The sequence below is a fragment of the Cyprinodon tularosa genome, unplaced genomic scaffold (genome assembly GCF_016077235.1).
Source record: "Cyprinodon tularosa strain WSP-4 unplaced genomic scaffold, ASM1607723v1 ctg323, whole genome shotgun sequence".
In the NCBI taxonomy this organism is placed as follows: Eukaryota; Metazoa; Chordata; class Actinopteri; order Cyprinodontiformes; family Cyprinodontidae; genus Cyprinodon; species Cyprinodon tularosa.
The window spans coordinates 583,639-644,686 of NW_024039034.1; the positions used below are offsets into that span (position 1 = coordinate 583,639).

Consider the following 61,048-nt stretch of genomic DNA (forward strand, 5'->3'; position numbering starts at 1 on the left):
TTTGAAGAATTTATGGTGATAATGCTGTGATCTAATGTAAAAAAAAACCTTGCCATCACTTTACAAGACTGGTAAAGCGGATGATGCGGAAGCCATTTTGTATCATGTCACCCTCCATATTGTTGGAGGGGAGAGGCTGTGTATTGCAGTCGTTGAGGTTTGTAGTCTGACCAATAAATGTTGCTGAAAATGACACACTGTAGCTTTAAAGATGACCACAGATATTTCAGTTAGTACTTAGGAGTTGCTGTTAATTTTTTAAATAAGTTTTAAACATCTTTGTTTTTCAAATATTAAACTGGTTAGCACACTTATTGTTGATATGAAGAATAGAACGAGGTTTAACTAGGACACGTGCATGTTCAGGAAGCTTTGGTTCTCCTGTCTGACTCAAGGACAAACATGGCCTTCTGTGAGCTTCTGCCATCTCACCGACAAAAATGGAAAGATAAGCAGTTGAAACAGGATTTTTACAAATATTTATTCACATCCAGAAAGTTGGGACTTGGTTTCCTTCCTAAACAACCTTTAAGCATGTTAGAGATACTTCTTCAAGGTCATATTTTTGTATTATTTTTTAATCGGATGTAATAATCATCTCTTAATTTTTTTTTTAACTAGTCATAAGCATAAAAACATTAAAATAGTGGGTAGAACATCAGGCTGTGTTTAATGAATCTAGAAATGTGTTTTTTCTACTGAACTGAGTAGCTGAAATAAACAAACGATGAAATGGAATTCAATTAATTTTTTTTTTTTAAACAGTGTCCTGTCTGGCAATGTGATAATAAAAATAATTGTCTTGATGCAAAAAAGAGCTCAACAAATTTCACTTTCACAAGAGGAGCAGTACGGCTATCGCCATAGTGTTCCGCTTGTTTTATGCATATAAATTGCTTTGTTATAATTATGCAGGGAGCTTTACAGATTACATGGACACTGCAATGTAAGTAGAACCGGAAAGGAAAAACCGAAAAAACGAGAAAAGATGAAAGAAAGAGGAACAAAAAAGGGAGATAATGATAAAACAATTCAATGAATGTGACTGTATAAGAAAATTAGACTTTTTTTTCAACATTTAACCAGGTCACATATTTTCCTTCTCCTATTAGGATTTCCTTGAATTTTCTATAAAGTCTGATGTTCAAACACATTTACGTAAAGCTTGATTGCATTCACTTTTTGATTATCCTTCCACAAGCTTCTTGCACAGCGTGCAGCCCGTTTCTCCTAACAGAGCTGCTGTAAATGAGTCAGCAATGTAGGATGACTTGCTCGCACATATTTTTAGCTCTCTGAACAAATTATCTATAAAATGGAGATCAAACTGTCAAACTGATATATTTAAATGTTTCTTCAACATTTCCACCTGGTTTATTTCCAAATTTCCACCATTCCTTCCAGCTGAACAACCTCATACTGTTTAATACTTCCACCTCTGTACTTCACAGTTGGGGTAAAGTTCTTGAAAGCTTCTTCCTTTTTCCTCCAGAGACTGAAAGGTAATCAAAATAGAACAACACCGTGGTGGAATATAGACGTACTATCATAAAAGTGAGTGCAAATGGAAGCATGGAGGTTCACACATGGGTTAAAAATATATTTAATTTATTTATATGTAAGGACTAATTTACAACTTGCAAAAAAAGGAACAGTAATTAGAAAATGCATATTAACGCATTCATACATACATACATACATACATACATACATACATACATACATACATACATACATACATACATACATACATACATACATACATACATACATACATACATACATACATACATACATACATACATACATACATACATACATACATACATACATACATACATACATACATACATACATACATACATACATATTAACATAATAAAAGTTAAAGTGTTAAATTAGCATCCTTGTATATTCAAATGTATGCATGAAAAATAAAGACAAGACTCTTTTCAAAAGTATGGGGGGAAAAATGAACTAAAACAGATAAAACGTTATCACATAACGAGGAAGAAGAAACTGCGACAACACTCCTTTGTGCTCCAAGAATCAGAGGTGGGCAGTAATTAGATATGTTTACTTGAATTATTTTTTTGAAAGAGGTTTACTTTGAGGAGTAGTTTTACTATATTGAATCTTTGTTTTATTTGAGTACAGTTTTTGCCTGCTCTACTCATCACAGGTAGCTTCATTGATTAAAGAACAAGATTGTTTTAAAGAAAACATCTTCAGGCACAGAGAGACAGTTTATTCTAAGTATGATATTTTTGTCTCGGCTTTGATGCTTCATAGCTTGTGTAGTAAAGGTCAGGTAAGAATGTAGTAAACAGTAGAAATAGTCATGCAAGGTATTCTCACAAAGATACATCACCAACCGTATCTAAATGAGAGCTAAAATATTTGTTTCATAAAGTTATGCTAAAAAAATATATTCAAAGTGTTTCTTTTACCTAAAGTAGCTATTTCCTATTATACCTAATATTTTACATACCGGTATATGCACTTTTTTAAATGTTCTTTGAAATACTGGCATTTGATACCTTTGTCCATTTTTGTCATATTCTTTGGTCTTCATTTTGACGTATCCTCGACTGGTAAAAAAAAATAAAAAGAATGAATTTTCCAGACTTACATGGCAAATTGATGGTGTGTTTAATGTGGTCCAGGAGGAAGAAGGTTTCAGGGAGTCCACGTATACAGTACAGTAAGTCAATGCAAAAAATTATTTCACAGGAGAGAGTCAAAAAACTGTTTCGGCATTGATCCAAGCCAGCTTCCACTTCCCCCCACAGGCTCCCCCACCTGTCCACTTGACTCTTAGGATGGGCAATAACCAACGGGGACTGGTAACCCGGTAAAAATGGTATATACTCATGATTATATGCACAGGAATGGGGTCCCAGAATCCAATTTCATTTTTTACTTTAACAATTTTACAATGATTTAAAAGTTAAAGTGTAATCTTTTAGTTTCTGCCATATTGAGACAGTTTTATCTGGTTGATCAGGAGTTTGCATCCTGCAGCTCCGGAGCAGTAAGAGGCTCTTCGGCTCTCTCAATATGTTAAACAACGTCCTGTTTTGTTTTGTTTCTTTGTTCCATAACCTTTTATATTGGCTTTGAAATATTGCTTTCTTCTGGTTCTTGAGTCCATGTGAGTTTTTAATTGTGAATATCTGTTTGAACAGTTAGACGTTGAACCTTTAAGCGTCTGGAATTTAAACTCAAAGAGAACCCAAATGTGAAAGTGTAAAAGTTTTCCAGTTTTCTACACATTTTTCGTTCTTATTTTTTCTTTCTTTTACATGATGTCACAAAATGATGCAGTGTATTAGAGGGGTTGAATTTAATTTAGTTTCTCAAAATTGTTTAAAGCCTCTCAGCTTCTTATGTAAACTTCTGACTTTAAAAAAATAAACCATTCGGTTATTCTTCTTCTTTTTATCAAATATAAATATTTTTTGGTTATCCTAATTAAATGTAAAACAGGAATAGTTTAATTTAATGTCAAACGACAAGAAACAATATCTTTATCCAGTTTATTCAGACTTTTGGTACTTGCTTTATAGAATAAAAGTGTTTGGATGTCATGAAATTAAGAGCTAAAATTATATGTTTGCACTTTAACTTCCACTGAGACGTTTATATATTCACTTCTAAGAATTTCTAACCATCATCCCTACTGGGTACAAAAAAAAAATCCATAGACAAAGGTAAGTGTACACGCTGGGTAATTTTGTGGTTGGGATTTGCTGATCTGTGATACTGAAGCTCACCACTCTACCCTTCTCTGTAACCCTCAAGCAGAATTTCCATTTAACACTTTCCGTCAAACCTCAGTTACCTGTGTGAAGACACATCACTTTATATTTAATCTTTCTTTTAATTTGTAGTATTTCTATTTATTATCTAGAAATATCCATTAAATAAAAGACTTGTGGATTTGTGAACCCTCACGCTATTAATTTTTACTGTCTGGGAGGTTTTTTTCCCGGCTCACTAGTGTTGTGTATATTTTACGCCTGTTTAATTTTAGGACCAAGGTTAAGGCCATGGATTATGAACCTACAACCCAACCGCCTCACTAAATGTCAGCAGAGCCTCATCCTATGTCTACTGTATTTAACATATCTGAGTTTTGCATTGAGTTTGCTGGTCTTCATGCTAGCATGTTTATGCATGTACCCCTGCCTCTGTTACAAACCACAGGTTTCCGTTTGAATAAGCAGATGAGGAATTTATGCTGAAGTCAGCCTCCGGTTCTTTTTCTTTCATTTGTTTGTTTGTTTTGGTCTTGGTCTTTGGTATTAACTAGAAAAATTATTATTCTAAAATTGTACTCAAATTAAAATGAAGTAGATTAAATAAACACCTTAAAAGGCTTTTTCAATAAAACAGTCCGTCTGATCTTACTCCCTTAACTTATAACAAAGGCTAGAACTGTGAGACTTCAATGCTTTATAATATAAATTTTCATACAACTAATGTCACAAACTGCAAACAATTTTTATATGTCACTTTTTGTGCAAATTATGAATCCTGTTAGTAAGTGCAAATAGAAGCTGAATGAAAATGTACTTTTGTGCATGAATTAAGAATGAATATGGTTATAAGTAAAGGAAAAAAAATGTTAAAGAAAAGTGGAAATATTAATTTTTCAATAGTTTAAAGATGTTTCATACTTTGGTCTCATTAAAACCACAACTTTCAGAAGATTTGATTGCAAAATATCAGCACAAAGTAATGTATTTCTGTGAGGTGGAATAAAAAAAATTGGGGTTTTAACATATTTTGTAAACTAAAGAGCGTGGCCTGTATTTAAACCCTCTTTACTCTGATGCCCATTATAAAATCGAGACCAGCCAGCTGCATAGAGATGTACCCTAATTAGGCCAGGTAACTTTATTTATACAGCACATTTAATGCACAAGGCAACTCAATGTGCCTCACAGCAACACCAACAATACAAACACAATAAAAAATGCAATACAAATATATAAAAAATACATATGATATATTAAAAATAGTTAAAATACAATAAATCGCTATAGGCAACACTAAATAGGCATGTTTTCAACCTGGACTTAAACATAGTCAGAGTTAAGGCTTGTTTTACGTCCTCACTGAGGCTGTTCCAAACCTTGGCTGCATGAAACTGAAACCCAGCCCCACCATGTTTACTGGTGACTCTAGGAACCCCCATGAGAGTCATCCCTAAGGATCTCAAGGCCTGAGGTGGTTCATACAGTTCTAACATGTCAGAGATGTACTGTTGTGCTAAACCATGAGAAGACTTGTACACAAGTAGAGCTGTTTTAAAGTCTCTTCTTGTCATGATGGGGTTTCTAAGAGTAAAGCCCAAGATGCAGAACACACACGGAGACACTGGTAAAAGTCCAAAGAGTTTATTTTAAAGACAAAAGCACAAGGATAATACTGACACAATGCAGGCAGGGGGCTGGTTCGCTGGGGTCTGTGCAGGGAAAGGGAGATGGCTGTAGCTGAGTTCATGTGAGGCTAAGCATTAGCTTCAGGCTTAGCCTGGCAGTCCAGGGTCTGAGCTTCCAGCTCACAGCAGAGAACATCAGGGAAAATCAACATGGGAACCTCTAGGGAAACTCCACATAGAAGTAGTCAGGTTTCAACCACGTAGGAATCTTCAGGTTGGCTCACCAGGGCAGTTAGCAGGTTAGCTCTCCTTGAGCTTCAGGCTTGTGACTGGTTTCCTGTGGTGCAACTCTCCCAGAGCTGCAGGCCAGAGACAGGTTGCCAGAGAGACAGTCCTTCCAGAGTTTCACGAAGAGACAGGAGGTTAAGCTTATCCAGAGCTTCACGAGGGGACAGGAGGTTAAGCTCATCCAGAGCTTCACGAGGAGACAGGTGGTTAAGCTCATCTAGAGCTTTCACGAAGAAACAGGATTCCTGTGAGGCAGAAACAAGGAAGAGTTAGAAACTGATCTCACACTAGAGATAACCAAGATTCTTCTGTCAAAGTGGCTCAGGAAGCTAACCAACTAAGATCAACACTGCGGCGTGGGATCAAGGTCAGGCAGGAGCTTATAAAGGAGAGGTCTTCTAATGAGAGGATTAGGAACAGGTGTGCAGGAAAGTTCCAGCTCCAGAAGACCCAGAGCGCATCCTGCTGGAGACAGAGGGTAATCTCCAGATCCCCACAGTAACTCCAAACCTAAGGGAAAAACAAAGAGAGCAGAAGAGGATCCTCGGCGCCCTCTGGTGGGCAAGCCTGAGGATACCAACAGAGCCCCCCCCTCAAGGGCGGATTCCAGACGCCCCCTGAAAAAAAAAAAGTCCAAAAAACAACAAAAAACAACCCACTCAGGGTGGGCGGAGGGGGCACTAGGGTGAGGAGGGCCAGAGACAACAGAAAATAGAGTCCAGAAAACAAAAAACAACCCACCCAGGGCGGGCGGAGGGGGCACTAGGGCGAGGAGGGCCAGAACCAACAGAAAAAGAGGTCCAACAAACAAAAAAACAACCCACCCAGGGTGGGCGAAGGTGGAAACAGGCCAGGAGGGCAGAAAACAAAACCAGAGTCCAGAACAAAAAACTATCCACTTATGGTGGACGAAAACAAATGAAAACCCAAAAACCTTCTTGGGCAAAGTCTCTGGTGGGCAGCCGAGGGGCCGGCAGCGGGACTGAGTCTCAGATGACCGGCCAAGGGACTGGCAGCGGGACAGAGTCTCAGGTGGCCGGCCGAGGGACCGGCAGCAGGACACAGTCCCAGGTGGGCTGCCGTGGGGCCGGCAGCAGGACACAGTCTCAGGTGGCCGGCCAAAGTACCAGCAGCAGGACACAGTCTCAGGTGGCCTGCCGTGGGGCCGGCTGCAGGACACAGTCTCAGGTGGCCTGCCGTGGGGCCGGCTGCAGGACACAGTCTCAGGTGGCCTGCCGTGGGGCCGGCTGCAGGACACAGTCTCAGGTGGCCTGCCGTGGGACCGACGGCGGAGGCGTAGTTGCTGCTCAGGAGGTCGACTGTTGAGATGAAGGTGGAGCAGCGTCTTAGGGGGACCACCGCCGGGCCAGAGACACGGTTGAAGTTCAGGAGACCGGCCTACGATCCGGTACCGGAGCAGAGTCTTAGGTGGCCGGCAGCAGGGTTGAAGGCGACGCTGACACTCTGGGGGTCTGCCACGGGGTCGACGGTGAAGATGATGCTCCGGGGGTCTGCCGCGGGACCGGAGGCGAAGCTGACGCTCTGGGGGTCCGCCACGAGGCCGGAGGTGAAGCTGACGCTCAGGAGGTCTGCCGCGGGGCCAGAGGCGAAGCTGACGCTCTGGGGGTCTGACGCGGGGCCGGAGGCGAAGCAGCTTCTCAGGAGAATGACGCCCAAGCTTCAGCAGGTACCCCCACGGGGTACCCCGTCCCATCCTCGGCAGCTCAGGAACAGTCTCAGAAGCGGCCGCCGACTGCGGCTCAGGAGGAGGCTCAGAGGAGACCGCCGACTGCAGCTCAGGAGGAGGCTCAGAGGAGACCGCCGACTGCAGCTCTGGAGGAGGCTCAGAGGAGACCGCCGACTGCAGCTCTGGAGGAGGCTCTGAAGAGACCGCCGACTGCAGCTCTGGAGGAGGCTCTGAAGAGGCCGCCGACTGCGGCTCTGGATGAGGCTCTGAAGAGACCGCCGACTGCGGCTCTGGATGAGGCTCTGAAGAGACCGCCGACTGCGGCTCTGGAGGAGGTTCTGAAGAGATCGCCGTCTGCGGTTCTGGAACAGGGTCTGGAACCGAGGAGCCCGCCAATTGCGGCTCTGGAGCAGGGGAGCCCGCCGATTGCGGCTCCCGATCAGGAACAGGGGAGCCCGCCGATTGCGGCTCCCGATCAGGTACAGGGGAGCCCGCCGACAGCGGCTCCAACACAGGAACATGCGAACCCACATGTGTCTGAGCGTCCTGTTTCTCAGTCCAACGACGGAGGTGATCTGCTGGGCTTTGTGTTTGGCCGCAGTGTTCTGTCATGATGGGGTTTCTAAGAGTAAAGCCCAAGATGCAGAACACACACGGAGACACTGGTAAAAGTCCAAAGAGTTTATTTTAAAGACAAAAGCACATGGATAATACTGACACAATGCAGGCAGGGGGCTGGTTCGCTGGGGTCTGTGCAGGGAAAGGGAGATGGCTGTAGCTGAGTTCATGTGAAGCTAAGCATTAGCTTCAGGCTTAGCCTGGCAGTCCAGGGTCTGAGCTTCCAGCTCACAGCAGAGAACATCAGGGAAAATCAACATGGGAACCTCTAGGGAAACTCCAAATAGAAGTAGTCAGGTTTCAACCACGTAGGAATCTTCAGGTTGGCTCACCAGGGCAGTTAGCAGGTAAGCTCTCCTTGAGCTTCAGGCTTGTGACTGGTTTCCTGTGGTGCAACTCTCCCAGAGCTGCAGGCCAGAGACAGGTTGCCAGAGAGACAGTCCTTCCAGAGTTTCACGAAGAGACAGGAGGTTAAGCTTATCCAGAGCTTCACGAGGGGACAGGAGGTTAAGCTCATCCAGAGCTTCACGAGGAGACAGGTGGTTAAGCTCATCCAGAGCTTTCACGAAGAAACAGGATTCCTGTGAGGCAGAAACAAGGAAGAGTTAGAAACTGATCTCACACTAGAGATAACCAAGATTCTTCTGTCAAAGTGGCTCAGGAAGCTAACCAACTAAGATCAACACTGCGGCATGGGATCAAGGTCAGGCAGGAGCTTATAAAGGAGAGGTCTTCTAATGAGAGGATTAGGAACAGGTGTGCAGGAAAGTTCCAGCTCCAGAAGACCCACAGCGCATCCTGCTGGAGACAGAGGGTAATCTCCAGATCCCCACAGTAACTCCAAACCTAAGGGAAAAACAAAGAGAGCAGAAGAGGATCCTCGGCGCCCTCTGGTGGGCAAGCCTGAGGATCCCAACACTTCTCTGTGCCACAGGAAGCCAATGCAGAGACCGGAGCACTGGACTAATATGGTCGTATTTCCTGGTTCTGGTAAGAACTCGAGCAGCGACATTTTGGATAAACTGCAGTTGTCTAATAGCTCGTTTAGAAAGGCCAGTGGCCATTGTTATTAAATGGTCAACCAATGTAATTTAATCCCGATTTAATTTTATCCTTTAATCTGGTTCCTCTGCCAGAGATTAAACTCACTAAAGGCTCAGCTTTTATTCTGAAAAACTGTATGTGCTCTGTGGTATCATTGTCGTATAATGGAACGCTTTGGTCAAGAAAGAAAACTGGACCTGCTTGTTTGCATTGCCAAAGCTGCATCCAAGCGAGCCAGAGGCACTTGACCAAGATAGACAACCAGACCATTTCATCTTTGAGGAATAGGAAGAGAGTAAAGGTGTAAGTTATTGAGGTTTCTCATGGCCATGCGTGTGGTAGTGGGGTAAAAGGGGACCAGTATACCCAGGGCCCAAATTAGGATAGAGGCCTATGAAAATACAGTTTTTTCTTTTTTTTTTTCCAATGTTTTTCTTTTCAATGAATTGTACCCTCAGTTAAATGGTGTCATCATAATTTATTTAAAATTACAGAAATGTTCATTGAGATAATGGAGTTGATGTACAATCCACTCAACATATTGGACATTCTAGGGGGCCCCTTCTTGGAGATATAAAATGGTTTTAGCTTGCCTGACAGCAGGCAGGGATAACTGTAACATCAGTGAGTCCAAAGTGAATGATCAGGGGACTAGTCATTATGCTGCAGAAGAAAAAAAGATAGGAAAGAAAAAGAATGAAGGAAGAATGAGTGCTTGCTTCCTGAAAGGTAAACTGAGTGTGCTTGTCGTACAAAGTTCAATGAAAGATTATGAAGTCCACTCCAAGCAGCTGCTCTTTGTAGGCTCACATGAATTCTTTAGCTGGAGTAGTAACCAACCAGGCTGCTTGCAGCTGCAGATACACTATATTGCCAAAAGTATTTGCTCACCTGCCTTGACTCACATATGAGCTTAAGTGACATCCCGTTCCTAATCCATAGGGTTCAATATGACGTCGGTCCACCCTTTGCAGCTAGAACAGCTTCAACTCTTCTGGGAAGGCTGTCCACAAGGTTTAGGAGTGTGTTTATGGGAATTTTTGACCATTCTTCCAGAAGCGCATTTGTGAGGTCGCACACTGATGTTGGACGAGAAGGCCTGGCTCTCAGTCTCCGCTCTAATTCATCCCAAAGGTGTTCTATCGGGTTGAGGTCAGGACTCTGTGCAGGCCAGTCAAGTTCATCCACACCAGACTCTGTCATCCATGTCTTTATGGACCTTGCTTTGTGCACTGGTGCACAGTCATGTTGGAAGAGGAAGGGGCCAGCTCCAAACTGTTCCCACAAAGTTGGGAGCATGGAATTGTCCAAAATGTCTTGGTATGCTGAAGCATTCAGAGTTCCTTTCACTGGAACTAAGGGGCCAAGCCCAGCTCCTGAAAAACAACCTCACACCATAATCCCCCCTCCACCAAACTTTACACTTGGCACAATGCAGTCAGACAAGTACCGTTCTCCTGGCAACCGCCAAACCCAGACCCGTCCATCAGATTGCCAGATGGAGAAGCGCGATTCGTCACTCCAGAGAATGCGTCTCCACTGCTCTAGAGTCCAGTGGCGGCGTGCTTTACACCACCGCATCCGACGCTTTGCATTGCACTTGGTGATGTATGGCTTGGATGCAGCTGCTCGACCATGGAAACCCATCCCATGAAGCTCTCTGCGCACTGTTCTTGAGCTAATCTGAAGGCCACATGAAGTTTGGAGGTCTGTAGTGATTGACTCTGCAGAAAGTTGGCGACCTCTTCGCACTATGCGCGTCAGCATCCGCTGACCCCGCTCCGTCAGTTTACGTGGCCTACCTCTTCGTGGCTGAGTTGCTGTCGTTCCCAAACACTTCCATTTTCTTATAATACAGCTGACAGTTGACTGTGGAATATTTAGGAGCGAGGAAATTTCACGACTGGATTTGTTGCACAGGTGGCATCCTATCACAGTTCCACGCTGGAATTCACTGAGCTCCTGAGAGCGACCCATTCTTTCACAAATGTTTGTAAAAACAGTCTGCATGCCTAGGTGCTTGAATTTATACACCTGTGGCCATGGAAGTGATTGGAACACCTGATTCCAATAATTTGGATGGGTGAGCAAATACTTTTGGCAATATAGTGTACATTGCTAGAAAAACAAAGGTGATAATAATATATTCTAGATCTTAATGAAGGAAATTTTCAAATAGAATACTTTGTTTTGCACAAAGCTGAATATGATGACCTCAAAATCACACAATAAAATCAATGGAAATGAAATGCATTAACTAATGGAGGCCTGGATTTAAAGTCACATATAAAATTAAAGTGGAAAACCCACTACAGGCTGTTCCAACTTTGATGTTACAGTTCTAAAAGAGGCTCAGTATTGTGTGTGGCCTCTATATGCCTGTATGACCTCCCTTCAACATCTGGGCATGCTCCACATGAGGTGGTAGATGGTCTCCTGAGGGATATTCTGCCACTATGGACTGCCCACCCATTCCCCAGAGGAATGGGTGGGCCAATCTATAGCTTCAATGCCTTCATCTTGCAAGAACTGCTGACACACTCCAGCCACATGAGGGCTAGCATTGTCCTGCATTAGGAGGAACCCATGGCCAACCGCACCAACATATGGTCTCACAAGAGGTCTGAGGACCATATCTCAGTACCTAATGGCAGTCATGCTACCTCTGGCGATCACATCCAAATAAATGCTCCTTGGACAAAAGTGGAGGTAGCTGTCCCCTCGCTTGGTTTTGTCTTTTAGTACCGCCTTTAGCCACTGGACACTATGCTGACAGACAACAAACTTTCTTGCCATAGCTCACATTGCTTTATCATCCTGGATGATCTGCACTACCTAAGCCACTTCTGTGGGTTGTAGATTCCGCCTCATCCTACGGGTGTGAAAGCACGACCACATTTCAAAAGTGACCAAAACATCAGCCAGAAAGCATAGGTACTGAGAATGTTTCTGTTGTCCTCACCAGGAGCTCCACTCCTTTATTGAGTGTGTCTTACTAATTGCCAAATAATTTCCACCTGTCATCTATTTCATTTGAACAACAGCATGTGAAATATATTGTCAATGAGAATTGCTTCCTAAGTGGACAGTTTGATTTCACAGAAGTTTGATTTGATTTAAATTATATGATTTGTCCTGTGTTGTTCACTAGATTTACATGATTTTTTTGTATTCTTAGTTTTGCTGCCCCGTAGTGTCCTTTCCTTTCCCCTTAGCCCCTTCTAGTTGCTTCTGTCTACACCACTCCCTATTAGCGAATAAGTCCTACCATTTTTGTCTCCCATATACCGGTATACACCTCCTGTTCAGTTACTCATTGCTGGATCCTCATCATTCTGTAGGTTTATTCCTCCCTAGTGTTTCCTAGATTTTTGGTTGTTAAGTTTCTTGTTGATCGGTTCTTGACTATGGATTCTGTATTTTTACTTTAATAAATTTTCCAAGCTATCATCCCTGTGTCCTTTACTCCGCATTTGAGTCCAACACAATATCCACAAAGCTTGACAGGGGCAGGTCATTGAATAAATACAGATAAACTGAATTTGCTAATTAGTTAAAGGTTTCACTGAGGTAGAAACGTTTAAACAGGGGTAAACAGTAAACACACAAAAGGGTGAACCAATCTAAAAATATAGGAACAATAACTAAAGTAAAGACAAAATCAATAGCAGCAGCTGTCACCCCTTTCTCTCCTGCTGGGAAAGCTCTTGTAACACAAAATGCCCTGGGTGCTACAGGTACAGACAGGAAAATGCGTAGCCTGTGAAAATTTCTCTAATCCATGGGTTAGAAAGCCGCTCCATCACTTTGATATAGAAAAACACCTGAGGTGACTCTAACCCTCGGGTACAGCTTAACTTTTGGTTCACTTTCCGCTATTGACAGCCTTCTCTCTGTGCCTGCGCCTCTGTGTAGGCCAAGTACAATAGGGTTTGTTTATTTAAGGGCTGGCCTTTTTGCTTTGGACTGAGGCTTGATGTGTCCACCTGCAGGATCTGACAGGGTAAGTAAATAAAAAGAAGATCCTGCTGTGGATCCAAAACTGTTAAATAGAGGTTCTGTTATAACATGTTGAACTTAAATCTAAACATGTCACACAAACAAAAGCTTGTGAATGAGAATGATTGGATTGCAGCAAGTATGGAAATTCAAAAGTGTCATAATTTCACAAGCTGATATATCTGTTTGGAAAAAAAACATTTCAATGTAACTCGAGATGCATGCATCAAACTGTCTTTATCCTAAATAGATTATATAATAATTTAGTTTTATTTGAATTACTGGTAATTGTGGTAACACATGTTTACCTTATGGTCATGTGCTGAAGATGGATTTATTTCATCACCCTTCGGGCAAGTGACTTAAAAATCCTTAACGTCAACCCCTGGATTTAAACTTACACCCAAACACCATAGAAATCCCACAAACTATGTGCACAACCCCCTCTATATGTTCCATTGTCTCTCCCTTAACCTATAAACGGTGTCTGGACCCCCAGGGAAGCATTTGTCCAAACACCCTGGAGAGTAGGGTTGGGAATTGAAAAGATTTTCACGATTCCGATTCCCTTTTCGATTCTATGAAACGATTCGATTCTTCATCGATTCTTTTTTCGATTCCAATTTGGGGGAAAAAGGAGAACAAACAGTTTGATTATTAGCATCAACTGTGTTTACTTAACTATTACACAATCTTACAAACTCAACAAGATCAAGATGTCTACAGGAAATGTGAAACTGGAGTAACATCTGTGTTTAAATGAAAAATGAATACAAGAACAAACTTAATAACCAACAATGTCTAATAACAAATGATGGGATAATAACCTATTTTAAATAACAAAAAATACTAATTATAAAACAGTAGTAGGGAAAATTAACAGTTCTTTTGCAGAAAGATGAGCATATGGAAGGATACGGGATCTTTCAGGGCTTAGGGTGTCTCCAGCCGTGGAGAACACCCTCTCAGATGGGATGGAGGAAGCCTGCACACAGAGGTAGTTTTCAGCCAGTCCAGATAGCAAGGGCAGTGTATCTTGCTTGTTCCACCACCACAGTGTGGCGCTATCCCTGCAGGGGATGGAGGGCAAGCTTTTATAGAGCTGGATTTCCTGATCTACCCTCTGGGCTAAGGAAAGACGGGGCTTTGATTCACAAAGTGACCGCAGCTCGTTGTCTTCCTCCTTGAATAGTTCTTCCAACTTGCGTAACTTGCGTAACTTACGTAAAAACGTGACGTAAGTCGTGCTCCCCAGAGCCGGCGCTCTAGGCTCTGGTGCTGCGGGAATCGAAAAAAGAATCGTTCAGCGAGCTGCCAAACGATGCCATGGAATCTGAAAATACGGAACCGGTTCTGAACAGGAACCGGTTTTCGATTCCCATCCCTACTGAAGAGAACACAGAATAGACAGATAAGTCACTTTCCTAGCACAACAACACTTCTTTTGCACTCACCCAAGACTTTACACTAACATTTGCTAAAGTTTCTAAACAGTAACCCTTGCTTGCTCTTAACATCAATTCTCTTTTCCACAGACAACCACCCCAATTGTTAATGGAGAGCAGCTGTGGAGAGTCAGGAGCAAAAGGCTACATGTTAACAATTAAAACACACAATAAATATTCAATAAATATTTTAAAAACTTTTAATAAAGTGCAAAGGCCCCTTTAAGGTGTTACAAGATATTTACATAAAAACTTTTCATTTAAATTGCTTTTTATTTCATTACATAGACCCATTGACTTTGAGAGTGCCCAGGGCCTAATAGTGTCTACTGCTATTTCATTTGTTATTGGGATGTGCTAATACCAAAAGTCCCTCTTCTCCCAAACATATTCAATAGGATGTGCTCAAGATGAATAATGTGTATAACTCAACCTGAGTGCTACACATCATCAATGTGGCCTGACAGGTTAATACTCTAAAACTACTGGAAGAAGGAGCAAAAACAAAGAAAAAATACCAAAAATTGTGTATATAAGTAGCCTAGCCTTGGCTTGATCTCATTGTCGTATGAAAAACTATCAAACCAGCAGCAAATATGAAATAAACACAGCATTGAAGATAATTTGGAATATGACAATAATGGAACTCTTTACATGACAGACACAAACTTGACCCACTTTGAGGAGGGAGGAGGAGAGCCCCAGACAATAGGCTAACAAAGTTAGCGAGTTGTTAGCTGTGATCATCCAGCTCCAAAATAAGTTAAAAAAACTAATCACCGCAAAGTATTATTGAGAGAAGGGACAGAGAAAGAAGGTAAAATGATCTAATCTAGCTGACTAGTGGTGGAGCAGTCTTTCAAATGACCCAACAACAGCAGGATATGCTTATAAACTCAGTTTAAAATAAAAGTATAACATCCACCAAAACATGCAAGAAAATTAATAATTTTTTGCAAATACCATCATTTAAACTTATTTCTAATAAAACCTGCACAGTTAAAAGAGGAAAAGAAAACTTTACTTGTTGCTCTTCTATTTAGTAGAACTATCAGTGGTGCGCTTATAAAATTTGGACTCAATTAAAGGTTGGCAAGAAGAGAACTAATCATGGGATTGTCAGGGTTCTGTCCTTTGTTTAGGTTTATTTTTAGTTTCTTTGTAATTTTGTGTCTTTGTAGATGTTTTCTGGCAGTGTTGTGTTTTTGTTTTACTCTCTGTTGTCCCCTTCTGTCAGTTTCCATTCCCCTTCGCTCCCTTCTACTTACTTCTATCCACATCTGCTCCGTATTAGCTCATTAGCCCATTCTCTGTTCTGTTCCCCATATATACACCACATCTGCAGTTCCTCATTGCTGGTTTCTTGTTGCTTAGTTGTTTATTTGCTCCCCATGTGTGCTTTCCCAGATGTTTTCTGGATTTGTTGGTTTTCAGTATTTTTTGTTTTTGGACTTTGCTTCTGTTGCCTTTGTGATTTTAATTAAATCATCAAAACTCCTCTTTGCCTCCTCATCTCTGCATTTGGGTCCTCTAAAAACCTCCACTCAATCCTGACAGGCATGTCTTCAAGTCAAAAAAAAACATTATATGCATGAGGGATAACAAACTCCCGGTTGGTTGTGTACAGGTCTGATGAGAACAAAAGAAAACTTTTAAACATGTAAAAAGCTGTTTGCCGTAAAAAACACTAACACTCAATATGACTTAAAACCTACGATCCTCATGTTTATACATGGAGGTTGACAGCAAATATTTTTTTCCCTAATTGGAAATTTTTAATAAGGATGTATAAATAAACAATTACTAATCAATATTCTGCTATTGATTACACAATTATGAATCACTTGTTTTGAGGTTTTAATAAGCCAACATGTGAAAAACCTCAAGAGATGTGTATTTGATTATCTTCTTATCTTCAAATTACTTCTTATTGTTAGCGATACAAAGTAAAAAACTCCCCATACAGAAACTTTAAACTCAGCAAACCTCACTAACCAAAGAAAAACCCTAAATGTGCATCAGTGGCACAGGAAGTTGTGCAATCAGTGATTTTTTTGAGAACAATGCCGGATATTTCTGCACGAAATAAATATACTTCTACTGAGTGATTTTATGCTAATCTAATAAAGGAAACAAGTTTTTAAAAGCTGCTTTCACTGTTTTTCATCATTAATAAATTCATTATACAAACAACTTTATATGAGGCATTGAAAATTTAAAATACAAGCTCCCTGAAAAGATAGTTTGAGTGTTTGGTTCTCAAGTTTGAAGAAGTATTTCTGCTTTGTCAATCATGAACTTTACTTTTTGTCTATAAATGCTAGTTTCTTCCATGGAGCACGCGGCAGCTGGAAACAGAAAACCAGTGGTTGAAAATGTTTTATGTTGGGTGGCCGACTACACATGAGGGTAAAGAGTACAGGAAGTCAGAAATGGTAATAGCCTACATATATGGAAAGTAAAGAGAGCACAAAGGTGATTGATACATCCTGGGACATCCCCTTTTGGCCTCAGATGAAACCAACATAACCAAAGGGATATCTTACAGTATGGTCATCTAATAACTGTGCTGTATTAAATGTAGAGAACGTATTAGAAGCCCAACTCAAACTTGAAGCTTGTTCGGTTAAACTAATGTTTTGAGTATGTGTAGGCTCCCCTTATTATTGCACTATTAGAAACTCTAGCAATCTGCAGTCTAAAAATAAAGCCCTTTGTTTTGATAATGTAGAACCTTGATATATAAGATATTTTTTTTAGATTTAAGAGTGCACAAACAAGGAGCTGAAGATCTGAATTTCAAATAAATTTGTGAAATATCTAATGTCAAATTAGCTTAAGGCCTTGCCATACACACACACATACACACACACACCCACACATACATATATATATATGTATATATATATATGTATATATATATATATATATATATATATATATATATATATATATATATATATATATATATATATATATATATATATATATATATATATATATATATATATATATATGTTTATGTATATGTATATATATGTATATACCATGAGTGTGACCAACTTAGCAATAAAAATGTGACTTGTTTTATAACAAAATTTCTACCACCGGCCTATCACTTCCTGTCACTTCTCTGCTTTAGAACCACTCAGCAAGGTAAAGAATCTCTTCTCATGAAAATTCCCCGAATTTTTTTTTTCTAATGTTAGTTTCTACTACACAGCTGGACTTATGCAGAGAAAAAAAATCTGTGATAAATAAATCTTTAATGTATTATAATGCAGTTGAACTGTAGACCAACAAAGAGCATTGTATTGCTGTGAAATAGAAGGAAAATTAGAGGATTTAAATGTCCTTTTTTTTTAAATAAAGTATTAAGGTACATGCATGCATTGTTACTCATAAACCAGTTGCAGTACAATTACTTGTGTTGTTTTCTCTCAAGCTCAATGCATGATCCAAAACAATTCAGGAACCAATTAGAAAATGTTGATGTCTTTCAGTCTGGAAAGGGATACAAAGATGTTTTAAAGATTGGGGATTATGTGTATGTTGAGATCCTGAATGCTTTTCTCTAACTGATCCAAGAGGAAAATGTTTGGACATCAATTTGATACCTTAAGCTGGAGCTCAGCTGTTATTCAGCAGGAAAATAGTTGTAACATGCTCAGAATCTTATCTCTGAATGGGATCTAAGTGCACAGTTTTCGGTTTTCATTTCATTGACATGGTTCTTCTCATTGAAAGTCATTTAAGTTTTTTTGAGTGGCCCAGTCAGTTGTTGTTTTTTAAAGACTTTATGGTCAAATAAAAATTCATGTTTCTTTCTTTGATATAAAAATGTATCATGGCTGAAAGCAAATAAAAAAGACTATGAGTAGTAACAGGTGGGAAAAGATGCAAGCCACCGTGCATCTGCACACTGCAAACACATGCAAATGCTTATAAGCATAAATGCATTCAAAAGCAAATGCATTAATGTTCGCATAGCAGAAACTAAGGTAGCGATGAGACACTCTCAGTTTCAAAGAACCTGTCTGAAACCACAGCATTGTATCACCCTCCCCTGCTTTACCCTCATGCATTTCCCCTTTTGAGAAGCGTTGACCACACGACCACAGTTTCTTTTTTTTGTGACTCTTTTTTTTTGCAGGTAGTGTTTTGTCATGGAACCTGTTCTCTTGCAAATACACATACATACAGGACTCAACACAATAAATAGGGACTCAGACAGAAGCAAACACACAGACGACTCAGCTGGACCTGCAAGCAAGCCTGAGAGACGACAGACATCATGCTGAACCTGAAGAGCCCCATCATTCTGACTACCTGCCTCCTGCTTCTATCTGCTTTCGCTCTGCAGACATATGCCAGTAAGATCATACATTTTTAGAATAACATTTTTCAGAGTTTTGGAAAAATTTACTAAAACAAGAATGAATTATCTGCATTATATCTGAGCAAATACAGCTAATGACCATATCTCAAAGAGTGTTAATGATGACTGCATAAGTTGTCTTGGTGGAATAGTCTGGCAATGAAAGAATGCAAAGAAATTATGTCAAGTCTGTGCTGCATTGACATTTTTATTTTTATTTTCACCATCTTTTTAGACACATTTAATCCAGAAGAATGCTGCTTCAAATTCCTTTCAAGCTCAATACCAGCAAGAAGGGTGAAGCTCATCAGACCCACGGATCCGCTGTGTCCCATGGAGGGTGTGATGTAAGTGTCCTAAGATTCTTATACATTTTAGGAAATCTGGATGTTCACATGACCAAACAAAAATTTGTTAATAAGGGTTCTCAGTAACGATGAAGTTGACCTCTGCTCACAGTTACTGAAATGTCACAGTGATATCTTGTTTCCTCCTCTCTGTTGCAGTATTAGAGTGAAGAAAGGGATCGAATACTGTGCTGACCCTTCCCAGGAGTGGGTGAAACAGCTCATCGAAGTCAAGGGGTTGAAAAGCACCAAAAGAGAGAACAGCACCACCGTCACAGCATCCCAGTAATCTCTACCCTAACTTCTCACTGCCCAATGAGCCAAGCTGAATTGGAAGTGGAAACATTTACCTTAAGCTCTGTCTACCGTACACTGAAAATTTCCTTTAATATATACTTTTCAATAAATGCAAAAATCCTCAAAATGATTTGTTTGTTTGCCTTTTTTTTCTGTTTTTTTTTATGTCAAAGCAACAGCTAAATCAAACTCTAAAATAGGAAACAAAGTTAAACAGTTTTTGTACACCTTCTTATTGTAAATAGGTGTTAAAAATGGAAGCTAAAATACTGAAACCTACACTAAAGGACCATGAAGGTATTCCAATTGATTTCAGTTGATTTACATGATTTCTGAAGGCCCTTTCCCAGAAAAGTAGGACTCCGGCTTATTAACCAGTTATATAAATCAATCCAATCATAGATACTGTTTTAAGTTAAATTACAAATTTTTCTTATTAAAATTTTTCTGATGAAATTTGCAATGGAATTGTTGGGGATGGGGTCAAGAAGCAGACAGACAAACAATTAAATTAAAGTCTGTTTTTTTTTTTTTTTTTTTTTTTTTTTTTTTTTTAAGATTGAATCACTGGTTAAATTGATCATTAAAAAAAAAAAAAAAAAATAGCCAGAACCACAAATTTTCTCGTAGTACCACTTACAGCAAAGTGTTGAAAAAGAACACATATTTTAGAATTACAGCTATTCTTGTTCTGGGTTAAAAATCTTTTACCTTTGAGTTCATTTAATGGAAGTATTTATACTCCAACAGTTAGAAAACAAATTTAAATGATTATTAACATGGCCAACTAATTCTATATTATAATTCTATATAGGGAAGGCTAAACACAATAATCTATGGATTACAGTAGAGCAGCATGAAAAAATTCTAAAGAAATAACACATTACTTACTTATTTATTTCACTTTTTATGCATAATAACAGGGTAATTGTTAGCTTTAACACAGTGGGGTGGATGATAATCTAGGAAAAAGAAACAAGAAGGATTCTTCTGTGCAGGAGCTACGTGAACAATCCTGCTCATTGAGAGCTATGACTGTTGTAAAAATAATTGCATCATAGAGATGCTTTATATATATATGTGTAATTTATTTGGGACAGATTTCTAAAAGGTTTTAGGATTATTACATAGATTGTTTTTTTTATTACAGAGCAAGCACAATATCAGAATAATCAGAATTAGCCTATGTGATTGAAATAGTACTGATTGGATTACCATAAAAATAACTATTTACGTTAAATATATCTTCTTATATTTATTTATTTTAGGAAGGGTAAATTGGCTTACCCCTATTTTGGCTGGAGGGCCTCCCATGAGCAATATTTGCGCACGTGCCTGCTTTGTATTCTCAGAAAAACTCAAACTGTGCCTGGCTGCTCTCATTTTTATCATACCAAACATCACAGTTCCTGTGGTTTCTGGTTGATGAAACTAAAGGAAGTTCTTATCTGAGCCACTGAGGTTTGATTGACCTACAAAACACTTTTTAAAGTGTTCTAAAAATAAATCTAAACCACATGAACAGGTTAATCTCTTTATAAAAACTCATATGAGGAATGTTTACTTTCCTTTTTTTTTTTTTTTTTTTTTTTTTATTTAGGAGTCAAAACTTTAAAACCAGACATGTACTTGCAGTTTCTTTGCAGCAGGGGTCACTCTTTTGTCTTCTATTTAAATATTTCAAATCAGTTGGTTGCATATTTTTATTGGTCAGATTGCTCAGCATCATAAAAAGATTTTTTTAATTTTATTTCAAAATTTAATTCAACAAAAACTCATGAGTTGATTTATTTAATCTTTTCAAGATGAATAAAACCAAAATAACAAAAAAAAAAAAAACTCATATGTTGGATATCACCTCAGCAGTCATCACGGTATTGTCCTTATCTTTAAATAAGTTTTAGAAAATATATTTTTTTAATGCTTTACTGATTCCTCGTTTTCAACTAGAGAGAAGCTACACTGGCTCCACATGTGACCCATTGGAGGAGATGCTCTGATTAGACTTGGAGGACCTGCTGCATGGATTTACATAGTAATAAGGTCAAAAGCAGGGGAGAATGATTTGCTGGAGTACCTCTTGTTTGCAAGTGGGATGCTTCCCTAAATGCAGACCAAAATAAACTAACTATAAGTGTTTGGCATTTTTGGAAAGATGGCAATGGGCGTTATATCTAGGTCACAGCTCACATGACCATTGTCATGCCGGATTAATTTTGTTCAGAAGGTTGTAAGGATTTCTCTGATGTGTTCTATTAAATTTGCATAAAACTGAGTAACTCAGAGACATTGTGAGCTACCTGTGGCAAAAGGAGATTAGGACAGACGCAGGCAGATGGAGTTTATTCTTTTTTCTTCTTCTAAGCCATGTGTTGGTCAGTAAATATCAGCATTTCAAAATGAGACTGGTGTCAAATAAGCTATGAATCATGAAATGTTTTCATAAAGAAAACTAGGGGATTAAAAAATTCCCAATGTTAAAATCATGCATTTAAGCTTGCTTTTAAAAGCATTTTAACTATTAGGGAATCTGACATTTTTTAGTAAAATACAAAATAGAATTTTATATGGGTTTTTATTTTGTTTACATTTAATGACACATAAATTACAGTGATAAAATGCTTTTTTAAACAAAAAATTAATTTTAAAGCAACTGATGGTCAATTTTATTAGTTATTCTAGTGTGAAGGAATAGATACAGATGGAGAAATGTTGCAAGGTTCTAATTGATCATATTCCACACAGGTATTCAAATGTATTTAACTTATTTTTGTATTCTGTCACTTCACTGCATTTATTTTTGCCTAATTGGCCGACACAATAGAACATAAATTGAAAGGGAACATATGGGGGAAGTGGTATCACAGGTCAAAGGAACAAGGAATACAGGTTAGGAAAAGTTGTCTGGAAGTTTAAAGTACAATTAGACTATTATATAAATTCTCAGGCTTTGGAGATCTATCTAGCAATGTTTAAACTATCACTCAAACCTGGACAGAATAAAGAGAGAGGCCTCAACATGACACTGTGGAGGATCTGCAGAGATCCATAGCTCTAATGCCCACAGAATGAGTTGTACAGTCTTCATAATTATCAAAAAAAAAAAAAAAAACACTTCTGCTCAAATTTTGGGGTCAAATTTAAGAAAACTGGTTAACTGCTGCAAAAACTTTAGATTTAGGGAGGATGTACATCTACGGTGCAACCATACACAGCTTTAAAACCTCTTAACTTCCACCTCGTTTTCCGTAATCCTCGCCTATTTTGCATACCCAAATGGAAAAGCAAATAACTTAGGAACTGTAAGCCCACATTACATGTGCAATACATTATTTGAAAGCTAACACCCTCTAGTTTCTGAATATATAAATAAAATTGGGTGAGTAAAACACAGCCCAAGCTGCATCAGTTCAAACATGACTCAAAGTTGTTTTTATTCTAGGAAATTATCTTTTTTGAACAGCAGTAATAAAGACTTTCTTGAGAAAAAAGCTGGTTTTATTTTATTACATTTGTTCTACATCATGTCAACCACAAATGCGGAAAAAATGTCAGACCTCTAGCTATAACAGTTCCAGAGCTGTGGAGTTTGGAACTTTTGGTGTCAGCTTGGAGCTGCGCACAATGGCTCCACCCACTGGTGTCTGTGTTTTACCAGTGGAATTTTATCCATTCTGAATTATTACCCGGTAGGCTTAAAGAGGTTAATGGCTTTAAAAAAGACTTTAATAAGCCTATCAGAAGACTGTTTAGATGTGAATTCAATCAGGAATAGGTGACATGAGTTAAAAGCTGATGGTCTTGCATTCAAGCCAAGTGTTTGCACTAGATTGTATTTTGAAATGGTGGCAGAAAAAAAAAAAAAACGTGTCTCACATCTCAGTTTTCAGATTTAAAAACTAATCAACTCCACAGTAATCTCTCCAATCATTAACAGGTTGCTGTAAAATAACATGTCCAAAAATTACAAGTAGCATAAACACACTTTCCAAAACAATATTAAGCTTCTCCTTTTCCCAAAAACTAAAGAACAATACTAAACTTTAATCAAGCAAATCTTGAGTTCTAATGTTGTTGTTGAGATTTGACTGAAGCAATTAATCAGAGAGCTTCAACTGAGAAAGCTGCACATATGAAATCTGTGCTTTTGCAGAAGATTTTTGCTGCTTTGTCTAAAAGTGGGGAATACTAACTCATTAGAAGCAGAAAGAATTAGAATCTGCCGTATTACACTTAACAAAGGAATTAAGGAGGTGTTATGAGCAACGATTAAAAAAAAATAACAACAGGTAAAATAATAAGATACAGAGTAAATTTTCCAGTGTTAAAGTAACACTTTAAGAGTGCATTTGGTCCCACTGGGAATTAGTTTTAAATTAGAACTCTACGTAGTGTATATTTTACTCCAGAGTAAAAGAGTCAGTGTACGTTGACACTGCATATTTAACAATGTGGAATTTACTGTGTACTTAAAAAAGAATAAAAAAAAGTGTGTGCATACATGTGTTGCAAAAATGTTAAAATAACTGGCATGTGAAGTCAGCTTTTCCTGACAGATCGAAGCTACATACATAGGTCTTGTGTTAAATAGGGTGGGCATTGGGTATCTGTATATATACTCTCAGCGGTAAAAGGAGGAAGTCAAAGGAGATGACAGAAGAAGATGTACTTAAACACAACACACACATCCATGACCTTGCATTTAACGGCCTGTTATGCTTGCAGGGCAATTACAATGAAAATCATTGTGGTCACATCTCATTTTCTAAACTGTTATTATCAGAAACTTAATATAACAATTATTGTATGACTTTTTCCAAGCCATTATCATTATAATGATTATAGGATGCCTTCAGCTCAGCAATCGAACAGAGGTTGAGCTCACATTGTTTAAAGCCCTGTGCTGATTTGCATAATGAAAAAAAAAAAAAAGAAACAAATCCTTCTGGTTGCATGCTGTTTAACAATTCAGCTTAATTAGGAGCGAGAATCGGAATGATATTATGGGAGGGATAATAGCGAGAGAGAGAGAGAGAACCAAAAACTCAAGATCGATATCTTCTGTATAATTACCTACAGCTTCCTGGTTGCTTGGGAACCAAACAGAGATGAGAGAGAAGGGGGAGGAGATGAAGATGATGAGACGGACAGAGACACTAACACAAAGCCTAAGACTAATTCCAGGGTAGAGATGATTTCACTCTCTTCCCTGGTCTGTTTAAGTAGAGCCTAAGATGACAGATGAGAAGTTGAAAAAGCAGGGAGAGAAATGAAAGTTCAATGCAGAGTTACAAGGAGGTAGAAGGAGACAGAAGAAGAGACTGATATATGTCTTACTTGTGGGGGAGATGTCTCATTAATATTTACAGAGATACTGGTTGCCTCTTTGTCTTTCATCAAGTCACGTTTTCGTCCCCCTCTATATATATATATATATATATATATATATATATATATATATATATATATATATATATATATATATATATATATACATATATATATATATATGTATATATACTTTTAAAAACCTTTAATTCCCTAGGCTTAGAGCCTACGGCTGCACTGCACTTCCCTTGTCTTGGCTGCCCTGCAATTTCTTGATCCTCCCTCTTTTCCATTTGTCTTCCACCTTGGCTTGATCAGTAAGCCCACTCATATTGACTGTACTGGCAATAGCCCAGGGCGGCATTTAAAAGGGGGCATCCAAACCTCAAATAAAAAATTAAAAAAAATTTTATCTATCAGTGGCACCAAGTTTTCACTTGCTCTATCATGTAGATATTTGCAGTCGATGAGGAAGTGCCGCCTTCTGCTGGCTGCTGCCCTGCATTTTATACAGTCTTGGAATTTGAATTATTTTCTCCATCATGACTGGTTAAAAGGTAGCAGAATAAGTAGCTCACCATTTCATGCAAAAGCTGCCATTTTTTTTCATGAACAGGTTGTAAGACAGACTCTAAAGATAAACAAAACCAACTTTGATTTACATGTTTCAAAATAAAAATTTTTATGGTTTTATAGAGCCAAGTTGGATCATTCGATCACAGCAGTAAAAGGTATGTTTAATGAAAAAAGTAGTACACAGATAAAAAAAAAAATACATGAGAAAGAAATCATATAGTAAGAGTTGGATCCCTTTTCTTCAAATAGAACAAACGTTTTGGTCAGTGAGAATGACATTTTTAGTTGTACCAAATACCAGTGAGTTTTGAGTAGTTGCTGAGGAACTGTATGGGAAAGTCAATTTAGACTAAATTAGGGACTTACCAGAGTGGAAATAAAGTTTCTGAATGACCAAACTAAAGTCCAGAACTGAATATTATCTGAAATATTAGCCATGCTCTGAATAGAACTACGGACAAGAGATGTTCCCACGGTCTAAGAGATATGGGTGACCTTTTCAGGCTGGGTTGGCAAATCAAAGATTGCCATGCCAAGATGTGGAATTCCTGATCCTTCCACAGCCTTCCCTGTGTTAAAACTTGAAGTTGGTTCCATACAAGAGGAGCCTGATCACTAAAAGATCTGCCTCCCATTCTACTTTTAGAAATGTCTCTTTGGCAAACAAAGTATAAGGTCTTTACCTCAACCTGGGATCCACTGATGCAAGACATACTACAAAACTATAACATCAAAGTGGTTGATAATCCTGCACCTTAGTCTGCTCTCTTTCCTTAAGAAATTGTTTTTTTTTGCCCAGAAATATAAATCAGAGAAAGTAGAGCAGATGCCGGTATTAGCTTACTCCTTTTGATTAATCATTGTTTATTTGAGGCTCAAATTTGTCTTTTATCAAAAATATTCATATAATTTTAAATAGTATAACAAATATGTTTTGCATTTAAGATTTTATAATATCATAAGCATTCATATTTTGTCAATCTGAAAGGATTTTCTGGTAATTGTGGACATCTGAATAAACAAAGAGCGTTTAAATATTTCAACATTAAGCTGCACAAAACCAAAAGCAATAGGTGCATTAAGTTCATCAACCAGCTCTACATAACAACATGCTTAATGTGACCTCATTGATATAAAGCACTGCTTATAGGTGTGCTGTTCCTTTAAAAGGAGGGAAGACAGGGGAGGAGCAGGGAAAGAGGAGAGAAAGAGAGAAGGGAGATGTAGTAAAAAAGGCAGGGTTGTTTTCATGTTCCCTCTCTGTAGAGAACTGTGTGTGTGGAAAAGAAAGAGGGATTTTTTAAAGAAATAAAGAGAGAACGAAAAGAGAGAAATTGCTTTCAGTTGCTACAAGTTAAACTGGATTTTTCTAAAAGCATTCCAGCAGTTTGAGGAGTTTCTCAGATCAGCATCTTGCAAGAAGATTTTGGACAAGGACTCTGCTCAGAGATTACACTGACCTTTGATGAAGACGTGGGATCACTCTTTTTGAGATCTAATTCAGTGGCTTTGACACTGAATGTTTCATTTTCATGCAAAATCCTTGATTCCTTTCACACTTTTCTCACCAAAATATTTTTTAAGTTACTTTTTAGATTAATTTCAGCATCTCCTCAAGAGGATATATGAATTTCAGAGACATTTGTTTTGCTCCCTACAATCTTTAAGGTAAAATTACATTGTCTGCACAATTTGGAGAAAGTGTGGGGAGAAAACAAAACAACAGATATTTATGATTTACTTTTTTATTTTGAAGAGATCATTTTGACTGACTATTTACACTTTGATTTATTTATCATTGAAAACACAGCTTTTGACGTTGGCTGTTAAATTTGTGGTTGATAAGATTTAAGTTAAGCTTCTTGTCAATCAATATTTTTTAGACCATAGCTGAATTTTCTAACAGATTTACCAAAGTGCTGTTATAAAGTAAGGGTAGGTTTTAATTTTTTTTGCATTCAGCTCAAAGAGGGAGAAAGAAGAAAAAAAATACACACAGATGGCTCAGAAAGACGGAGGAACAGAGCAGGGGTGCATTAAAACAGAGGACAGTTTAGGGGCCAAAACAATGGTTGGGGCCCCCTCAGCTGGTGGAGGAGTGGTGGTGGAAGTTCGGGAGAAGAAGGGACCTCTGCGGGCTGCAATACCCACAATGCCTTTCCCCGTGGCTGTCATTTGTCTTTTCCTAAACACCTTCATACCTGGGCTTGGTGAGTTCACTGTCCTACTTCTATTATTATTGCTCTAACAAGAATGGAAAAACAGAGCTAAAGTTCATAGTGATAAAAATCTGCTACTGAAATGACTAAATCATAAACAGCATGATTAGGTCTGCTCACTGTATGGTTTGACCAACAAACCAGTGTCTTTGTCAGTGTGCAGGAATGCAACTTACCATTACCTTTTGGAACACTGACAGAAAAACGAAGAAAACATTGCAGTGTTTTAACAATAAAGCCACATCTTGATTAACCAAAAAGTTAATATCGTGCAAAAAAATTAATTCATGAAACTTTACCATCTCCTCTATCTTTTCCCCATTACTGCTCTCTGGGTCGATCCAATCCTGCAAATCAATTAAGGACAATTGAGCCAAAGCACGAAGTGTGTCAGCTGTCTCCATGATAAGTGCTATCTAAACAGTGCGAGCAGTAAAGAGGGAGGTAGGAACATAAAGCTGGATGGTTCCTATTGATAGTTCATGTACTGTAGCGTAGGTACCCCTCTGCTGCTGACAGGATGTATGCACATGGCCCACCTCACAGAATAAAACTTTAAGGGTGAGTAGCTGCCTTTCGGGGAGTGGCAAACCAACAGCTAGGGCATAGAGCTTTGAATCCTAAAGTTGTTAGTTCAAAACCTGCTCCCCCCAGACTGCCACTCTGGGTCTCTGAGCCTTAACCCCCGATTGCTCCCCTGATGCCCTACAATAGCAGCCTACTGCTCCCCAAGGGGATGGGTTAAATGCAGAGGTAAATTTCTCCGATGTGAGATAAATAAAGTTAAATTATTATTTAAATGCTTTCTGTTTGACACATGCAAATGTATGCAGCTTCTTATGTTTTGGATTTTAAATTGGAGAGCTAAGCAATTAAATACTTGTGTTACTTGGGCTTTTTGTGATTCTTTTGTGGAAAATTATATTCCACGATTTGATTAGAATCCCCATATGTGTATTTCTGTTCCATCATCACGTCTATAAGTCTATGGGCTGTCTTGATTCTGCACAGCAGTCCAGAGTTTCTTTTTCAACACACAATAATGTTTTTACTGTTATCCAGTGAATCTTGAAGGAAGACGAGCTAGGAACAGGAACAAAGACCTACGATTTACAGTATTCGAACACTGGGGAACTGATGCTATACTGCCCATTGCACCCTGTGTGATTAAACTAATAAACATTCTGTTTTTGCTCAAAGAACCAAGGGTAGAAGCATACAATACATTGTGTTAAACATAAACTGTTTAGTCGCAGCCATAAAGTATCTAGTTTTGCCCATAAACCATCAATTTCAAGTTTCATCCAGAGCCCAAGTGGTTACATTGATTAATAGCTTAGTTAAAGCTAAAGATTAAGTGGTTACACTGATCAACCTTGAGGTTATGTCCACAAAGCTTTTTAATTTACCTACCTGTAGACCAAGTGGTTATGCCCACAGACCATGTGATCATTCCTATAAATCTTTTGATTACAGCCGTAAACCATGTGGTTACGTCCATAGACTTAGTTGTGACAACCCATATGCCAAGTGGTTTCCACCATATAAAGAGCAGGTTACACTCATAGGGAGTGTGGATTCCCCCATAGACCATGTGTTTACAGCCATAGGCTGTAGGGTTGCAGTATGGTCTTGTCAATAGATCATTAAGTAGAGCCTATGGTTATGCCCACAGGCTATGTGGCAATGTAATTACACCAATAGAATGGGGTTTTACCTGCAGATTGGGTAACATTATGGTCATATTTTTTAGTTTAAAGGGTACAATTATTTTCTTATTACTTTTTATTATTTCTTAGTCCTTATGACTTTCTTTCTTTATCCATCCATCCATCCATCCATCCATCCATCCATCCATCCATCCATCCATCCATCCATCCATCCATCCATCCATCCATCCATCCATCCATCCATCAGTTCATTTTCACCATATTTACAAGTCTTTCTCCCTCTAGGAGGACACATACTGTATTAGAAAGGAGACATAGGGATGTTGGTGGAAAACTATGAACTGTAATGCCAATAAAAATCAATAGTGATAACTGGCTTAATATACTGATAACTGGTTTATCATTAGACTCATCTAAATTGTTCAGATTAGTCTTCTTTTAGAGTACCTTAAATTTTAAAGATGCATAAACTAGGATGCTGGCCTTGTTGAAAAATTATCTTTTAATTTTATTAATTAATTTCAATCTAATTAATTAATTACCTCTTAAATTCCTAACCAGCTATTTTAAAACCTTGTCAAAATGTCCATCTCTGTGAAACACCTGTAAGAAAAGGCAAAGAAAAGCAGTGAGAGATATCCTTCACACCTATAGAAATCTGTCAGGAGTATGAAAACACTACCTGACCTTACCAAATGTTAATGGATGGAAATGTCACAATGTGGATGAAAAGAGAAATGTAGTTGGTGTCATTATTACGGCAGTAATATCCTTATTTGGGGGCCATGTGTTCTTATCAAGTCAACAAACCTTGACTGTTTGGTGAAATTAAAGGTATTGTGGAGGATTTTTTAAAGGACCCGCCCTCTCCACTTAAAAAAAAAAATGCGCGTGCAAGAGCATGCACGAGGCCATTCCTCCTTGAGCACTTCCTGTTTAAAATGTGCTGTTCTCATAGCTCATTAAAGCTTACTGTGTCCACATACAGCACGAACTATATAGTGGACTTTATAGCAAACTCAGTTAACTGACCGTTATATAATGCTTTGCAAGGATAGCTCTCCGCAGAAAGCATTCTGGGATATATCTGCCTCTGCTGAGGCCTTTCTTCTCTTCTCATACACGTCGTTGACACTTTTTCTCTTACGACCCTCCGCCATTTTCAAAGAACCGCTGTGAGAAAGGTGAGCTTCAATGACTGGCTGGAACCATAGCTCACCACAGATATACGCCTGAAAGTGCGCATGCGCAGAAAGGATTACTAACTGGGGGAGCACATGGAACGGCCTTATGTAAACATATCACCAGAATGATTGACACATAGGAGCTCCACTTATTTAGATGATCCACCCGGAAGTAAAAGATCGTCCTCTATACCTTTAACCTATTGAGTTTTTTATCCAGAATAGCATTAATGCATACTCCGTCTGTTATTTGGCAGTTGTTAGCCATTCGGATTATTAAACAAACTTTTAGGAATTGTTAACTTGAATTTTTACAATTTTTACGTATCCTTTTAGTATCCCTCTCTTAGAATAGCTTTTTTAGGCATCCTTTTATGTTTACGGAGATCTGCCTAATCTAGAAGGTTAAAAGGAATTTAAAATTTTATAAAGATCTTGGTTTTGTAAAGTATTTTCAATTTATTTGAGTGCACACTACTATCTAATCCTGTTAAGCAGTGCTTGCATAAAGGTTCCCTCCACTCTCCCTTTCTGTCTGCATCATATCTGTCTTTGACAATAGATGTTTCCAAACATCAGAACTTAAAGTGGCCATTTAACAATGACCATATGAATTTCTATGCCAGCAGTTCACTTTGGTTACATACTGGGTTTTCTGATTGAATATCATCACCTGTTGGTTTATATTATTTTTGTGTGTTTATGTGAAGCCAAGAGCGATACTTTATGACAATGTAGCACGTGCAAAACAGAATTGTAAAGTTGATGCTAGCTGAAGCAGGAGATAAAGCAGTGGTAGGATTTAGATTTCTCCACCAAGTTTATAGATTTATGAATACACTGCTTTACTGCTTCTAAAGTAGTGAAAGCAATGCATTTCTTAGACTCTTAGTTATGATTGAAAAGTTGTGGAATGCATAGGATTTTTGCCATTGTTCAAGTTTCCCATTCTGTAATACAAGCAGCCACCAGATGCCACATAATGTATATGTCTGCTGTTTGACCCCAGTGCAAAAATAATTTTCCATCCCAAAAAGGACTAAGTAAACACTAAAAGGATGATTGTGATTTTAAAGTCATGGCACAATATTAGATTTTTTGTAAGTTAGTTGAAAGTACTTGAAATGTTATCAGTTATGGGGCTTATGTTTTCTAGCTGTGCACTACATTTTACAAGCTTCATAGGAGAACTTTTTTCATCAGGATGTTTATGGATTTACATAAACACTTCCTCCGTAGAGCAGGGCTATGAGTGATCTGCACAATTTATATATATACACACATATATACATATATACATATATTCTGCCTATGCAAAATCAAAGGAGATCTTAGATTTAGCTTCCCATCATTTCTAAATTGGCCTCTTTGAAAATCATCTTTTTCATTGTCAATTGCAAAGCAAACATTTCTTAATTGAACAGAAAACATCTGAAATATTAAACATCCTGTGACAGACTGGCGACCTGTTAAAGCTGTATCCCATAGGCTTCCATACATAGGCACCGGTCCCACCACGACCCTGACAGAAAAAGCTGTAGAATATGGATGGATGGATGTTAAAAGAATCTGATTTATTAAATCAAAACAGCAAATATTTCACAGTGTATAAGGTTATCTTCATATTTTTATACTCGAAAAGCAAAACTCCGATAGACTCGACACCTGTCCAGGGTGTACCCAGCCTGTCCCCTGTAGTCAGCTGGAGATAGGCACCAGCACCCCCTGCAACCCCGCTTTGGGATTAGGCGTGTCAGGAAATGGATGGATGGATGGATGGAAGGATGGGTGGATGGAAAAGAAAAAAACACAGAACAACAGAATCTGAAGACAAGTTCCTAATTAAATAAAATGTGTATTTTTTAAATTGCATGAGTACTTATTTGAGGTCAGACTGGTGCAAAAATGGATGTGTCTAATTTACCTGGCATGTGGTGTAGGTTTAACAAAACTTGTTTAAGATGGGCTTTGATGACAGTAAAATATATAAAATAAAATTCAAGTCTTTGATGATTGTCTGTTGTTTGTACATGTAGAAACAGTTTGACTCCAAACAGTCATAATGCCCTAGGTATAAAGCAGCAATAATCCTTTGTACTCTCTGAAGTCCATCTGATTGCTTCACTTTGTGTAGTTTGCTGCAAACAGGGATCTGATTGACATCATTATCTAAGATAATGATGTGTTTTCCTCCCCGTTCCTGTTTCATTTAAACTGCCAGTCCTTCATCCTTCACTTTGCTGTGCATCTCTGTTTGTGTCACATTGTGCAGCAACATCTGGTCGCTAATGACACACAAATAAAAATATGCACCGTCTCAGCAGGTAGCATTATCCTCACTGATGTGTTGATCCATATTTTGTTTAAAACACCGAACTTGATGACATTAATATAAGGAAATCATAATAAATAGCCACACTGTAGCTCAAAGACTGTATTATTTCACCCATAAACAAGCAGAGATTCAATTTAAAAAGACCAGAATTTTCAAAACTGAGATTATTCTCTACAAAAATCTTAAAAGAAAAAGAAAAATGACAAAGGATCTTTTTAGTAGCAGAAATAACTAGACAGACATTCACTTACTTGATGTGATCAAGTTTGTTAACTTACTGGAGATTTATCATGGCTTAGCATGACATCTTTTTCTTGACTTCAAATTTGTCCGTTTCCACTGACTTATTTTTTTTGCTTAAGTGCAGAAAAAAGTACAATTTTTAAATCTCAAACTGCCCTTTATTTTTGACATAAATGCTGGCCGGCTATGTCCTGGATATCTTCAGAAAACATCAAGGCTACGCTTTACTTGCTGTGTCTGAGCTCGCTCGCACGGTGTGAGTATCTGTGCAGGTTTTTTGCCTGAATGCTTTGACATTTCATTGAATAGCTGTGGCTTGTTGCCATGACAACAATGACTAAATATCTTGCGCACGTGTGTACGTGTATGTGTGTTGGTGTTGCATGGCTGTTTTGGCTGTAATTGACTTTGACTGAGAACAGCGTCTCGTTCTATTCAAGCCGTAACCAAAATAAAATAAAATTGAAAAGTGTGATTGAATTTGGACGTTAACAGCTGACAGATGTGTCCTCCTGTAGGCAGTTATTCACAGGTGCAACAAATCAGCTCCAATTTATGAAGCAGCACCTGCAAAGGCTGAATATTGTTTATGTGGTAAAAATAGCTTTTGAATTCAAGGTCATGGAAACATACAACAAACATTGTTCAGATGCATCTAAAGCTTACAGCTTAGAGTAGATTAATCAATTGTGTTGTGAAAATAGAAATGAGTCAAGCTTTTAATCATACTGTAGCAGGACATTTGGGGGTGCAGTCCTACAGTTAAAACCAGATATTCACTCTTTATAAAAAGAAACAAACTTTCCACAATCATCTGATTACTGCTCTAGACATTACTGTGAGACAGGTTTTTGGCGTTTTGCTCCAATATCAAGCATTGCCCACAATTTTTTGTTTTGTTTTTTCTGTTTTCACACAAGATGATGCTACCACGGCTATAAGTCTCAGATGGTATGATGTGTTTTATTTTTTTAAGTTTCTCCTCTAAATTTAACATTTAATAATTTAACATATTTTTTTGGTACAGGCCTTGTTGGTACAGGACAAGACTAATTTTACTTTAAAAAGATCACACAGCTTCAGCCAACATTTTAGAAGATATTTTCCTTTTTATTCAAAGAATGAAATACAAATTTGAAAATAGAAAGCATTATCTTTAAGACAGAACTATTCCCTTTCATTAATACTGTAATGGTTGCACTTAGAGGTGTCACACCTTCATAGGTTTAGCCAAAAAAAGTAAATGTAACTCTTGTGGGAGTCTAAAAAGCCCTTGGTTTCTTTGTATGAACGTTTACGGACCTACAGCAGCAGTGGGTAGAGCATCTGAAACATGTAACTCTGGAGAGAGTACCATCCGTGTCCAGAGAACGAGGTTGATTCCTGCTGGTCAGCTGACAAGACACAGCCGTTGCCACACAGAGAGTTCCAGACGCTGAAGCCTTGAATGACACAGAACTGACAGGAGATCAGATCTGAACAGAAAAAGGAAGGCAGGATAATCCAGATGGTGAAGTCAAGAGACAGATCCAGGTTCAATCCACAATAGAATCCAACAGAATCCAAAGACATGTTAGGCAAACAGATCAGATCAGGGGTAGACAGGCTCAAAGGTCCGAATACAGAAACGGGTCAGGATCAGGCAATTAGGACACTATTAGTAATGCTAGGAAAAACTCTCACCAATGGTTCAAGAATACTCTGGCACTGATGACTGGGAGCAGGCAGTTTAAATAGAAGCTGGCACAGGTGGATCAGATTAGCAGTGATGATAAAACCAGGCAGAATTAGACAGGTGAATGAAATGAGCAATTAAGACAGCCATCAGCGCCAAGATCATGCCGCAGAGTACCGGTATGTGACTGATGTTAAGGCATTGAAGAAGAAAAAAGAAAAAACTTGTAATCCTATTTTCACCTCTTTACAAGTGTAACAACAAAGTTAGGCCTATTATTGCTTCTAGTATTATAGATTTTTATTTTATTTTATATTTATTATTGTTTATATTATAACTATATTTTATTTCTGCTATCTATGTGTTTATTTATTTAGTCATTTATATATAGATCCCCATTAGTTCACTTTAAATCATATGTAGATTTATTTTTACTCAGCGCTTGTTTTTTTCTTTACAGCTGTGGACTTTGGTGGGCTGCTTTTGGGGTTTGGTGAGGTTCATACCACCGTTTCCCTTTGGTAGCATCTCCATGCTTTATTTTTAGTTGACTACTCCCTATTCTATGTGCATTTTCACTTAGAAATAGACAGACATGCACACAGTATAAATACTGCAGAAAATAAGCAGTTCTGAATTAGAATAAATAATCTAATTTCATATTTGTTTTGACATTTCATTTAATGATACTCGGAATCTCATTTCCTTGTGTTCCTCTTCTCTTTATTCCTTTTCTCTCTGCCTTATCTTTGTCTCTTTATAACCTTCCTGGCCTGTTGTCTTTGTTTTATGGTTTTAATTCAATAAAGTCAAATTTATAACTAAAGGTCCCATCCTTTCTCCGGAGCTGTTCTGCTCCAGCATTGTATGGCAAAAAAAAAAAAAAAACTCATCATATTTTTGCCCTAAACTGCCAGAAAGGAAAAAAAAAAGACTACCACATAAGAAAGAGGCTGCTGTTGCAACCATAATTCTTTTTAAACATGTTTATTCCTTATTGTCAGCTCAGCTCACACTGTCCAGAAAATGATTGTATTACTACTACTTTCTTGAAAATGTAATAATAATAATCAGCATTCTTTGCAAATTGAGTCAACATTTTTATTCAACTAATGACAGGAGAAAGAAAGGGAAATTAGATAAACTGATTATTTTCAGAAACATATTACTACCAAATATCAGATCTGTTTCTGTCTTTCATTATTGCAGTTTTTGCAGCAGAGGGTTGCATTATCAATTTAATTCTTATTCAGCTGCTTCTTCTTTGCTGTAGAAATCAGGAGCAGGGGACAAAACTGAACACAGTTATAAGCACCATTTTCAACAGATTAATAACCGACAACAGACCCACCAGAGACTCTCCTTTTGGTAAGAATTAACAATTGCTTTATGAGCTCATAATTACGGGCTTTTTTCTTTTGGTTGTTTATTGAATCACGAGGCTTCAACTGGCAAGTATTCATAGGTGTTCTCCCTGAATATTTGTTTTGAAAGGGTATACTTTCAGTCTGTCAGGTGCTGCACTACATAGCGAAATGCTGTTCAACAGGAACCCATATGGGCGTATCAATCAGTTCACATCAGCTTATTGAGGAGGAAAAGGGAGGTTTTTAATACTTTACTGTTCTTGGCTAACTAGAATGAAGTAGTTAAGAAATCACAATCCATACATCTACTTATTGTAAGTTAATAGGGACGTCTGATCATTTTATTTAAACATACTCTGGCTGTGTGATTGGATGTGGCAGGAAGAGTTAAATTCTCCCATCAGCCCTGAACCAAAGCAATGGCCTCTTTGTTGTGAGTGTAAAGGGCTGGTTATCCTCCCACAGCAGTGTTGCAGTGAGCTTGTAATATTGAACTGTGGTCTGCGCTATGTTATTCCACACCACAATGCAAAAGGGACAATCATGAACTAGCTGTGGGTCTAGATAGGGCTGAGGTGGTGAGGAAGTGGGGGCAAGTCTGTCCGACAACGGAGCGACGTGAGGGTGAAAAAAAGCGGGGATCCAGGTGGAAAAAGGTTTCCAGCGTTCTCGCGCACCTCGCTCTTTTAGCTGGTCCAACTTCACGAGTCGTTTTCAACAATGGCGATCATACAAACAAAACAAGCCGGTTAGGTACCACTCAGGAAATATGGCTAGTGTAGAGTGGATGTAGATTTGACCAATCAGAGGCCTCCTGTCTGCGGCACTGTCTGCGGTCACCTACAATTTGGGAGAGGTGCACCAGAGTGTCTGCAGCAGGGGCGGATGTACAATCGCATTCACTGCGACACACCTGCAGACGACCTGGTTGCTGAGTATAAATCAGCCTTTAATGCTCCTTGTCTAGTCACAGCTTTGACAAAAAACAAGGAAATAAAGGAAATATTTAAAGGCAGTTATTATAACAAAAAGGTCTGGAGGTCAGGACTTAGCTGTCTCCTGCTAACTCCTCTGCTGGCCAGCCTCCATCTCAAACCAACCGTCAGCCGTTGGCTGTGGTCAAATCCCGACGGCTGTGTCCTCTGAAAGCCAGATTCATCAGCAGATTATGTAGTACCGCTGCTGTGTTACTGGACTGTGTCCAAACGTCCACCCTAACCCTTCAATCACTATACAGAGAAGGGACTATATAGTGGAGTTTAGAGTCAACTCAGTTAAGACCAGACAGATGATCACTACTTTTTGCTCCGTGTGGGTCACGTGACTCTGGCTCCCCGCACAACGTCGCCGCCATCTTTTTTCTCTCTCACCCCCAGAGCAAATCCCATGATGCTTTGCGAGGAGAAGTATTGCAAAAGATTCTGGGATATATCTGTTCATCTAGTGACCATGGCCACTTCCCAATATGCACTGCTCCCATTCACAAGAACACAAGACTGAGAATGGACAAATCCCCCGATGTTGTTCTCTATTCGACATCTTTACATTGACACATCAGAGCAGACTTCTGCGTTCTCCTGATTGACAGCTGTTCCAGCATGCACCACAGTAGCAGCAGCTTCCATGAGGGCTCTCACAGAGCTCAGAGTATTAAGTTAAAAGTTTGGTTTTCTGTTATTCTACAAAAGTACATTTTTGCATAATTCGAAAATATTTTAAGCTTCACTCTATGGCCCATTTACTGATTTATAGTGCAATTATAAAACAACACAGATGTTGAAAGAACAATGCCAACCAGCAGAGCTCCGAGGCTAACGTTAGCCCAGACTTCGGTTGCCACAGTCTTCTCAACATCAGTATTTTTTTAAGTAATGATTTATTATTATCTAGAGACTATTAATAACAGGAGGTGAAATTGAGGTCCAGCCTAGCGGCGCGTGTGGTGATGTCACCAGTACATTTCTGTTCCAATTGATCCAGATTTAATGTACGTGCTCCCGCTCTCCCCGAGTCCATACTTTGATTTGTTCTTGTCAAGAAGGTACTTGGGGAGAACACGCGTCCATACTCCTGTTCTTCTAAACTGAAAAACTGCTCATGGCTGCACACTACTTTTCAAAGTGCATTGTGGGAAATTTTGGGTCCACTATTTTTTTATCCACTAGACATTCAGACAGTATATAGTGCTCTATGTATCTATATAAGGCTCTTACACTTCCTGTATAGGGTGGACGTTTCAGACACAGCACCGCTTTATCCTTTGTAGCCTTGGGTATCCCATGATTCCTTGCCAGTCCAAGCAAGCTGGCTGTTCCCTGCTCAGAGAAAAAAGGAAATGGCGACGAACAGTGGTAAATATGGTAAATGCAGTGTAATTTAATACAAGTAGGCAATAAGTTTTATCTTATATTAATGATTAAATGGTTAGTGAGTCAGATTTGTTGAGGGTAATTTTTGGTTTATTTAAAGGTTTTATTCGTACCTGTGTAAAATGGATCCAATATGTGGGCAGTGTGGTGTATATAAATCTGATATCTGTGGTGACGATACTGCTGCTGGAACTCTTTAACAATGTAATCAGCACACAGAACAGTAGTAAGAAGTTCGGCATCAATTCTGGGCTTGTTTTGTCAGTCAGTTGTCACGGTTGTTTGGCGACAGAGCTTAGTTGAGTTGAGTTTATCTGAGGCTGAGTGAGGGGTGGGGTCAACCGGAAAAAGCTGGACCTGCTTGAATCTATAGGGGAACTCTTCCAGCCTCCTTATTTTCACAGCCTTCAAAGGACCCAGTCCAGGTAGGCAGGGTCTTTTGGAGGATGCAGGCGTCAAAATGGACCTCTGAGAGATGACTGCCTCCTTCAGCAACTCCTTCCTACTATCTTTATTAAAATCAACAATATAACAGAATGGTTCCTAACTTCTAGCCCTTATTAAACATTACCCTGTTTTAGAGTACATGGACTTGAAATAAAGATATAATTCCAGGAATAATCATTCATTTAAAGTGAAATCATGTGAGATGCAGCAGTTACATTTCCCTACTCCTATGTATGAGACTCATGTCATGTGATGATGGAGAAATCGCATTAGTATACCGAATCATGTTGACATAGTTTGTGTGTAGATTTTAGATAGGTGGTGCTTCTTAGGCTCTTAAATTATACTTTTTTGTAAATACAGAACCATGAGGCTAACAGATTTTCAAAAAAAACAAACTTATTTTGACATAACTGAAGAACTTGAGTAGTTGCATTGAAACTCTTAATGTTACTGTAAATCAGTGCTTTGAGCTTTTCTTAAGCTTTAAGATTTGGTTAACTTGTACGACACAGGTTACAACACAAGAAAGACCATCTTTTTTGGCTGTACAATGTTAAACAATCTCCCCACCGGAAAAAAAAAAAAAGTCCATGTCTTTGTCTTTCTTTCTCTTCTGCAAGTCGTCTTCTCTTTTTGTCCTTGACACTCTCACACTCTGTCATTAGCCTCCCACACTAGCAGTGGGTGCCTTATAGAGCTCTCTGTGTAATTATAGTAATAAGTCTGGCTAATATCTAGGCACACATATTCAAACTCTCACATTGTCCCACATGCTACATACAAAAGAGCCAAGAGCTGTTCACAAGCTCAGAGTTGTTTAAAGAGAGCCCTTTGAATATAAAGTGGAAGATTTAAAGAATCTGGTATCAATAGTAAGGATTTATTCCACTTCAAATCCAGCTGCGGCAGATATCATGCAAGATAAAATATTTTCATAATCTCTGGCTTTAATTTTGGCACTTTGATTATACTTTTAACAGCTCCCGGCTTCAGTTTCTAATGAAAACCCCTAAATCTGAATTCTGAAGACAATCTGAGCCCACGATTGCATGATGTTAATTAACAACTCTAGCTTTTTCAAGTGTTTCATTCAAGCAGCATCAGCTTTAGAAAACTTTCCTTTCTTTCACCTGAATATGCAGGTATGTGTTTTTGCAATACAGCAAATCTGGGTGAACCAAACTAGTAGCCATTGACACTAAGTGGCAGCTTGGTTGTTTTACAGACAGTGGAAGGTTTGTTCTTTGTTGAGGAGGCGGTTGTGAAGCTGCAGGAGGTGGAGGACAAGTCATCGACTGTTGTTAGGGAGGCAAATTGGAGCTGCTTTCTTGAGTTTGGACGAGGTTAACAATTTTTATCCAGTTTGCCTCTCTCAGTATGGAAGATTTTTTGTAAGAAAAGGAGCCATTCTTTTATCTATTGGAATTTCTTCTAAAGGTGAAGAATCAATTGAAATAGGACGCATAGTTTTATGATAGCATAAAGAAAGCAGAATAATTTGAGATAAAAATTCCGTACTACTATCCTGATAATAAAATATTGTAGAAAACTTGCTTAGTTATAAATATAAACATCAAATATCTGGCTGAATTTAGGATGGATCCTTTCACATGAACAATACAGCTTCTGTGTTGATTTGAATAACAAAACTTAATGTAATGACTCAGAACAGAGGGACCCAGTATTCAGGCAAGACAGATCAGAACTGGGGCAGGCAGGCTTAAAGGTCCGAATATAGAGATGGGTCAGGATCAGGCAATCAGAACATTATAAGTAAGGCAGGAAAACTCTCATACCAAAAGCTCAAGAATAATCTGGCAATGACGACTGGGAGCAAGTACCTTAAACAGACGCAGCAGCAGGTGGATCAGATGAGCAGTGATGAAAAAAACCGGACAGAATTAGACAGGTGAATGAAACGGGCAATTAAGTCAGTCATCAGCCCCCACTTATTTTGGTAGCGAGAGGTTTTCAAACTGAAGTAACAGGCTGCATCTGTTGGTCAAAAGCTGTGCAGCAGCAAAGGCTCTCATTCAGGATTTTCAGATGAAAATAATATGCTGTTATACACTTAAAGAAAGTACAAGAGGGTATTTCTATTTGGATGTTATCAAACAAGTTAAGTCATTACATATTTTTTTAACTATATGTGCGATTTTAAAAACCTCTCTTTATAATGTGCACCATAATTTAAAACATTCCTAACTTTAACCCAATTATCCAATATTATTCCTACCTAATTAGATGTTTTTAAAGTTCTGCTGAAAAACATGGGTGCAGACAGCATCTACTGGACTTTATGAGTGCTGGGATAATTACATGTTAAATCACTCTATGCACTGTAGAGGTAAATCAGAGCTGGGACTGTCCCTCAGATAAGAAGGAGCATTTGCAAAGGCAAACAAAGGGAACCTCAGATGAGAAGGACACTCATTTAATTTCTTCATTTTGCTTTAGTTCTTATGCCCAACGGCTAATATCATAAAAAAGAGTTTAAAATGATTTCTTTCTCGTTTTATTGATTTGTAATAGCCATTGCATATAAATGATTGATACTTTAGATAATTTCATCTAAAGGTCTCAAAGTCTAAGAGAATGAAAATTTGTTAGAATTTTAGATGTACTGCTGCTCTGATTTTCTAGTGTTTCAGTATCTGACCTTTGCCTCTAATCAGATACAAACATGCTGATTTATTACTTGGAAAGTAAGTTTACATATTTCTCTCAATATTTTTGGCAACATGAAATTAGGGAGAAGTTAATCAAAAGTGCAGCTTCCCTGTTGTGATTCAGTGCTCCTTCTATGGTGTTTTAGGCCTCAACATGAAGCTATTTTTGGTTTTAATCTTTTGACCATGATCATATCTCTTAATAATCTGTATGCTTCCTTTAAGTTTATTGACTCAGTGTATTATATTATAAAAGGGTAATAAGTAAGAAATCTATGAATTCATGCATCTACAAAAGAAAAAAACTATCACTACTTCTTAGCCTAGTGGATATATAACACATGATAAACACATAACTGGGTACAAGCCGATAACACAGGTGTTATCGGTACCTGACAAAGTGAGCAGAGCTTGGAAACCAGTCAGGAAAACTGAAAGCAGCCAGACCGCATAAATCCTGTTCTGCATGCCAAGGCTCAGATGGAAGTGATGTGTAACCATATAGCTCGTCAGTCATGTCTGAAAGTGGGCGGCTCCATCGACAGCCAGAGCATCTGTTAGTGGGCGAGGCCTGAACGACCTGAATATTTAACCATCGGATCGAATCTGAGCAATCTCAGTTTGTTATTGCTGCTCTTTTATCTGACAACCTTTAAAGAGAGTGGAAAGATTCAATTAGAGGTGACGTCAAATGTCAAAGAGGCTTTCACTTTCACTCTTTATGTAATGATATTGGGGATCCCAAGGACTAGGTGTATTCAGATTTCTTAGCCATCATCTGTTGCACCTGGTTACATAACAGCCCTCTTCATCTGTATTAAACTGAACTCAGAGACAAAACCAGGAAATTGTCAAACTAACTGAATCATGATATGTTTTTATCATTTCCTTTCCTTCCTCCTAATAAGTGCGATACAGTTTGTAGCCAGAGACAAGAGCTTTTTTCTTTCAGGTGTTTGAAAGTGATAAGAACTGAAGCGAGCATAGAGCAAAGGACCAAAGGTGTGATGCGCATGACATCCGTCAGTATTTCTGGTGTGGCTGTCGCAAAAAAAAAAAAACAGGTCAGATCCACAAAAAGAAACCAAAAAAGCTTACAGAAACAATGGCTAGACATCAAATTGACCATCTGAACTGAGATAGTGATATGACCCAAAAGTACTATGGGCTTTTTTAAGTAAATATTGTTTGACTTTGTCAAATACAACTCACATAAGGGCAATAATCCCCTTTACTTTACATGGTGAAAAATTAATCAATTAAATCCTATTCAGCTTGCTCATATAGAGCCAGTCCCCAGTACATGTAATCTCAAGACACTTTAGAGAGACAATACAGTCAGATTGGTTAAAGGTTTCTGTTAAGTAAAACCAGTAAATTCAATTGAGTCATTAAGACAGACAAGCCCCAAGCTAATTCTCTTGTCAGAGCACATACAGTTAGTCAAAAATAAAAGAAGCAGGACTACACTGAAAAAAGGCAAAGCTCCAACATCTATAAACAGAGATGTCGATGGCAGCAGCGGATATTTTCCTCAAGGATAGAGACACAGTCAAACAGGAACAGACCAGATGAAGCTGCTATGAAAAGAAAATGCAGAAAGAGCATAAAATTATGGAACAAAAAATACTGCAGAATGGGTGACTAGAGAAAGAATGAAACACAATGATGAAAACTGGTTCCTATGTCCTCCAGCAGCCTAATCATATAGCAGCAAAAATATAGAAAAATAGCTCTGGATAACTGACTATTGTGGATGAGATAAGAAGAAGAAACGTCTGTCTGGACTGAATTCTCAGGGCGGCATTGGGTCATTCACTTCTTCCTTCTACTTCTTTACTCACCCAGCAACTAGGCAAACGTCACTCTGTTTCTGATACTAACTTTAATTATGTCTTTAGTTTATCTGACTTTTTTTTCTTAATGTATCTCATATGATCAGCATGTGGTAAATTTGCATAGGGAACAATAAGGAACAAGAGGCTACTTTGTTCTTTAATGTTTTAGATCAATGAGCTTACAAAGAAGAGTAGACTGCAAACATAGTTCTTCTGATAAACATCCCCTAATAAATCTCAAGAGTTATATAATTAACTTAGAAGGAGCAGTACTTTAGCAGAAAGTACCACTTTTACATGATTAAGTGCTATTATATTAGTAAACCAATATAAATTATGGATTTATTAGGCCATTGTATTTATACATCCTGTTTTATCAAGCTGTATTTTTGTGTGAAAGGTTTGCTTTTAAAATCGTAACATTCAGAAAAATCTTGGTGTCCCCACATGTGGTGGCTAATTCTGCTACAAATGGAAAATTTTAAATAGCCACAAACTGGCATTTCTCCAGATGAAAACTGATCCACACAAAAAAACCTTCTTGTAGAGATAACAACTTTTTTAATAAATGTCTTCAAACATTGTTTTTAAAATAAAAAATATGTTTTTCTTCTTGAAGATTTTGAAGCTCTAGTTTCCTTGTAATTGCAGTGGCAAACTGACATAATAAAACCACATTTGCATGCTCAGATAATGCATACAAGAAACAGAGAACATATTTTATTCTAATTTAATAATATTATCACCAAATATCAACAGTTTCTTAAGATTGTGCTATCCAAATCTACCTGCTGATAAATATTTAGTTCCAGCACACTGGAAGCTGTCAGTTAAATAGGAAACAGTGAGCAGATCCACTCATGTTTCATTAAATTCACTACATTTATCCTTTTTTACACAATACAGATTCAGTAAACATTATGTCCATTTTTTGCTTTGTTATGCCATGCACCCGTCAAAAGCAGTAAAAGTCATCACAACACACTGGCAGGTTTTTAGCTGCTTGATGGATGAATTTTCTGCAAACACCTTTAGATTTATTCTTATTTTATTCTCTTTGCCTCACTAAAATATTTAAGATCAAAATTATTTTGATACCGGGAAAAAGATAATCAAGGTAAACTGAGAAGTTATTTTTTAAACGACCCAAAAAAGAACCTGGCTTTATGTAAGCAAAGTAAGAATGATCTTATTATATGATCTCTAATGGCTGTTTTTGTGTTTTTAATTAACTGGCTGCAGGCAATAATTTTAACAATAATAATAAATATTTTTTTTGTCTTTGGAAGCTGGGACATGTCACAGTAGAAACATGTGCTAGGGAGGTGTGCCAAGCTCCTAAACTAGATAAAATCTGCTCAGACTAGATAAAAAGACACCTGCCTCCAGCTGTCCTCCATACATATTGGGTTATTTCTCATACCTGCTTTTAGCAGGAGACAGGGCAGATTTGATCCGAGTGCCCATGATGGATGTCATTGAAAGAGCTTTGAAGGGAAAAAGACTCATCTTGATAATCTAAGGATGTCTGTATTTTTTTCACAGGAATTTCTCCCATGCATGAGTGTAAATAAAAGTGCACTGCTTAAAAAAAATAAAGGGACCACGTAAACAACACAATATAACTTTAATCCAATCTAACTTCTCTGAAATCAAACTGTCCACTTAGGAAGCAATGCTGATTGCCAATCAATTCCACATGTTGTGGAAATAGAATAGACAACAGGTGGAAATTATTGGCAATTAGAAAGACACACTCAATAAAGGAATAATTTTGCAGACCATTTCTTAGTACCCATGCTTTCTGACTGATGTTTTGGTCAATTTTCAATGTTGCTGATGCTTTCACACTCATGGTAGCATGAGATAAGACTCTACAACCTAGTGATGTCCAAATGAATCCTAACAAAGCAATGAAGCCATCCAACCCAACGCTTTGCCTAAAGGTGATGCTTCATTCATTGCTCACTATTGAGCAGCACAGACACTATGACAGCTCTCATATTTTAAAAATCAGAAAAGAGTAATGAGTGCAATATTTTCAAAATAAAAAAAGAATAAGACTAAAAATGTTTTAGATACAATTATCATTACTTTTAAGTTATTAAAATTATTTATACTAAAAATAATCCTTCAAATATGTTGACTTTCTGTGGCAATTATTTTACTAGATGTCATTAACTGATTTTTGCAAAGAACATGGATTGTATGCTGTCTATCCATTACTTGTTTCCCAGAAAAGCTGAATTATTTTTATACTGTTAGCTGGCCACAAAAGCATTCGGTTTGTTCCTCCTGTGTGAGGCTGTGTCATTGCTGATCAAACAACAAAATTTCAAATTTCTAGTGGATGAGTATTTGGGTGTTAGTTATTTTATCAAAAAATAGGACTTTTTTTTACAGTGCCTGATTTAAAGAGGTTTCTTCATTTGCTAATTTAGACAGTTTAGGCAATAAATTATTAAATTAAGTCAATTTCATTGAGATAGATAAATAGGGTCAAATAATTTTAAGAAGAAATCACGTGGTTTTCCGGAAGAAGACAAAAGCATCAAAAGAAGGCTTCATTAGACACGCCCTTTTTACTCAGCACACCCTGATTAAAAACTGCTAGATCCACATCCACAGATAGGGGTTGTGCTCACAGCCCAGCTCTGTGGAGGATGCTTGGCATTTGCCAGAGAACACCAGGATTGGAAAATTTACCACTGGCACCCTGTGCTCTTCAAAGGTGATGGCAGGTCAAGGCTGAGCACATGTGGCAGAATCTGGAGATACAATAAAGAGCAATCTGCTGTCTGCAAAATCCTTCAGCATGACTGGTTTGGCAGTGAGTCAGTATTGGTGTGTGGTTGCATTTCATTGGAGGGCTGCAAAGCCCTCTGTGCTCACCAGAGGTAGCGTGACTGCCATTAGGGTAGCGAGATGAGATCCTCAGACCCCTTGTAAGCCCATATGCTGGTGCAGTTGGCCCTGGGTTCCTCCAAATGCAGAGCAATGCTAGACCTTGAAGGCATATAAGCTATGGACTGGCCCGCCCGTTCCTCAGACCTGAATCCAATTGGGCACATCTGGGACATCATGTCTGGATCCATCAACATCACGTTTCACCAGACTGTTCAGGAGTAAGAGGATACTTTAGTGCAGGTCTGGGAGGAGATCCCTCGGGAGACCATCCACCTCATCAGGAGCATACCCAGGTGCTGTAGGGAGGTCATATTGGAACGTGGAGGCAACACAATACTGAGGCTCATTTTCACCTGGTTTAAGGACATTACATCAAATTTAAATCAGCTTCCAGAGTTTCTCCACTTTAATTTTGTGTTTCTCCAAATCTAGGCCTCCATTGGTTAATAAATTTGATCTCTTGTTTTTGTGTGATTTTGTTGTCAGCACATTCAAGTTTGTAGAGAACAAAGTGTTCAAGGAGAATATTTCATTTGTGGCGATCTAGGATGTGTTATATAGTATTCCCTTTATTTATTTTTTTAGCAGTGTACATTGGTAAAATTATTTTCCTACCACTGAGTATGTATATTGGAAAACCAGTGTTTAGTCATCTGATAAATGGTGTTTATAGTGAAACACAAACCTAGAACCTCTGACCACAGTGCCGATACAACCTAAGATCCATTTATGAGCATAAACGGATGAATAAACCCAAGAGGGCGAAACATAACAGAGGTTGATCACTGGTGAGACAAAAGAAGGTACCACAGGAGATAAAGTTATCATCAATTAATTTCATATCAGTAGCAATAGTCATGCCTTTATATACAGAGCATTCTATTCCGGACCATGTGTTGTCATGGAAACAAGGGGATACATAATGTGATTTGTGTGCACAGATCCTATGACACACATTTATAAGAAGTGTTTATGGTTACAACAAATGTGGAGCCAAGATTTTTCTGTCTTCCCTGTGGAGCAGGATGAAGAATGAAGGTTTATTCAGGCAGATGACGATCCCTTACAGCAGCTCATGTATCAATAGCAGGTCAACATCTCTGTGGGCTTATGGAAGCATCCTAAAATCACAATTAAAAGCAAATGCATATATACTACCTGTATTAAGCTGTTCATGTTGTTTCTTGAGCTACAATCACTCTATATCTTTAACATGACAGATACAGCTTTATCTGCAAGATAATTAGTTGTTCGGACATTGTTCTTGATTAGAGCACAAAGGGTCTTGCAAAAGTGTGCAACCATCTTTGACCTTTCATCATCTGTCCTGAAACAACCACAGAAAGCAGTGGCATGTTCTGTATTTAGCCTTTCTGTCAATCCTGTCTGGAATCAGCGACATGATCGTCTCCATCATTTTTATTTAGCCAGATACTGATTTTTTAGCACATTGCTTTTTCATTTTAAAGTTTTTCAGGAAAGCAATTCAATTTAGACTTTAATTGGGGAAATAAGTACGGGCGTGTGTTAAAGTAAAGTATTTTATCCTGGATAGTTCTTGTCCATCTTTAGTCATCATCCTCTCAATAGGGATAATGAGGCTATGTTGTGTGGAGGTAATTTTCTTCCATTTGTAAGCACATGTTCATATGCACCTAAAAAAATTTGATTTTGGTCCATAAATAATCTCTATAGTAGGTAACCTAGTAACCTGAATGTGTAACGAATCTTTGAGGCTGGTGTTGAGATTTAGTAATATAGACCTTAATCAACAGTAATATGATTTTGCCCTGGATTTTATTCTTTTTTTAACGGAACTTAGTTTTTTATTTCCATTTCCTTCTTCCCCTTCTTCCCCAGTCAGGTCGCGGGGGTAGCAGCTTCAGTAGGGTGGCCCAGACGCCCCTCTCCCCAGCCATTTTGGCCAGCTCCTCTGGGGGAATCCCAAGGTGCTCAAAGGCCAGATGACAAACATAGACTCTCCAGTGTGTCTCCCCCTGGGCCTCCTCCAGGTGAGAAGTGCCTGGAACACCTCACCAGGGAGACGTCCAGGAGGCATCCTAACCAGATGCCCGAGCCATCTCAACTGGCTCCTCTCGATGTGGAGGAGCAGCGGCTCTACTCTGAGTCCTCCCCGGATGACTGAGCTCCTCACCCTATCTCTAAGGGAGAGCTCAGACACACTACGGAGAAAACTCATTTCAACCGCTTGTATCCGGGATCTCATTCTTTCGGTCATGACTCAAAGCTCATGACCATAGATGAGGGTAGGAACGTAGATCGACCGGTAAATCGAGAGCTTTGCTTTTTGGCTCAGCTCTTTCTTCCCCACAACAGACCGGTAAAGGGCAAGCTTCACAGCAGATGCCGCCGCCGCCTATCTCCCGCTCCGTCTTCCCCTCATTTGTGAACAAGACCCCAAGATACTTAAACTCCTCCACTAGGGACAGTATATCCTCCCCAACCTGGAGAAGGCACTCTACCCTTTTGGTCCCAGATTTGGAGGCACTGATCCTCATTCCGCTTCACACTCGGGTGCGAACCACTCCAGAGAGAGCTGTAGATAATACCCCGATGAAGCCAATAGAACTCTATCATCTGCGAATAACAGAGACACAATCCTAAGGCCACCAAAACATACCCACTCAACACCTTTATTTATTTCCATTTCTGTTAATTAATTGCAATGAAATCACAATAAAATAATTGCTATTGTAACTTGGCAAAATGTAAATAAAGTTGAAGCGGAATAAGTACTTTTGTGAGGTTTGTTGTTGTAAGCATGGGTTGTAAAGCGGTACAAAGGAGGTAGTGTGTGTGTTTGAATAAATGTGTGTTTGTCTGATTGCTCTGAGTCAGAGGAGACAGGGGACTGTGGGATTTCCGGGAAATTTTATGAACTTCATAAAGTCAAAAATTTGTGTCAGGAAGATGAATGCCAACACCTTAGATTAGCTGTACTAATTTTTAGAAATAAAAAACTAATTATATTTCCACGACTTATTGCTTTTTATTCATTTAGTAATAGGATGTAATTATGCAGGATGAGGAAGGAGAAGACTTCCTATCTGTTATCCTGCAACTCAAGGCCCTTCTGTAAGTTTTATTTTAGAATATCTTGTGAAATGTTTTCTTTAGAGTTCTCTGGTCTATTGCCCAGACCAGACAGTTGTTTGGTATAACTCACCAGAAATGAACCAGAGTGGAGAACTTCTTTAAAAGCCTTCAATCATGTCAGTCCACAAATATCACAAAGACAAATACACAGAAGGGATAAGTGCTGCTGTTTGATGACTTTGCAGTGATTATTAACTTCATGTTTTTGATAAGTTGTGCGGCTCAAGATTTTCTCTCTATCTCTATTTATGTTGCAGGAACTCTGGTCTCGGCGTTCACTGTGCTGTGTGGAGCGCGCAGCGAGCTGATCTCAGAGCGAGGCATGTGCTGTGTGTTCTGGCTCAATGTGGCAGCCGCCCTCATCCAGATCCTGACAGCCGTTATAATGGTTGGATGGATCATGAGCATCTTCTGGGGAATGGACATGGTCATCCTGGCGAGTCAGTAACTGCATTTATCTTCCCTCTGCTCTTTCTTCTGTTTCCTTTTAGATGATTTTGAGTCACTTTTTACCCTTTTATTTTACTGTCACTGTGTAATGACACATAGTTATTTAAATTTAAAGCCTTAAAAGCTTGAATAAATCAGCTCTAGTCTGCTATAATTTCTAAAGTGATATAAAAAGAGAAAATATTTAAGATTAAAGGTTGAAGATACATTTACATCTATGTCTGTTTTAATGGTTTAGTGATCGAACGAAAATCAATCTGCATAATGGTTCTTACATCGGGATAGGGGTCATATATAATACATAATTATTTCACAGGAGTTATTTAAGGTGTAAATACTGGTGCTCTGTTTCCTTGACAAATGTCCAATTTTAGTAAAAAAACAAAACAAAATAAAAACAAGTTCGAGTAGAACCTGTACCTTACATATAATATTGGCATTTTTTTAAGGAGTGAGCTAAATTAGTGATATTTGGGTATAACCTTTACCACTAGATGGCAGCAAATTATTTCCAATATAATCCATGTATGTGTAGAACAGGCATCCCCTAGCATTAACAAGAAACACTTAAAGCTACAGTGTGTAATAATTACAGGGATATACAGTCAGAAATGTAATATATTATACATAACTATGTTATTTATCATCATCTACGAGCTCAGCCTCTTAACCTTAATATTTGCGTTACCTTAGAATTCGTTATTTATAATTACATAGGAGCGGGTCTCGCAGCCATGGAGGCAGACATCTTTGCGCTACGGCAGCGCAGAGCCAACAAACATCGTGGAAGACATTTTGTCCCGTGACGCTCGCCGTACTGTTGGGGGGGAGAAGCGATGGGGGGGAGATGTTCATGTTGCTGAGGTCTGCAGTCTGGACGTTAGATGTCGCTGAAAATTACACACTTAAGCTTTAACTAAGAAGTGAATTTTAGACAATAAAATTTTTTTTTCATCCATAAATTACTTACCTGAGTCAGAAAGTTGAGAGTAACGTTGAAATGTCAAAAAGGCTAGAAAGCTGGACACAGCTTTGTTGAAATAGGAAAAAAATAAATCAGCTATATTGAGATTAAACTGTAACCTTTCAATCCAAACCAGGCTTTTGCAAAAACACCTATGTGGCTAGGAAAGCAGTTTTTTGCCTTATTTTTCTTCGAGCATAAAATCATCCTGTTTAGTCAGACTCAAGTGGTGCACTGATGCACATTAAACCTGCTCGGAAAAGGCAGATCACTTTCAGCGTTATTTTGACTTCATTTTATTGTGCCATTCAACAGACTTTGTTCTACATTTAATTTTATTCTTGAAAGAAAATGTTAAGTTTTTTTTTTATATTAACTTCATCCTGTAAAGGAGAAAAAAAAATCCCCCAAAACATTTTTTTCTCTCTCCCTCTAGATATCCTAACTATCTACCCATAATGCATCTGGTAACAAGTTATTTCTCTTAGTATTACCATTTCTCTCCTAGAAGGAGTTTTGTACAATAATATTGCTACAGAAATTTTAAGAATTTTAATTTATGTCATCGTAATTCTAGTTTAAACTTTTCTACTTGGTGTATTTTCTTTCTATTTTATTTTGGTGTATTAGCTGGAACAAATCCTACGCAGACATAAGGGTTTCAAACTGTTAATGCTCAAAAAGTCTTAATGTTTATGCTTCTAGGAACAAGTATTTGACATTATGCAACGTGTTGGTAAATCCTTTCAGTTAGTCAGCAAAATAAAAATACCCTTACCTGCAGGATCTGCCCCTTTTCCTTTGACAAATGTTGGATTTTGAGTTATAGGTGTATTGGTCATGAGCATTTAATGAAAAAATAATTGGAAAGGGTTTTGTACAATGTCAGTATAATTGATATGTCACAATTACATTGTATGATTAGAATAAAATAATACCAGTGCACTTGCTACCTCTAGTTTACCCAATTGTGTTTAACATGTTTATTTATGAATATTTGCACTGGAAGATGTGCTAATTTAACATCTTTCTCTGTCAGAAAGTCAGCTGTTCTTCTCCAAGAATGATTTCAGAACAAGCTCCAACACACAGAAAGAGTCCCTATCTCCTCAGTGAGGCTAGGAAGCCTTTGAATTAGTACACAGCTGCATCCTTTGTGAGCATGCATGGATGTGCAGATGTGAGGTGGTTGCTGCGTGCGTGCGATCAAAGTGCATCAGCTCCAACAAGCCTGTAAGACATATTGTGTGTTTGTGATTGCAGTGCAGGGATTGTTGGTGTCTGTTTGGAAAGAGCAGCTCTGTCTACACTGATGTGTGTGTTTTTTTTTTTTTTACAAGACTTCCAACAGTGTTTCAGACCCCTAAGGCTGCTCTCAACCACTGCTGCTAAAATCTGTGCTTCGGTTAGCTGCTGCAGAGCTGTATGTTCATATTGAACTCTCTGGTTGGTGAGGCTTTTCATGCCGCTTTTTTGGTTGGAGTATTATGTGTCAGATCATTATTGCAATGCAATTCTTTGCAGCTTTGGGAGTTTATGCTCCTTTTCAGTTCCCCTCTTATTTTTTCTTATTGCTTCCAGGAATTTAATCAGAGCCATGGGACTCTTATCAGTCTTTCCTTCCCCTTGATTGGTCTGCAGATCTCTTTTCACATTCTCTCTCCATATATAATGATATAGGAGTCATCTTGCCTCACTGATCCTTGTTTATCTTTATCTAATGATTATTTTCTATTTGGTCTCTCGTTCCTTCTCCTATAATATTCCTCCCACTCTCTGGCCTCACACCCTGTCCCCCTCTGCATCCCTTTCTCTTTACTCCTATCGCCTTCCCCACTTTAAGTCTCCCTGTTTTCGTTGGATCATTGATCCAGTAACCTAGAGTTATGTTCCTGTAAATGCTTTTAATAGATGATGTAATGTAATGATGATGTAATGTATTTGGTTTACAAAAGATGAGGTCAGATTATTTTGAAACACCCCCCCAACGTTGTTTTTGATATATGAATGCAGAAATTATTTATGACTAACTTTGTCTTTGTCTCTTTTCTCTCTCCTCGCATTCCTTCATGGAAGTTTCTGAAGGTAGGTTTGACTTTTTCTTAACCAATTCTATAACATGTCCTCTGGTACACGCAATGACTCAAATTTGGCTAGGTGGCTAGCTTCTTAAAGGTATAGTGGAGGATTTTCATACATTTTTGAAACTACCCGCCCTCTCCATGCACATGCACAACCCTGTAAAAGCTCCCGAGAGGGAATGCCTATTAAACGTGTGCACCAGCCCGTTTCTCCTCAAGGATGTGCGGAGACGCAATGATAAGACAGTTGCTCTGATGGATCTTATCTCACCCATATTTATATATAAAAAGTTTCCAAACAAATAAGACTACTGGTGCATTAAAAAAATCATGACATGCTTGTATGTGTGCGTGAGCTGCAGTGGAAATTGTGACAAGTTTTCAGGGTAAGTAAGGATCTCTGTATAACTACTAACGATGCAAATTACAAAATCAATAAACTTTTCTTCCCTGGAAACTTACAATATAGAGGTAGATAGCTTTTACTACCATAATGTGAAACGGATTTCTTCAAATAGAATGCAAAACTTTACCTGTTGTGTAGAAACTTTGCAACCGAAGCATCAGCAGGAAGCCTGACCTGTGCTTTCAGTGTACGCCATCACTTACAAAGTATCTCCCAAAAACACTCTGGTCTTGTTTCTGTCTTCTGAGGCCCTTCTCTTTTTCTCATACACTTTGTAGACACTTTTTCTCTTACAACTCTGCATCTTTCAAAGAAGAGCTTCAATGACTTGTTGAAGCTATAACTCACCACACATATATGCCTGAAAGTGCACATGTGCAGAAAAAGATGAGCACGTAGGATGGCCTTACGTAAACATATCACGCGAATGACTGATAATTCGGAGGACCACTTATTTTGATGATCCACCCGGAGAAAGAACATCCTCCCCTATACCTTTAACAGCTTATAATAATTCACAATTGTTTTACTCAGTAGACAAAGCGCTAACTATTATGTGAGACATAATTTCACAAAAGTTTCCTCATAAAAATGTTGTAATGCTTTGTTTTTAAGGTTTTAAAACTTAAATTTTTACCTTCTGTATTTTTAAATGATGGAATGATCCTTTCCTTTAGAACAACAGATGACAAAATAGGTCACCGTAAATGTTACGGGTAACATTTGTTCTGTTAAGTTAGCTCTTAGGATGTATTGTAGAATGACAGTGCAGCTTCCTTGGATAATCCTTCTCTGGTCATAAAATGCAAAACAACCATTATTAATTATTAACTATTAATATTAACTATGAATATATTGTTTTTTATGAACAAGGTGAACTATTAATTTTCTAAAGCTTAATTGAAGCCTAATCTTATCAAAACTAGTTTTGATGTGTTTTTTATAATATGATCACCCAGTTCTGTTCACCTCATCTGACCCAAACTGTACAGATGAAAGCGAATTATTCAGGCTATTCAAGAAGCCACTCCATCCACCATGTGAGAGCCCTTTGCTCCAGATTTCAAACTATACCAGAATTTGTAGCTGCCCACAAGCCAAGTACATTCTTGGGGGAAGAATGTTTTTTAATCAACTGACACAAATATTTTTTGGGTAAAAAAAAACAGAGAAGTTGGATGTAACAGCTATTAAACAAGGAGGCGTGGGCATTGAGCTGGCAGTCGTAGTGAGCATATTTGCTTAATAATGAAGACAAAGGGCAATGTTCTTCAACATCCCCTTATCTTAATATCTAACCAAAAGAAAATTACATTACACCTATCCAGAGATGGGAAGTAACGAAGTACAAATACTTCGTTACTGTACTCAAGTAGATTTTTCTGATATTTTTACTTTACTACTTATTTTTATGGCGACTTTTTACTTCTACTCCTTACATTTTTACACAAATATCTGTACTCTCTACTCCTTACATTTTAAAAAAATTGGCTCGTTACTTTAGTTTTGAATCATTTCAACGGAGTTAACGTTATTATTTTTCACGTCATCAATACCAAATTCAATCTAATTGGATGGGAATCTACGTTGCATTTGACGCACCACTACAAGAGGAATCGACAGATTCGGCGGTATTCATTGGCGGCAAATCATTGCAGCTTGGTGGCGGTGGCGTTAGCATAGTAGTATGGACGACGAGATGATTGAAAATGAACACAACGGAGATCTAGTCCTATTGGCAGACATCCATTTAAAATGTAGGCAACGGCATTAAAAAAGTGGTTTCTACTTTTACTTTTATACTTTAAGTAAATTTACAAGCCTGTACTTTGTTACTTTTACTTGAGTAAAGAAGTTTAATCAGTACTTCCACTTTTACCAGAGTATTTTTTAACACAAGTATCTGTACTTTTACTCAAGTACGGAAAGTGAGTACTTTTGCCATCTCTGCACCTATCAAAGCTAAAGAAGAAAGCAGACTTTTTTTAAGCTTCAGAAAAGGGCTATATAAGGGATATATAAATAATTTTTTATATCACAAAATTAATAATTTAGATTATCTTATCATGAGTGCATACAACCTAAAACTCTATATACTTAGATACTTACCACCTAAGCAAAGTGGTATGTGCTATGGGAAGAGCTTCTAATACTGTGTTCTGATTCAAAACTGTCTGCTTTTAATCTTTTCTAGTTGAAATAAATACAAATGATAAGTTTCTCCATGTTTCTTTGTTCCACAGGTTGTAGAGACCAGGGTATCCCTCAAGATGTCTGAGACACGTCTTTTTCAAACACATTGATGGATCCAGTTAAGATTCAGCAGTAAAACTACAGTGAAGGAAAACAGTGACTTTTACGGTGATAATGAGTTCACAGCAATGTGTGTCAGAGATGTTAAAGAATAAAAAGACTGGACATCAGACTGAATTTTTTTTATATGAACATAATTTGGATATTAAAAATATGATTTTGTTTTATTTAAGAGAGAATTTAGTGTGTTTTTAAAATTTTAGGCTTTCATGTTTTGTTGGAATAAACTCGGTGTTAATGTTTCAGCATCTTTCATTTGCAAGATAAAATAAAATAAAAAATCAACTAAAGTTGTGAATCCAAAAAGGCCATTTTTATATAACCATAAAAACTTTGAAACTAAAATTTGTTTATCATGGGCTTAACATTGGTGTCCACTGATGACCTGGAAATTGAGTGAATAAATGTCACATTAATTTGCAAAAAAAAGTGTCTCTCTCAACTGAAACATCTATATAATGCAGAAGTTCAGAAGTTGTATTTCATAAAAATAAATAATTTTTATAATAACATAACCACTTAGTATATATACATTTTTTTAGATTTTAGTTCTTGTTTAGACACATATTTCCAAAATGACTCATCTTTCCTCAAATGCTTCTATTTTCCTCACATCCTAAATGTGTAAATCCTTGCCAGTGGGATCTAACACATTTTTCAAGCTTCAAAACTAATTAATTAACAAGTCTCAAAATACCAACTCGAGCTGTTTACTTGGGCCACAAAACTGTCTTCCATCCATCCACAAATGTCAGAGGTCAAGAAACAACCAAAACACATGGGGTCCAGATTAACCCTTTGACTGCCTTGTCATCCTCCAAACTGCATTTCAGTGAGTAAATGGTTACTTAAATATAAAGGGTTAAGACCAGGGTCAAGAGCTTTTAGATAGATACGACTTGGGTAGATCCATTTCTGGCAACCTATTCATGCTAACTTGTAACTGTGCCAGCTGAAAAAAAAAATTTATGTTATAAAGCATGTATGTTGTAGGTTACTTTGGTTTAATATAATTAACTTAAAAATATCTGACAGTGCAAAGGGCCTAAGAGGTAAAAAAAAAAAAGAAAAAAGAATCACTTAAAACAGACTCAAATACAAGAAAAATGGCTTGACTCTATTTGGGTCTGTTTTGAATCCAGTTAAGAGAATTAAAATAAAATCATATTCTGCTTAAAAATGTATTTTCATATCCACAGTAGAGACAGACTATCATAGCTGGTGTTCTGAATTTTAAGTCTTCTCTGCTGCATAAAGCATGATGTAATTAGAAAACTGGTTTATTATCCTGGCATTATTGTTGTTTTCTGCCAAAGTATCTTAGTATATTAAGCACTAGGAATAAGGGTTCAACAATTATATAATGCAGGATAGACAAGGATAAAAAATATTAAATTAATTAATTAGTAAATGATCCACACAATTAAATTGAATATGAAAATTTCAGGTTTAGTTCTTGTACCATTCGTCACCATTATTCCTTACCAAATAGCTTTTCAATGAAACTACCATGATTTGTTTAAAAGTAATGTTTTTATGTCTTTTCATGCTGTACGGGATTTGTATGCCAAAAAATGATGATGATGATGATGATGATGATGATGATGATGATGATGATGATGATGATGATGATGATGATGATGATGATGATGATGATGATGATGATGATGATGATGATGATGATGATGATGATGATATTCAATGCCTTACAACTAATTCCTGTATCTTTTAGTTTGTATGAGTGGGTTGTGTTTTTTACTTTTAATTTTATTATATATATATATATATATATATATATATATATATATATATATATATATATATATATATATATATATATATATATAATTTTTTTTTTTTTTTACAATGTCTTTGTCAAGGGGATTATTTTGTACTTGTATGATGACTTTGTGCTAGGATTTTTGGTCATACAGTGCTGTAAAAAAGTATTCCGCCCCTTTTGTTTTTGCCTTGTTTTGTTTATAAATGTTTTGGATGTTAGAGACCTTTCATATCAGACTGATAACCTAATGAATTACAATGGGGGAAAGGAAACGCTGAAGAACCCAGACCATGTAAAGGCCACAGGCAGTTGAAACCAATGCTCATGGTTTAATAATATTAGAGATGGGTGTCCTCAAGTGAAAAAGAAAAATGTAAATAGCGCAATCAGTACAAAGACTATTTAAAGGCACTCTGGGTAACTTTTGGCCACTTTGGTGTTAACTTACCTGTGTAATAACAAAGCTGAGATAATACTCTTCAATACTTCTTTCATCCTGCGCTAACGAATAAACTCTTTAGGTCACAAAGTCCACAGTGTGCCTTTTAAGGGCTTTACATTAATTAAACAATAAAAAATAAATCTCACATAAACCGAAAAATATATATCCATTCATTTTTTAAAAGGATCAAGGCTTTTGTGAAAAAGTCAAACATCCATGATATATAATAGTAGCGTGAAATGTCAGAGGCAAATTTCTGAAACTGAGGAAACCATGAAATGGCTTATGTTCCTGAAGGAGACAGTCTGCTAGGACTAAAATCTGATTGGTTTTCCATGGCATGACTTAAAACAGGCCATTCATGCATTCCTGATTCCATAGATCTGATAAGATAGCTTTACTGAGAACTGCTAATTAGACATTTATTCAATTTCTTGCTGTTGGTGAGGGGATCCATTAAAAGGTTTCAGGGTAGTAGTTCTAATGGACTGAATTTGGGCTTTTGCGTTTATCACTGGAGTATTTTCTGTGTGTTTGCAAATATTTGGCAGTCAAATAAATGTATATAGTAAAACATATGCTTGCAAATACATATTCAGACTCTGACCTTTAAGTCAGAGTTTCAGCTTCATTCTGTGGGTTTGCAGGAATCAGGCAGTTAACTGTCCATTTGATCTTATATCTTTGTCATTTGCAGCTCGGTGTGTGGAAATGAATGACTGAATTACAGATTTAATTAAAGAAATGCTGTTTATGTTTTACATGCAACAACATGAACAGCCTTTACCATCAATTGTGTATTTAGCTTGTGGCTGTAAATGAGGTGTGAATTTATATCTGAGTCATGAATAAATCTACATGGATGAACATGGCTGTGCAGCCTCCTGCTGACGGTGATGTGGCAGTTGTCAGAACTGATGTCTTTGTTGTTTTGAGTTAAAAAAAAGAAAAAAAAGAAACATTAAATCCACATTTGTGCGTTAACAGTTTGCTTGGATTTTTTCTAGTATTTCCTGCTGTAACATAAAAACACCAAATGTGTTGGACTGACGCTGTTTCTGAAACAAATTGCCACCCACTTTGCAATTCTTACAGTAGAGCAAACTGATTCTCAGGGCTGTATTTTCACAATTACACCAAACTATGAAAAGATTCTCTCTGTTTCCATGGCAAATTTAAGAATAACGTCACTAATTACCCCTACTGTGCTACAAAGAAGTAAACTATTGAGGTCAGATTTCTGAGCTCTGTTTGTCTCAAATGATTGTGCTGAGACTGGCTGACTATCCTGTCCCACCAAAAAAGGAATTGTTACTGCGTGCCTCTGGTGACCAGACAGCTCATGGGTCAACATCCTCCCAAAGCTGCAGCCAAGCTCTTAGTTGTGTAAACAAGGCTGGGCTCTGAGTTTCTCTTCAGCTACTTGACTTTGGACGTGTCTCAGAAAGCTTACATGTTAAAGCGTAAACACATAATTTTTAATAGGATAAAAGGACATATTTAAAGAAAACTGTTGCCTACCTCAGTGAGTTAAGCTCAGGGAGATGTTTAATTTATAATAAGGTTCATCTTTATATTCTCATGTCATATTTCTTGTTCTTTAGAACTACATACTGAAATAAAGAATATTTACATTTTAGAATACAAGATAAATTAAAGTCCACAATTTAAAATAAAAGATTTATGGAAGCATTTGTCAAAACATTGTTAAAATTATGGCTGAGTGGAGCAAACGCCCTGCATATTCACAGCAAATTTTAAAAGTCCTGCAAATGCAAAATGACAAAAACAAACAAAACACATGCAAAGGAAAAATGCTGCAAATAAAAAATGCTGTATATCAGAAAAATAGAGAGAGGCGAATTAGGAGCACATTCCAAATACAAAACCCAACGCAAATACATGAATAATGCAAGCATGCAAAGGAAAACAAAACTGGGCAATGCACCATATATGAATACATTGAAAACAAACTGGATGCGGTCCAGAAGATATTTTTGATTAAAGAAAGAAAAGGTGAGTTTTCCTTTCTTTTTCATTTTTAACAATCTCTCTAAACATCCAGTTTATGCCTTTGCCAAGAGTCTGGGCTTTTGTGTTGATGATCGTCTCCGCCTACTGGTCTGGAGCATAATAATTATGCAGAGGTAGCATCTTTTCTTGTAGTTTTCCTACTCGCTGTATTTCTCCTTTGTATGTGTACTGTGTGTCAGCATTGTTTATATATTTGCAGTGGGTTTTATGTTTGCAGCATGTTCTCGCTTTTACATTTCTCACTTGCACTTATTTTTCCTTTTCATGTGTTTTTTTATGTCTTTTAAGTCTCTTTTTTGTATTTGCAGTACTTTTTTAATTTTCTGCAAAGTCTTGTATTTGCATCCTGTTTACATCTCTCGTTCCCTGTTTTTTACCAACAGAATTTACAGTTCATCCGTTGTGGCAAAGAAAAAGAGGGATTCACAATCTTCTTTCAATATTTTTTAAATTCTCTAAGAAATTTTCACAAGCAGTAATAATCCATAGATATACAAAAATGTATTCATTCTAAATGTTTTAAGCTTTCATCAAAATAATAATATACCAATAACATTTGAAACATGATCCATAGATGTTTTATATTAGATAATATCTAATAATTTTTGTTAGTTATAATAACAAAATCTTCCATGTATTTATCACAATCCTATATGATACCCCAGCACTGAACGGAAATAGAAGGTATTCAGATTTTTTTTAGCTTTATACAGTCCCTTTATACAGTCTAGCAATGAAACTAACTTTTGTAAGCTACCCAATTTGTCCACCTGTGTGTATATCTTGGTAGAAATTCAGCTGTTCTCAGAAGGCCCCAGAGGGCCAATATAGAAGATTTTTTTGACAAGCAAGCATCATAAAGACTAGGCATGTCCAAAGCTGTTCTGCAGGTTCCCTGCTTCAACACAGCTGGTTTCCATTAATAGCTGATTAACAGGCTTTTGCTGAATTATAGTCATCAGAATCAGCTGTGCTGAAGTCAAGAAACACTGAAAACCTGTGGGACGGTGGCCCTCGAGGACAAACTTTGGACAGATCTTATAAATACAAGAGTTATGGGAGAAATGTGTGGGAAAATAATTGCTGTGATCATCTGTTGGAGCACTGTTTATCATCTTAGCAATGGAAGGCGTGAG

At 37.8% G+C, this 61,048-nt stretch overlaps 2 protein-coding genes across 2 annotated transcripts; both read left to right on the plus strand.

Moving 5' to 3' along the window:
* Positions 1–18,682: 18,682 nt before the first annotated feature.
* Positions 18,683–19,619, plus strand: LOC119788706 (C-C motif chemokine 18-like). Its single transcript, XM_038293302.1, has 3 exons — positions 18,683–18,843; positions 19,084–19,195; positions 19,355–19,619. The coding sequence occupies exons 1-3, from the start codon at positions 18,765–18,767 to the stop codon at positions 19,482–19,484; spliced, it is 321 nt and encodes a 106-aa protein (XP_038149230.1). The 5' UTR covers positions 18,683–18,764; the 3' UTR covers positions 19,485–19,619.
* Positions 19,620–26,601: 6,982 nt separating this feature from the next.
* stum (stum, mechanosensory transduction mediator homolog) lies at positions 26,602–56,389 on the plus strand. The gene is made up of 4 exons (XM_038293233.1): positions 26,602–27,606; positions 49,697–49,879; positions 52,930–52,938; positions 55,584–56,389. Exons 1-4 carry the CDS (start codon positions 27,396–27,398, stop codon positions 55,616–55,618), a joined length of 438 nt encoding a protein of 145 aa, XP_038149161.1. The 5' UTR covers positions 26,602–27,395; the 3' UTR covers positions 55,619–56,389.
* Positions 56,390–61,048: the final 4,659 nt, after the last annotated feature.

What these genes read in the sequence shown, in the direction of transcription:
- stum (XM_038293233.1), top strand. Translation starts at nt 27,396, where the DNA reads ATGGCTCAGAAAGACGGAGGAACAGAGCAGGGGTGCATTAAAACAGAG. An exon ending in CACCTTCATACCTGGGCTTG is followed by an intron (nt 27,607 to 49,696) that starts GTGAGTTCACTG and finishes TTTATGTTGCAG; the next exon opens with GAACTCTGGTCTCGGCGTTC.
- LOC119788706 (XM_038293302.1), top strand. Translation starts at nt 18,765, where the DNA reads ATGCTGAACCTGAAGAGCCCCATCATTCTGACTACCTGCCTCCTGCTT. An exon ending in CGCTCTGCAGACATATGCCA is followed by an intron (nt 18,844 to 19,083) that starts GTAAGATCATAC and finishes CCATCTTTTTAG; the next exon opens with ACACATTTAATCCAGAAGAA. An exon ending in TGTCCCATGGAGGGTGTGAT is followed by an intron (nt 19,196 to 19,354) that starts GTAAGTGTCCTA and finishes TCTCTGTTGCAG; the next exon opens with TATTAGAGTGAAGAAAGGGA.